This window comes from Siphateles boraxobius, unplaced genomic scaffold (assembly GCF_051911475.1).
Source record: "Siphateles boraxobius isolate OS27281-9 unplaced genomic scaffold, OSU_SipBor_1 20, whole genome shotgun sequence".
NCBI classification, from domain to species: domain Eukaryota; kingdom Metazoa; phylum Chordata; class Actinopteri; order Cypriniformes; family Leuciscidae; genus Siphateles; species Siphateles boraxobius.
In genome coordinates this window covers 3,760,273-3,829,493 of record NW_027508811.1, presented here as the reverse complement: position 1 = coordinate 3,829,493, position 69,221 = coordinate 3,760,273, and the positions used below count along the sequence as shown (strand labels likewise).

At 38.1% G+C, this 69,221-nt stretch overlaps 3 protein-coding genes across 6 annotated transcripts in view; 1 reads left to right on the top strand and 2 right to left on the bottom strand.

The window, feature by feature from the left end:
- Positions 1-8,986: 8,986 nt before the first annotated feature.
- LOC143744765 (uncharacterized) lies at positions 8,987-40,429 on the bottom strand. 3 transcript variants are annotated; one of them, XM_077236404.1, is made up of 16 exons: positions 40,197-40,429; positions 36,069-36,142; positions 31,586-31,666; positions 31,341-31,397; positions 30,384-30,578; positions 30,147-30,272; positions 27,624-27,672; positions 14,678-14,768; positions 14,451-14,592; positions 14,249-14,353; positions 13,660-13,738; positions 12,763-12,796; positions 12,583-12,657; positions 12,394-12,496; positions 12,012-12,115; positions 8,987-11,142 (listed from the first exon to the last, which is right to left on the bottom strand). In XM_077236404.1, the coding sequence occupies exons 1-16, from the start codon at positions 40,249-40,251 to the stop codon at positions 11,016-11,018; spliced, it is 1,497 nt and encodes a 498-aa protein (XP_077092519.1). In that variant the 5' UTR covers positions 40,252-40,429; the 3' UTR covers positions 8,987-11,015. The 3 variants fall into 3 exon arrangements, with proteins under 3 accessions (XP_077092519.1, XP_077092520.1, XP_077092521.1); XM_077236405.1 differs by having other exon boundaries at positions 8,987-11,182; positions 40,197-40,391; XM_077236406.1 differs by having other exon boundaries at positions 8,987-11,185; positions 40,197-40,386.
- Positions 40,430-41,267: 838 nt separating this feature from the next.
- pyroxd2 (pyridine nucleotide-disulphide oxidoreductase domain 2) lies at positions 41,268-51,962 on the bottom strand. Of its 2 annotated transcripts, XM_077236411.1 has the most exons (16): positions 51,714-51,962; positions 50,818-50,837; positions 50,634-50,727; positions 50,336-50,409; positions 49,583-49,738; positions 49,324-49,477; positions 49,106-49,167; positions 48,361-48,458; positions 48,119-48,260; positions 47,861-47,995; positions 47,340-47,412; positions 46,038-46,194; positions 45,657-45,811; positions 42,930-43,036; positions 42,628-42,748; positions 41,268-42,467 (listed from the first exon to the last, which is right to left on the bottom strand). In XM_077236411.1, the coding sequence occupies exons 1-16, from the start codon at positions 51,829-51,831 to the stop codon at positions 42,397-42,399; spliced, it is 1,737 nt and encodes a 578-aa protein (XP_077092526.1). In that variant the 5' UTR covers positions 51,832-51,962; the 3' UTR covers positions 41,268-42,396. The 2 variants fall into 2 exon arrangements, 1 of the variants encoding a protein (XP_077092526.1); XR_013205912.1 differs by lacking the exon at positions 41,268-42,467 and having other exon boundaries at positions 42,629-42,748; positions 45,650-45,811; positions 51,714-51,882.
- An 8,519-nt stretch (positions 51,963-60,481) lies between these two features.
- The window catches only part of slc25a28 (solute carrier family 25 member 28), a 17,681-nt gene continuing 8,941 nt past the window's right edge, over positions 60,482-69,221 (top strand). Inside the window, exon 1 of the mRNA XM_077236403.1 lies at positions 60,482-61,011. Within this exon, the coding sequence (XP_077092518.1) occupies positions 60,646-61,011 (366 nt within the window). The 5' untranslated portion in view covers positions 60,482-60,645. The remainder of the gene's footprint in view (positions 61,012-69,221) is intronic.

Here is a 69,221-nt window from a genome sequence, read left to right as displayed (position 1 = left end):
TACAATTTCAGTGACAGTTTTCTTTGATGCTGGGGCTGCTGCTTTGTAGACTGGTCCAAGGAGATCCATCAGTGCAGATGTTTTTGGCTTCTTGGGTGATGTGGGGGCTTCTGCATCTCTCACATCATCAGGAGGACCAGAGGAGTTGTCATTCTGCTGAACAGGGACAGTGACTTCACCGCAAGCGGCATCAGTTCCTTGTTGCTTAAAGATAAAATAATTTAAAATGACATTTAAAATATAATGATAATAAATTATCACAAAGAAAATACCATCTGGAAGTTCTGATCAAAATAAACCAAAAACACCCTTTTTACACTGGTACAACTTACATTCAGTGTTTTCATTTGCTCCAGACTAACAATTTCCCTCATCAGTCTTGAAAATATGTTGTCACGATCCTCTTCAGACAAGAAGGGAAGGGCCTTAAAACGAGGATCTAGTGCTGATGCTGTATACAATGTTTCCTTCAGGCCATCATATCTTAAGGAAAATCCACATATTTAAATCACTTTTTGTCATGCAGTTATACGTTCATACACAAGTCAAAGTCACTGTCATTTATTAAAGTGTTGCTGATTGCATTTAATTGATTGTTTTAATATATGGTTGTATTGTAAATCTATTTAATGTATGTAATATATATTTAATTTACACAGGGTCTATAAATCAACACTACTACCGAATTATTAAAGTTTAATAAAAGTTTAAAAAAGTAAACATACCTTGGCATTAGGTTGTCATGCACAGTGGATTTAAAGTCCTTGATGATTGTGGAGTCGCTGGGTGCAATTCTCATCTCCTGTAACAGCCGTGCATGCAGAGGACCAATGACTGAAAAAGTTGGTGAGCACTCCTCAGACATGGCTAGTGTAGCAGCTTTCATGGGATTTAGAGCCTTCACTACATCTTCTAATGCCGTTATGTCAGCATCTGACAAAGTGCAGAGATCTTTCTCACTTCTGCGAACCTCAGGTGAGAGCAGCGCTGCGGATATGGCTGGCTGCTGTTCCAGGAACCGCTCTAGCATCTCCAGTGCGCTGTTCCACCGAGTTACAACGTCAGTCTTCAGCTTATGCGAGGGTAGATCCAGTAGCTTTTGTTTGACTTTCAGTGTACGGCTGGCGATGCTGCTTCGATGAAAGAACCCAGTGATTCGTCTGACTTTGCCAAGCAATTGGGACACTTTTGGGAGTTTGAGTGCTGCTTGCGATGCTAAGTTCAGCGTGTGCGCGTAGCAACCGACGTGAAGCACGTTCATTAACCCCGCCGCACAAACCATATTAGCTGCATTGTCGGTAACCAGGGCCGGTTCTTTCTCGGCAATACCCCACTCATTCAAGGCCTCATTCAACAATGCGGCGATGTTACTTGCTGTGTGGCTGGTGTGGACAGCCCGGGTTTGCAAAACATGCGACACGAGTGTCCAGTCACTTGCGATATAGTGACATGTGATGGTGACATACGAGTCAGTTGCCCTGGACGTCCAGCTGTCACAGGTAAGGGCAACTCTTTTTGCCGACTGGAGAGACGCTGCAACACTGGTCTTAACTGCTGCATACTTTTTTGGTATCGCCATTTCACTGAGGTATTTGCGTGTTACCATTACGTAGCGTGGTTCCAAAACATGAATACGATTTTGAAAGCCCTCGTTCTCAACTATGCTGTAGGGGCGTAAATCCTTGCAAATCAGCATTGCTATGGCGTCTGTTATATTCTCAGGTGAATCTGGCTGTAACTTGCAGGCAAATGCAACGTCTAGCCGTTGCTGTCCAGAATCACAAAAACCAAATAGCTTGTCAGCGTGTCGTCTGGACAGGTGGTTTCGTAGGTTTGTTGTGTTGTTGCAGAATCTTAGCTCTTATGGACACAACTTGCAAACGACAGTGGTTTTGTCGACCTCATCTTTACCGTCACTGCCTTTGAACATGAAATATTTCCACACATCAGACTTTAATTTCGCCGGTGCTGGCTTCAAGTGGCTACCGTTACCTTCCGCCATGATCCTCTGTCTTTTTTGTTTTGTTTTGTTTTGTTTTAAGTGGAGCATCTATCGAAAGAAGGCGACACCTTCAGGACGAGAGGCGAAGTACAGATAGTATTCACATCCTCTCAAGTAAAGCACGCACAATAATCGATATCGTTCCGCTAAATTGAATATCGATTAAAATCGGAGAATCGATATTGTTTATCCAGCCCTACTCATAGAGAGATACAACCACGATCGGATGATAAGAGCAAATCATTTGTGACTTTAATGAGAGCAGTCTCAGTGCTATGGTGCGGTCTAAATCCTGACTGGAAATCCTTGCAGATACCATTTCTTTTAAGAAAGGAACACAGTTGTGAGGATACTGCCTTTTCTAGTATCTTTGACAGAAAAGGTAGATTTGAGATCGGCCTGTAATTGACTAATTCTGTAGGATCAAGTTGCGCTTTTTTAACAAGCGGTTTAATCATATCCAGCTTAAAGGTTTTTGGTACGTATCCTAGAGACAAAGATGAATTAATGATGTTAAGAAGAGGATCTATGACTTCTGGAAGCATCTCTTTCAGTAGTTTAGTCGGGTTAGGGTCTAACATACATGTTGTCGATTTAGATGAATTAACGACTTTGCAAAATTCTTCCTCTCCTATGGCAACAAATGAATCAAATTTTACCTCGGGGAGACTATAATGCACTCCCTGATGTGATGCTGTAGTAGACGGTTGCATAGTTATAATTTTGTCCCTAATATTATCAATCTTATAAGTGAAGAAGTTCATAAAGTCATTACTGCTGTGTTTCTTGGAAACTTCTGGGCTTGAAGCTTTCTTTTTCGTTAGTGTAGCCACTTTAAATCAAAGTGTCTAATAAATAAATCTTTTAATAGGGTTGAAAAATAAGCAGATCTAGCAGCTTTTAAAGCAATCGAGCTCTCCTTCCATGAAATCCGAAATACCTCTAGTTTTGTTTTCTTCCAGTTGCGCTCCATTTTTCTGGCTGCTCTCTTAAGGGCCCGGGTGTGCTCGTTGTACCACGGTGTTGGACTATTTTCTTTAAGCGCAACGGAGCAACTGTATCTAAAGTGCTGGAAAGGAGAGAGTTAAAAGTTTCTGTTGCAATATCAAGTTCTTCTAAGCTATCTGGGATGCTGAGACGATGAAACTGATTAGGAAGATTATTGATAAAGCAATCTTTAGTGGCAGAAGTGATAGGTCTAACATACTTGTAACACGGAGTTGGCTTTGCAGCCTTGGCTAAATGTAATTTACATGAGACTAGATAATGATCTGAGATGTCGTCACTCTGCTGCAGAATTTCAACAGCATCAACATTGATTCCATGTGATAATATTAGATCTAGAGTATGATTACGACAATGAGTAGGTCCTGACACGTGTTGTCTAACTCCAATAGAGTTAAGAATGTCTTTAAATGCCAATCCCATTGCATCTTTTCCATTATCTACATGTATATTAAAATCACCAACAATTAGGACTTTATCTGCAGTCAATACTAATTCTGATAGAAAGTCAGCAAATTCTTTGATAAAATCTTTATGGTGCCCTGGTGGCCTGTAGACAGTTGCCAGCAGAATTCTCTAACTTGATTTATCGTTTACATTATATATTTTTACATTAAGCACCAACACTTCAAAAGAAATATATTTTAAACTAGATTTTTTTAGTGGTTTTGAAAATATTACTATAAATTACAGCAACACCTCCCCCTTTGCCTTTCAGGCGAGGTTCATGTTTATAACAGTAATCATGGGGGGTGGACTCATTTAAAGTAATGTAATCGTCTGGTTTTAGCCAGGTTTCTGTCATACACAGCAAATCTAGGTTATAATCTGAAATCATATCATTAACTATGAGTGCTTTTGAAGTAAGGGATCGAATATTCAGCAACCCAAGCTTTATCGTTTGCTCATCTGTATTATATCTATTTTTTATTTGTTGAATATCAATTACATTTTTAACCTTAGATCAGTTTGGACGTTTTTTGGATTTCCAAATTCGAGGAACAGACACAATCTCTATATGATGATATCTAGGTGAAAGAGCCTCTATGTGATGGGATTTATCTGACCTTGGTGACGCGAGGCCGCTAGCAGACGGTCGGTTTAGCCAGTTCGTCTGCTTCCTGACCTGAGCCCCAGATTGTCATGTTTTGTCTCTAAGACTATGAGCCAAATTACTAGAGAGAAGAGCAGCACCATCCCAGGAGGGTTGAATACCATCTCTTTTCAACAGGTCAGGTTTGCCCCAAAAACTTTTCCAATTGTCTATGAATTCTATATTATTTTGCGGACAGCACTTAGACAGCCAGCCATTGAGTGATGACAATCTGCTAACTATCTCATCACTCCTTCGAACAGGAAGGGGGCCAGAGCAAATTACAGTGCCTGACATCGTACTTGCGAGTTCAAACACCTCTTTAATATTAATTTTGGTGATCTCCGACTGGCGGAGTCGAACATCATTAGTGCCGACGTGAATAACAATCTTAGAGAATTTACGATTAGCATTAGCCAGCACTTTTAAATTTGCTTTGATGTCAGGCGCTCTGCCTCCCGGCAAACATGTGACTATGTTGGCTGTAGGGATGGGACGATACACTTAAACTCACGATACGATGCACCTCGATATGCCAGGGCCACGATACGATACGTCACGATACGATATCAAAAAAGGAAAAAAAAGAAAAAAATATTACTGTATAACAAGTTTAACAACAACTTATTTATTTTTGTTTCAGCTGCACACAGGGAAACACAAGGCCTAACTGGCCAAACACAAACAAGAGCACTCCCTTAGTGCTGCTCTAATCCTAGGTTGTTATCTCAGGACTGGTTCTTCTTCAAAAAAACTAACATATCAACATGTTCTGGTGTAATCAGGGATCTTTGAGCAGACACAATGTCTCCTGCTGTGGAAAAGACACGCTCACTGGGCACTGATGTAGCAGGAATGCAAAGGTAGGCTTTGGCAAGGGGGGCAAGTATGGGGTAAGCATATGCATTAACTTTCCACCACTCAAGTGGACTACTGTTGAGTGGGATAGGAATCCCATTTCTGTAGGAGAGTATCTCCATTTCAATCCCTCTGCTGGACTGCACTGTCTCAACAACAGTAGTGTAGGAGCTCCCAAAGAGATCTTCTAACGCTGTCTTTTTTGGTGGGGGAGGCTGTGTCACGTCTTGCATCTCCCTTTCTCCTTCCACTGGCTCTTCCTGGCTCTGCTCTGCTCCCTGTGCTGCCTCAACCATGACCCTGGCCTGCTCTGCTGCTGCCCCTGATGTTGAAGTCCTGGCCCTAGTGGTTCTTTCATCTATATCACTGGTCTGAAAAAATAAAAGCAGCTCAAACATTTCTGTCTTTCAATCCTTCACTCCCTCCCTCTCTCACAGACACACGCACACAGAGTCTCTCTCTCTCTCTCTCTCTCTCTCATCGACTAATAAAAAATAAAAAAAAACAATATGAGAAATAAGTTTTCGGGCTCTGGCCTACACATACAGAGTTACACACGCGCAGCGCACCATTTTTTTTTCAATAAAAGTTAGCCTACCTGGTTGCGCTGCTCATGAAGTGCTGAAGCTTTTTCACGTATTCGGGCATAGACGGACTCGCGTTGTTCATCATTCAGATGGGACAGGCTTCGGAATCGTGGGTCAAGCGCAGTGCACTCCTGCAGCATGTCATTACAGTCCCCAGAGTACCGGTCCGAGATGTCGAGTAGAATAGCGCTTTTCATGTTGGCGATGGTCTGTGTGTCATTTTCGTCTGGTGACATGCTTTGCTCGATCATGAACTTCAGTGGCATTATCAGTGAAACAGTGGGCTCTTTTTCATCACAGACAACTGTTGTGGCTGTCTTCAGTGGCTTAAGCAGTTTCACTATGTCCTCGACATCTGATATATCAGTGTTATCCAGAGTGTCAATTTCTCTCGCATTCCTTCGGATTCCTGGGCAGCTCAGCGCTGCTGAGACAGCTGCTTGTTGCTCCAGGTAGCGCGCCAGCATGTCGTATGTGCTATTCCACCTGGTCTGGACATCGGTGATGAGTTTATGCCGAGGCAGCTCTAACTGGGTTTGCTTGTTGGTCAGGACGGCGGTGGCCGTGGTGCTCCTGTGAAAGAAAGTAGTTATTCTTCGCACACGACCAAGAAGGCGCGCGACGCGGGATACAGCCAAGCCTCGCTTACTGGCCAGATTCACAACATGCGCTAAGCACTTGATGTGAGGGTGGAGACCGCTCTCTCTCACAGCAATGTCCATGTTGCTTGCGTTGTCTGTGACACAAGCAATGGTTGTTTGTGGCCTAGTTAGCTCCCACTCACTCAGTGCATTTCTCAAAACGTGAGCTATGTTAACACCAGTATGACTTTCACTCAGCTCACGAGTTTGCAACACAAAGCTTTTTCTCTCCCATTTCTCGTTGATGACTTCTGCCGTGATGGTTACATAACTCTGTGTTGCACGGAGGTCCAGCTGTCAGTGGTCAGGGCGACACAGTCGGCATTTTTTAGATACTCTTTCACGCTTTGTTTGGTTTCATTGTAAATTTCCGGGATTACCTTCTCTGAAAAATGTCCTCGACATGGCATCTTAAACTTAGGCTCCAGCACATTGAACATTTGGATGAATTTTCTGTTCTCTACCATGTTAAATGGAGCCATATAGTCCGCTATGAATTCACCAATGAGCCTGGTTATCTGTTTTGCACGCGGACTTGACGGAGGTAGAGTTGGTGTCAGCGCTTGTTTCATGGTCAGCTGTCCCTTCGGTAGGCTCGTTTTTTCCGGGGCCGTCTTCACATTTTTATGGTGACGTTGAAGGTGGTGGTTCATGTTTGATGTGTTGGATGTGGTGTACGGAATGACAGCATGGCATAGCTTACACACAGTCTTAGTCTTGTCAGTTACTCTATTGACGTCTTTGTCTTTTTTAATGAGAAAGCCAAAATACTGCCAGACATATGACTTGTATCCAGGCGGAGGGTCCTCAATTTCGACCTCATTTGACTCCATGGTCGGCTGTTTGGGGGCAAGGCAGTTAATGCTAATATTTGTTAGCTCGCTGTAGACTGCAGTGTTGTTGTTGCAACATGCGCTGTCTTGACGTGATGACGTACCGCACCGTTCCCCGGATATTATTTTTTTTTTCATTTAGTTTTACCCTGCTTGATCAGCAGATGGTGCTGCCAGCCTGCCACCATAGACTGTATGTCTGCCCCATATACATACACACACACACGCACACACACACACACACACACACACACACACACACACATATAATACACTACATTATTTATATACTACGCAAATCATGCAGCAGTGCCATCTATCTTTATTTCGCGATTCATTTTTTTCGACCTCGATGCGTTTCGTCACGTTTTGTATCGCGATATTTTGTCAAACGATATTTCGTCCCATCCCTAGTTGGCTGGTGTCCCTATTTTCACGTTCCGTGTAATAGAATCGCCAATTACCAGGGCACAATCAACAGAATTCTCAGTGGGTGTTTCACTGAGTGGGGCAAATCGATTTTTTGTGGTAATCGGAACGGAAGAGTGGTTTTTTGATCCGTGACTAGAGCGATCCCTCACTGTCACCCATCTGCCTGGCTGCACAGGCAATAATTCAGCCGGAACCGAATCATGTAAAGAGTTCACTATGCTAGGCGCATCCAAAGTAGAATCTAAAGCTCTAGCACACTTACTATCCTCAATTAAAGTTTGGATGCGTGTTTCTAATTCTGAAATCTTCTCCGTCAGCCTGACTGTTTCCTTGCATTTATCACATATAAACCCTATATTGCCGACGGGGAAGGCTATGCTAAACATGTAACATGAAGTGCAGGTGACAATAACAGGACAATACATTACTCACCTGGGCTTTTTATGAACTCAGAGGCGCGGGCGCGCGAGAGAAAAATAAATAAATAACTGAGCGCACGGGTGGCGCGTTAACAGGCTAGCGAGTTACTATGTTGTTCTAACAATAACGGAAGCTAGCGATGTCAGGTTAATCTGAGATGTTGTCTAAGCTGTATTTAGTAGTATAAACAACTATAAATGGTAGTAAATGATGGTTCAAAACAGAAAGAAATACAAAGCTAATACGAGGCTTAGACGGAGCCTCGAAGCAAACAAAACACAGCAGGCAGCTAGGCAGACAGGAGCAATCGATCAGGATCAGGAACAGCAATCCTGTACTGTATAGCTACAGTATAGCTAAAGTCTTCAGCTATACTTTCAATCTAAACCAGTTCTTAAGCCTAATAATTAATGTTTTATAAGCTGTAAAGTAATCAACTTTTGTAATGTCACTCCCATTATAAAGCTTAGTAGAGATTGTGTTTGGCTGAAAGAAGAACGTCATACACACCTAGAATTGCTTTGGGGTGAGTAAATTATAGGACCATTTTCATTTTTGGGTAACCTAACCCTTTAATATCAGTGTTTCCAATTACTCAAAACAACAGCATAAAATATTGCACTTATGGTAAAATGAATGTTTGGTTTTCAATGTGTTCACAGGTGCAGTTAACCAGATTTATCTGCCACTGAGCGGAAGCACAACCAAAACAATGTTCTGATGCAGTTTTTTGTTTTTTTACCGCTAGAGGGCCACAAGTAAAAGTGTTATTTTAACATTAAGAGTAATAAGATTTGTATAGTTATTGTTCATTGCTAGTTCATGTTAATTATAGGTAACAAATTATGCTTTATTGTAAAAGTTACAGTACAATTCTGCAGGGAATCCCAGTGGCCAAACAGATGTAGTATAAAACAAGGCATACTGTGTTGAGGCAAATTTAATGGAAGCTTCAGACTGCCACAAGTTAAACTGTACTGCATGTCCATGACAACTGGACAGCAATTGCTGAACTAAACATGAACATGGCATTTCTTTCACATGCTACTGTACTGTGGAGCAAGCTACAAACTCTGTATTATTGAATTGCACCCAAAAAAAGAGGATGAAGAAAATCAAGTTTCAATACATTTATTACAATGCCTTTATTTCCATTTCCGTGCTAAATAGGGGTAAAAAGAAAACATGATTAGAACATGGAGCATAAATGTGACTTAAAAATAGGAACGAAGAGAGATAAAGTGGAGAATGTGACCTTCAATTTCATTATGTGGAGATCAGCAAAACTCTTAAAGATTCCAAGCAAAATTACATAGAAAATCCTCCATTTTAGTGATAAATGTCCATTAACGCATGACTGAGTTATTAACTGCTCTTTGAGCAGCACAACAATGAGGAATTGTCACTGTCAGACTAAATTATTTGAACACAAGGTATTAAACTAAAAAACTAAAAACAAGAATGAGAACCACAGCTGTAATCTTTAATCCCAAATCAACATCGCTATTATTCAGTTTGTCCCCTATTTCACAGCCTAAAATAAAATAAAATAAAACACCTCCTTTTTGTTCATGGGGGACCTCAGCTTAAATATGAATGCTAAAATAACCCGTCTGATAAGAAAGTAAATGCTTTTAAGGCACTCTGGACTGTCAAGGTACCAAAAGAAGTTTAAAGCCCAAAACAGCACTAGTGTGACTATAGACTGCATAAAACCCTATGCAGTCTTAACTAAAAACTGAGGAAAAAGTCCCAAATAGTGTAATGTACAAAAGTAGCTGATGTGTTTGTCTGGGGTACACTAGGTAAACATTAGTGTTTCTTTGGTTAAGTGTGTCAGAACAGCACAACGAGGTCATACGAGTTTTCAAATGCATTACAAAGAGAATATTGCTTGATGAAATCATTATCATACTTATAATAATATAAACAAAAATGTGCACGCCGTTCTACAAGAAAATGTCATGAGGTGGAAGACATGACGAACAGTCTCAAAGAGCCAATTTCCTTCTCTTCCACTGAACCAAGAGCAAGAACGTTAAATAAAAGAGGAAATGATGAAAACCGCCCGATCAACTTTCAGCTGACGGCATGAAAAGTGCCAAAGCCAAGGCAAGAGTTTCCTGTGTCTCAGAGCTCTTGCATAATATACATAGAAAACCACAAGATTTTCTGCGTTGTGTGGAGCAGCATGACACAATCTACAACTGAAACCTGCATTTGTGATCACATGAATGTAAAACCATGATCATATTTATAGATAAATGTAAATAATATCTATATCACAATGACACGCCATCAGAAAATAGCACGAATCATCAATACTTTTAGCAACATGACTGACTCTACTCATCAAACATCTACTCATGGGGAGGGGGGGACAACATCCACCATAGTAAAGTGCAAGACTGCAAGAAAATCAAAAAGGAGAACTGAAAATAATTTATCATGAGTATGTGAAAGATTCAAACAATTGCTCTAACCCTTTGCAATACTGATATGCCCTCACAGGTCTTGAATTTAGGGCTGTTTGAGAGAAGTAGCTGGGAAAACATCTTTAGTCCGATTAGAAATGACTACTAACATGATGAATGAACAGCTGGAGTGTGTTTGAGGTGGTGGAATCAAATCAAAACACACACGCAAAACTAAAAGCTAATTTTCCCTGAATGCCCTTTTCTCTCTCTCGCTCTCTCTCTCTCTCAACGTAAAATCTGCATATGGCATAGTATTATTCTTTGGTACGATTCTCCCATCCTCATTTTGAGGGTCTGTGACCTCAAATGCAATGTGACAGTCATTCTCTCAGGATGAACTCAAATGTCAGACCAGATCAACGGCTCTTCTTTGGGGTTGGTGGTGTTGGCACAGGAAGAGAGAAGAGAAACCTCAGCAGACGGTGATGCGGTGCAGCGAATCTCTGGCACTCTGCACCACCCAAACTTCACCTCAAAAGAGACACTTTTCCCATAGTCCCATCTGCTTTGAAACCCTGTGAGGTTCATAGCGCTCTGGCATAAAGAGAGCTTTCGTAAGATGCTGATGGTCCTGACCTACAGATAATCAAAGTGAAGATTAGAGTCCCTACAGTCATGCAGTCAACTCCCAGAGTTCTTAGGGAGAGGAAGGGAGGCTAGTGTTGACTCAAGGTTGCCAGTCTTTGCCTCGATGATCGGGAATGTGCTTGTACCGACACCTATCTCCAAAATGACAGCCGGTGGTCCTCCAGAAGTAACACTCATCTCCGTTGACAGGACCTCTGCGTCTTGGCCTGGAAGTAGTACAGATTGGTGTGGACATTTCTTTCAAATCTTCTTGAAGAAGAAAATAACTGAATCAAAATATATTGAAACTTTTGAAACCTCAATTACTTTTCTCATTAAATGGAAAGTTCACCCAAAAATTTAAATTCTGTCATTATTTAGTCACCCTCACGTTGTTCCAAACCTGTATGAATTTATTTCTTCTGCTGTACACACACACACACACACACACACACAAAATAAATATATATATATATATATATATATATTTATTTTGAAGAATATGTGTAACCAAATGGTTATCAGGCCCAATTGACTTCCATAGTATGGAAATAAAAATAAAAATACTATGGAAGTCAATAGGGACGATCAACTGTCTGGATACAGATTCTTCAAAAAAATGTTCTTTTGTGTTCAGCAGAAGAAATAAACTAGTACAGGTTTGCAACAACATGAGGGTGAGTAAATGAGGACAACATTTTTGGGTGAACTATCCTTTTAATAGCATCGAGACTGAATTAACCAGGTTCCAAGGGTTTTTAACCAGGTTCCAAGGGTTTTTACTGAGCTGGGAAAAAAAGCCTTCTCTTACTTTGCGCCATGGTCTTGGAATAACTTGCAAAATTTGCTACATCCAACGGATCTAGTCCCATTAAATGAATTTAAGGCCATGCTAAAATGCCATATAACTCAAGAATGTAACTGCCATATGTGACCTGTTCCTTTTTATGTGTGACGCTTGTTTGTTTGTTGACTATGTTGTATTTTGTACTTAAATTGTAACTGGTGTGCCGTCTTGGCCAGGTCTCCCTCGAAAAAGAGATTTCAGTCTCAAGGGACTTCCTGGTTAAATAAATAAAATAAATAAATAAATTACCCAGCAGCCCCTGCAGGTTGTTGAATGGCAGGTGTCGGGAGGACTTTCTGAATCCGTCGATCTGGATATCTAACCACTAGCCGGGTATTCTCAATGAAATGTCCCTGTTTTACAAAAGGTTTCGCATTCAAGTATATAAACAATACATAGGACTCAAAATGGCTTGATTATGGCTTGATTAAACTACTACTACTACTACAAATATACAGCTCAGAAAAAAACTTGTTTACAATTTTATTTACTATAATTATTATAATTATTTGTAATAGCATTTTAAACAAATTCAGGATCAAAATTAGTTTTTAAACAACAACTACAACAATATAATACTAACAACAACAAACAATAAATAATGATGAATTATTATAAGTGTTTCACTCACATTGAGGTTCTCCATTGCACGGGAGGCCATGTTGGCATTCTTAAAGTTAACAAATGCACAGAAACGTTCATGCAGAACCCGAATGCTGTCAATTTCTCCGTAACTGGCAAACATCATTATCAAAAATTAAAAAAAAATTCATGGGCAATCATTTTAGAACTAAAATATTGCAAAAGCATCAGATCTCACGATTTGAACAGGTCCCGCAGATGTTTCTCTGTCAGTTCTGTGGTCACGTTGCCCACCCACAGGGAATTACAAGGACTTGTGGAGGCGAGTGAGAGAAAGACAAAGAGAAATATGGAGATAGGATTAGAGGGAAAGAACAACATAAAAAAAATATGAAAATAAATACTGCAATCAGCTTACCTTGGCAGGAGGAGAGCACAGTCCTGATTTGAAGCTGTAAAATATATAGATTTTTTATTACAACATGACAAATTAGCCGTGAGAAATTTACTGTTTAACTGCGAAGTATAGTTGTTTATGTTGGCATAGCAACATGGCAACTTGCTCAATAATATAGACTTCAACTGATTTATAAAACAATTGATTTTAACATTTTACTTCAACATTTTGTATTCAAGCTTCTTTTGCATTAAAGCCAGACTAAATCATTTGTTATGAATAATTATATTTTGGTTTATATCCATCAGGTTTGAAATAAAAAGAGAAAATAAATTAGATAAAGTAGCTTTTATTTGTAAATATTTTTTTATTATTATTTAAAGGCTAAATAACTTGTATATAATACTATACACAATACTGTATAATACATAATATACACTACCATTCAAAGTTTTTATTTTTTAAGGAAATTTATACTTTTATTTAGCAAGGACACATTAAATTGATAAAAAGTAAAGACTTATAATATTAAAAAATATTTGAATGTTTTTCTTTTGAACAATTGATTCCAAGAACCCTGAAAAAATACATCATGGTTTCCACAAAAAACGAATTACAGTTTAAGATTAATAATAAGAAATGTTGATGTAATGATGCTGAAAATTCAACTTTGACATCACAGAAATAAATTTCCTTTTAAAATGTATTAAAATAGAAAACATTATTTTAAATTGTAATATAACAGAACCGTTTCTACAGTACTGTGTGTGATAAAATGACTTGAATACTGTGTATTCAATACTGTGAATTCTGGTCATTCATTGCACATTATTTTTAAACTAAATTGGCTTGTAGCAATAGCACCCTCAAGTGGTTTATTTCAATGAAAAATCAGACAGGAAGACAAGGAGCTCTTACCCTTCGCTGCAACAACAGCCTGGACTGTATCGTATTTTTCCAGCAACTGAATACTCTGCTCCTCATCATATCCAAAATCCTAATAAGAAGAAAGGAAAGAAAAAGCCTGAAATAATATTTGTTACTTTTGCATTATTCCTGGATTGCATTATATTTATTTCCAAAGAAGTATTTTTAAAGCTAACCCTGTTCTAAACGGAAGTTCAAAGGAATAATTCCCTCAAAAATGAAAATGATTTACTCATCCTGTTGTTATTTAAAACCTGTTTTACTAATTTTCTTCCATGGAACAAAAGTTGTTTTTATTCCAACCAAAGTTATGCAGTTCTAAAAATTACATTTGGATGAGTCATACTGAAATGTTTATTTTCATTGGTGTTCCACTTAAAAAAAAGAAACAACAAACATAAGTAAATGATTTAGGACGCTTTTATGTGCTTTCTCGTGACAATGATCTACAACTTTGTGCATTCAAAATACACATTTTATCAGTACGTTTGTTAGTGAGTTCCATGGGAATCGATCCAAAAACCTTACTAATAGCTCAATGGTAAACCAATTGAGATACAATAAGAGATCCAGTCTTTACCGTAAGTTGTTGCACTTTAGAGTACAAGAGGTCATTGACGGCTTCTTCACAATCTCGATCTAGTTTTAGCACCTGTTCCATGGCTTTCTCAGCTTCACTGTACCTCTATTACAAACAAACACACATGCAAAGTTATTGATACTCCCCTAAATGCAGATTCACTTCAAATGGAGAAAAAATTAAATAAGCCAATGGGTCGCACCTTAAGCCCCATAAGTGCACTTCCCCTACGGTAATAGCCTTTGGGCCAATCAGGAGCCATGTGGATGGACTTCTCAGCATCTGCAAGGGCCAGAGGGTACTGCTCCAGACAACAGTAGCAGTAGGAGCGATTCCCAAAAAACCTGTCCCAAAATATCAGAGTGAATTCATGAAAACAACAAAAATAGAAATACATGTGATATGGTTTCAGTCAAATCAAAGACTCACCTGTAGTCTTTCGGGTCACATTTGATGGCCTCTGTAAACAGACTAACAGCTTGTGTGTACTGGCCCTCCTGAACGAATCGAATACCTTTTTCTGGAGTGAAAAGAAAGACAGACTTATCAAGTTTGTATTTATTTATATAGCATATTTAAAAACAGCAAACATGGCTGACCAAAGTGCTGAACATAACACAAGATAAAAAGACAACAACAGCCACATATTCAAGACAAACTCACAATGAGTTAAAAGCTAAAGAAAAAAAGGTTTTAAATGATTTGAAAACAGTTAAAGACTGTGCCGATTATGATGTAAACGTAAACCGGAAGGCTGTTCCACAGCCTAGGGCCGCCAGTAGCAAAGGCTCCATCTCCTCTATGTTTTAACCGTGATCTGGGGACAGACAAAAGTCTCTTATCACCAGACCTCAGGTTTCGTGTGGGGTTGCGTGGACAGAGTAGCTCAGACAAATATCTCGGTGCCAGATTATTTAAGGCTTTAAAAACAAAGAGAACAATTTTAAACTCAATTCTACAATGCACAGGTAGCCAATGCAGTGATTTTAAGATAGAAACTTGATTGAATTTACGTTTTCTTTTGAGGAATTTTGCAGCAGCGTTCTGTACTAATTGGAGACGAGCAATAGAATATTTGGGCATGCCATAGTAGAGAGAGTTGCAATAATCCAAACGCGATGTAATGAGCGCATGGATAGCAATCTCTAATGTTTTCTCAGAGAGAGAGGTTTTGACCTTAGAGAGAAGACGTAGCTGGAAAAAAAACAAGAGCTAAATCACAGCATTTATTTGATTTTCAAATTTGAGGTTCTGATCCCAGAAAACACCTAAGTTCTTAAAGTAACACCAAGGAACTTTTCCTCTGCTGTCCCCCTACAGGTTGGAAGCGGAATTGTCCATTACCGCTGTCGTAAATAATTTAGCCTATCGCAGCTTATTGTCGCACGCACACGCTCGCTGTTTATCCAGCACCGGCTTTGTAATCAACAATGGCCACAGACAAGGTAGAGTATGATGCATGATTTTATGAAAGACATCACAAACGAAGAAAAACTATTTATGCCGTAAAGCAGTCGAATTTTGTAGTTCTCTTTGTGCTCCGGTTACTACCCAAAACCCGAAGTTACATAGTGCCAGTAAAAGCGATACAGACCACGTCAGGCTATGGCAGACGTATCATTTAACCTATTGTAAGTCGATGTACCATCACAAGGGTCTTGGAAATCTATTATGAAGGTTGAAAAACTACATAGTGTTACTTTAATGTGCGATGAAGTAGGAGAAAGGTAATCCAGGTCAATGTTTCTGTTCTTAAAAGTTTTCATGGGGGCCAAAGACTATAACCTCGGTTTTAGATTCATTCAGAAATAAGAAATTGAGAAAACCACATTTTCACTTCCTCTAGGCATGTTTCAAAAGTTTGATTTAAGCTAAGAAAAGACTGGAGTTGAATGAGAACCGTTTTCTCCAGTGCTTTTGCAATAGAAGGAAGTGTTGAGATAGGTCCAAAACTATTAAAATCCCTATCATTAAGTGAAGGTTTCTTGAGAAGAGGTGTAACAGTAGCTTGTTTTAAGATATCATGGATGTGCTCAAGTATTTATTCAGAAAAGACACCAAACATGTTCCAACCGAATAAACATTTGTTTCAAAATATGGGGAGAAAGAACATCATGAGAGCCGAATGAAGGTTTCAAATGGTCAATAATTTCATTGAGAGACAAGGGAGAAACTGGGTCAAAGACACTCCATATGGCTGAAGAACAACACAGTTCAGGTGCGACATTAGTAGATGGTTATAACTGATCTTAGAGAGGTGATCTTCTCAAAGAAAAACCTAGAGAAACCTTCACATAATGACATTGAGGGATTTGAAATCACATTTACAGGGGGATTTAGAGCAGAATTTAACACAGAAAATAAGGCTTTAGAACTAAGGTGGTTTTTTACAATGAGATTAGAAAAATACTTAGACTTAGCAGATTTGCACAGCATAGATTTATATGGAGGAGACTGCATTAGTAAAGAATAAAAGCACAAATGTTTAAGAATGATTAATTGTGAAACTCAAGAGTGAATACACAGTTCACCTAAAAACATTCCAAACCTGTAGTGACTGTAACAGACTTTCTTCCATGGAACACAGTGTATTCATTTCTGGAATATCTTTTTCATATAATGAAAGTGAATGTGGAATGGGGCTGTCAAAGTCCAAAGTAAGGAGCCCCTAAAGGGACATGGTGAAAGGGGGGGGGTGAGATGGGAGGAAACATTATTTCAATGCTTTTGTGTTGTCTCGCAAATGTTTTGCGTTTCCCAGAGAAACTTTGAATTTCCTTGCAAAAGTTGTGTGCTCCCCAAGAAAACTTTGTGAGACTTTGAGAAATGCAAAGTTTGGCGAACAAATGCCATGTTTCTCGGGAGAACACACAACTTTTGCGAGGAAACCCAGAATTTCTCAGGAGAACGCAAAGTTTTTGCGAGGAAACCCAGAGGTTTCATGCATTACCTTTGCGTTCACCCGAGAAACTTAGCTTTTCTCAGAAAATCTCAGTTTTCTTGGGGAACAAAACAAGGATATTCAAAGTTCCTCAGGACAACGCAAAGTTTTTGCGTAGAAACCCAAAGCTTCTCGGGAGAAGACAAAGTTTTTGCGAGGAAACCCAAAGTTTCTCAGGAGAACGCAAAGGGTTTCTCAGGCGAACACAAAGGATTTGCCAAGAAACCGCACTCGTTACTAACGTAACCTTGGTTCCCTGAGAGTAAGGGAACGAGTATTGCATAGCTAATACGAAGTGGGGGGAAAACCCCTTTTCCTCAAAAAATTTAAGCAACAATTTGAAACGCAGTGCAGCTGCACAGTGAACACAGCAGAGCGTCTTGCTCGCTCATTGGCTGTGCTGCAGCAACTGCATATCCAATGGCCACGCGCCTCAGACGAGAGACCCGATCAACTGACTTGGCGCCGAATACGTCAGAGCGTGCCTAAATGGGCGTGGCCTAAGCCTATAAAGATCACTCATTTCGGCCAAAATATCAGGTTTAAATCAACTGAAGCGACATCCTGACAGACTGCAATAGTGCGGCAATACTCGTTCCCTTACTATCAGGGAACCGAGGTTACGTTAGTAACCGAGTACGTTCCCTTTCAAGAATGGTCACTTCGTATTGCATAGCTAATACGCAGTGGGGATGCAATGTAAAATGCCGCACATTAGCAACTGGTTGAATCAACTTGAGCCGAGAGAACACCCCGAGGCTCAACAGAACAAGCCATAATCAGTCTCCCAGTATAGTGACCCTAACCAGACAGAGTCGGGTTCATAAATAAAAACTGGGGCTCATAACCGTCCTGAGACTACTTGTGCTTATGGACAGTAACATGCTAGACAGATAAACAAACTCGGGTTAAATATCATACTGAGAGGAACCTGGCCTGCAGGCAAGGTACCTCCAGATTATAAAATCGGACAAACGTGGATGGCAAGGACCAGCCAGCCGCTGCACAAATATCTTGAATTGTTAATTGTACTATGGATCAAACCTGGCCCACAGAGGCGTATGCCAGCGAGATGGCGTCCACTATCCATCTGGATAGTCTCTGCTTCGTGACCAGAACCCCTTTGGTGCGGCCGCAAAAGCAAACAAAAAGCTGTTCTGACTGCCTAAATGGTGCAGAACACAAAGTATATTTTTAGAGCCCTAACCGGACAAAGTAGATTAGCCTCCCCATCATTCTCCGAGGGTGGAAGTGCTAATAATGTAATAACCTGAGCTCTGAACGGGGTTGAGAGCACCTTAGGTACATAACCATGCCATGGCTTGAGAATGAGTCATTTATCCCAAATTCCAGGCAGGAAGGGCTCAAAGAGAGCGCCTGCAAATCCCCCACTCGCTTGACTGATGCCAAAGCCAGCAGCAGAGCAGTCTTCAGCGAAAGTGGTGTGAGATCAACCGACTAGTGGTTCGAACGGCAGGACCGTGGAAAGGTCCCATGCCAGTATAGAGGGAGGCCTGGGGGGGTTCAACCTCCTGGCTCCTTTGAGAAAACAAACGATAAGGTCGTTTCTCCCCAGCGACTGGCCAGCCACAGGAGAATGGTGAGCTGCCATGGTTACCACACACACTTTGAGCGTGGATGGGGAGCGACCCGCATCCAAAAGCTCTTGTAAGAAAGAGAGCACCACTGATACTTTGCATGAGTGGGGCTCAAAGTGTCTAGCTGAGCACCAGCCAGCGAATACTGACCACTTCAGAGCATAGAGGCGTCTTGTAGACGGTGCTCTAGCCTCAGTGATGGTATTTAAGACTTTTTTTTCTGGGAGGTCCCCGGATACCCGTTCAGGGGCCATACATGGAGGGCCCATCAGTCGGGGCGAGGGTGCCAGATTGTCCCGTTCGCCTGTGTGAGGAGGTCCTTCCTCATTGGCACTGGCCAGGGAACAGTGTCCATCATCCGTGCCAGCTCCGGACACCACCCTTGGGTTTTCCAGAGGGGGGCTACTAGGAGGACTGAGATTCTGCTCTCCCTGATCCATCTGATGACTTGAGGGACCATAGAGACCGGCGGGAATGCATACAGCGGTCGTCTGGGCCATGGGTGGGCCAGCGCGTCCCTGTTCTTTGAAAAGAACGTTGTGCAGTGAGTGTTGTTCCTTGAGGCGAAGAGGTCGACCTCTGCCCTGCCAAACACACTCCATATCAGACGAACCGTCTGTGAGTTGAGAGACCACTTGCCTGGGGGAGTGTTGTCTCGAGACAGCATGTCAGCACCCACGTTTTGGACTCCTGGGACCTGCACAGCTCTCAGGGAGCGCAGGTTGGCATGCGACCAAAGGAGGAGCTTTCTGGCCATGACAAACAGGCTGCCTGATCTGAGGCCACCCTGGCGATTTATATAGGGTACCACCGACATGTCCGTGCGAATGAAGATGTGGTGTCTCCTGAGGTCTGACAGAGATGCATTCAGGGCTAACCAAACTGCTCTCATTTCCAGGCAGTTGATATATAAGCTCTTCTCCTGGCTCAGCCAGAAGCCGGAGACAGGCTTGCCCTCGTGCAGCGCTTGGTTGGAGGTGTCTGTGAAAATCACTTTCCTCCTGGAGGCCACACCCATAATTACACCTGACTGGAACCAGTTTTGGGCTTTCCTAGGGACCAGAGCTCTCACACAGCGCTGGTTCACCATAATGTGCAGGCGGCCGATAACTGTGCCCAAAAAGATTACATTCAGGTCCCTAGGTAACAGCTCTTGGAATAATTGATCCTGAGACCCAGACATTCCAAATGGCTGAGTATCATGGATCTGTGTGTCAATAATTCGGTCCTCGACTGAGACATAACGAGCCAATCGTCGAGATAATTCAGCACAAGCACTCCCCGTTGCCTCAGGGGGGAAAGCGCTGCGTCCATGCACTTCGTAAATGTATGGGGTGCTAGGGACAGACCGAATGGCAGGACCGTGTATTGATATGCCCTTCCCTCGAAGGCGAATCTCAAGAATGGCCTGTGGCTGGACGTTATCTAAATGTGAAAGTAAGAATCTTTCAGGTCCACCGTAAAAAAACAATCCACCGGGCGAACCTGCACAAGGATTTGTTTGGTAATTATTATTATCACCATGACGGAGCGTGAGGGTGAAATAAGCATAAAATATTCCACCGCTACACTCACATTCTGACACTCACACAGTGTCGTTTTGCTGTTTTTATTAAAAAAAAAAACATTATAAACTAATGTAAAAGTCTGCTTTGCTCATCCAGCAAGAGAAGCCGTCAGTGCAGTGAGAATCACAGTTCACTGACCCACAGCAAGATATCCATGGCATGCCTCCGAGGGGCGGGATAAACGGCACGCAATAGGATAGCGCTATAATCAAACAGAGCAACGCACGGTTGTGGCAGAGTGAGTCCCATGCGTTTTCCCACCAGCAGAGCTAGTTGATATATTAAACTTTTGCCGTATCCGGTCGGCAAAACTCCGAACACATCTTCCTTTTTTAAGCCTTTGATGCACAAGCAATGGATATCCCTTCTTATGCACAACATGGGTCTAAAAAGACCCGTATTAATTTCCTATATTATTTCAGTCATGGCTGAATGTTTGTTTGCTGAATCTTTAAAATATGTATTTTATCATTTGTTATTCCAGGTATTGATTAAATATCTTGTTTTTGATTTCCACAAATCATTATGTTTATGTTTCCTTTCTTACTTTATAAACAAACACAGTTTTTGTATTTCTACATCAATTTTACATACACGGGTCTAAAATGACCCGTATTCATTTCCTATATTATTTCAATCATGACTGAGTGTTTCTTTGCGGAATCTTTAAAATATATGTATTTTATAATTTGTTACTCCAGGTATTCATTAAATATCTTTGTTTTTGATTTCCACAAATCATTATGTTTCCTTTCTTACTTTATAAACAAACACAGTTTTTGTATTTCTACATCAATTTTACATACACAGGTCTAAAATGACCATATTCATTTCCTATGTTATTTCAGGTGGCTTTGACAGTTACAGATTTTAAAATCAAAAAGGCGGGGGAAAAAAAGGACCCTAAACTCTTAACACATCGAACCATTTCAACATAATGGCTTATTCAAGAATATACATTTCTTAATAGAACTTTTAAGCCTATTACATGTAAATAAGCTTTAAAAGGGGAATTCGGCAACTATTTCAACTTAATAAAAGCGTTTAGAATTCATTTGGATGGTTTAATAACCTGTTCTGGTGAGTATAGTGACTATCCCTGCTCCCCCCAACGTTCCTAGGTGGAAAACCAACCTTGCAACATGGGGACTAACGTCCCAGTAAGTTGGAAACAGGGAGTCTTGTGAGAAGCGAGAACGAGCGAGAAACACAAACTGCTTTGCGGCAATTCGACATAAACACACACGCCGCCCTCAATGTGTATGATGTATTACCCACCTTGGTATAGCTCCACACGATAAAGTTGGCCGGCTCCGATAATAACAAATGCACATGAGCAGCGGTGTTAAGGGGGAGGAGGGTGCCGCAAGTGAGTTTTTTTACAACATTGTTGCAGACATCCCAAGTCTCCCGGAAGTTCCAGGAGTCTCCCGCATATTGATAGCGGCTCACTGATGCCCGCAAATTAGTTACAAATCTCCCGGAATCTAGAGATCCCGAGCTCCAAACCGTGTAGTCCGCGCACGACAGAGAGGGAGAGAGAGAGCGAGAGAACTTTTGTGTGTGTGCAAATGTGCGTGTGTGCCTCTTGAAGCGCGTGTAAACCCCTCTCACCATCAACAAAACCGACCAATATTTTCTGTGGTTAAAATAAAATAAGATTTGCATCAAATCTACAAAAGCAGCTGTGTTGAGCCGGAAATGTGTGGCAGGTGAATAGTATTATGTAATAATAGTATTTATGCAGTAAATATGTTCCTACATGCAAAAATGTGCAAATATCAAAGGTTTCTATATGGGTCATATTTGACCCATATTTGATGTAGAAATACAAAAACTGTGTTTGTATATAAAGTAAGAAAGGAAACATAAATATATGTATTTTATCATTTGTTATTCCCGATATTCATTAAATATTTATATTTTAAAGATTCAGCAAAGAAACACTTAGCCATGACTGAAATAACATAGGAAATGAATACGGGTCATTTTTGACCGATGCATGTAAAATTGATGTAGAAATACAAAAACTGTGTTTGTTCATAAAGTAAGAAAGGAAACATAAACAATGATTTGTGGAAATAAAAAACAAGATATTTAATCAATACCTGGAATAACAAATGATAAAATACATATATTTTAAAGATTCAGCAAAGAAAACACCCATGTTTCGCATTAGAAGGGTTGCGATACAAAAACTATTTTTATTGAAAAAGTAAGAAAGTAAAAATAAAAATAAGAATTTGTGATGATCAAAAACAAGTGAATTGAGGAATACCTGGAATACTGAATGATGAAATTAATTTCTTGCAAAGATAGAGAAAATGAAAACTCAGTCGGGTCTATTTAGACCCATGTTGTGCATCAAAGGGTTAAGAATGACTTAAGTCCTGTTCTTTGTTCTTTTCTCAAAGAAAAGCATAACTCCAAGTCCTCCAAAGTCACGGCCAAAGCCGATTCCAAGGACCGCTGTTCGCCAGCAGCAGCGGTCATCTTCTTTGTTTTCAAGTAGCAGGGAATTCACGCGGAACCGTCACAACTCTGCTGTCATTATGTTAAGCCCGCCAACTCTATATACGATGTGATTGGCCTGACTAGAGTTTGGTTTTTCCAGCTCGAAAGCCAACAATGCTACACTACAATGGCTGCAAAATACATTTGGCTGCCGCTAAGGTGGGTCTAGATTTCTAGGCCACGCGATCACGAATTTAAAAGTTAAAGTAAAATATTGCATTTTGTTTTCTTTCAAGGCATTGGATAATTCATACTCATTAAGTAGACCTAAAATTACATGCATTAGAAGATTATAATTTAAAATGTTAAAACATTTCAAAATGCACCTGCAGAAAAATTTTCCAGTCATGAATTTTGTCATTGAGGATTTCTGAAAAAAATCTTGTCTCGTCTCGTTCTCGTGAACCCAATCTCGTGTCTCGTCTCGTGAGTTGTGTCTCGTCACACCCCTAGTAATAATCATTCTGAATGGCTGTCTCATGAGGGCTTTGTTCAGATGTCTCAGATCTAATATGGGGCGGGTGCCACCGTCCTTCTTTGGTACAAGAAAGTAACGGCTGTAAAACCCTGACCGGCTCAGCGCAGGGGGGACTGGTTTGATCGCCCCTTTTGGTAGTAGATTTTGCACTTCGTTGCGTAGCACGTGAGCCACGCTGCTTCTCACCGAGGTCTCAATGACCGCCTGAAAACGTGGGGGTCTGCGAGCGAATTGGAGAGAGTAGCCTCGCTTTATAATGTTCATAACCCAGTTTGATACATCGGGGATGGCCTGCCAGGCCTGGGCCCTTGTGGCTAGGGTTTGAACATATATTCGGGCTGGGTCACCTAGCATAGGGGGACCTAATACCCTTGTGTTATGTTTTGTGCACATGTTCTCTTTTGGGTTGTTTTGACAAACCCGACAGAGAGATAGAGTGACAACTCCGACAGAGAGATAGAGTGACAACTCCTAACACATTAGAGTCGTTCACGTCTATTGCAATCTCAAAATTCTGGCCAGTTGATAATACCTAGAACATCAAAATCGACTGCTCGCGGTAGATCCTTTTCCTATTTAGCACCAAAACTTTGGAACAATCTTCCTAACATTGTCCGGGAAACAGACACAGTCTGTCAGTTAAAATCTACACTAAAAACACATCTCTTTGGCTTAGCATACACATAACACATTATAGACTTCATAATTCAATGTTAGGGCTGCATAGTATAGATCAGCTGAAACCGGGAACCCTTCCCATAAATCCAGATGTACTTTATACATCATAAGAAGGATGGCGTCTACGTTAATATTAGTATCTCTGTTAATCCCGAGGTTTACCGCAATCCGCCAGATCCAGGCCGTATCCGGATCTGATAAAGGCCCCTAAGTTAATAACTAATGATAGTTGCAACGGAAGCTAACCAATCAAAACTAACTTTAGCTGGACTAAACTTTATTCTAGAGCTGCTGTAAAGCCAAAACAATCTGTGTTACTTCAATTTCCTATTATCACTGTAAAGCTGCTTTGAAACAGTCCATATTGTTAAAAGCGCTATATAAATGAAGGGGACCGATTACCCGGGTGTTGTGTGTTTAAAAACCTACTCTTTTTGTGCTTTATTTGGGTCGCTGTAAAAACAGCGTTTGTTTGTAGGGGCGTGTGCAGCGCAACGGGCCCATTGACTACAGTGTGAAAAACTCCAGCTGCCTGATAAGAACAGGGAGCTGTGAATTTTAGACAAGCTCTTTTTAAGGGCGGTCCGGCTAGTGCGGGACTCAGACCCTCTCTCTTTTATCCTGCAGCTAGGAGGGCTTCGGCGGCTCAAGGTCCAACACAATGAGGGGTCGGGTGCCCTGGCGCCGGGACGGGGGGTTGCGTTTAGCTGACCTTGAGTGACTATGGGTATCAGCCGCAGGGTGGGGCTGGGAGACCTGAGGCGCTGGTTTCGCTGGCTATGGAGGAGGCGTGATCTTGTGACGCCTCGAAGAAGAACTGGAGCGTTTAGGCAGGAAGTGTCTCATAGCTTGAGAAGACTTCTGTGCCTCAGTAAACCTCTCAGAAAACCCTTTAACCGCCGGGCCAAAGAGACCGGTGCTGAAGACAGGAGAGTCGAGGAACGCCGTTCTGTCCGCCTCGTTGTCTGTGAGGTTCAACCAGAGGTGGCACTCGAGCACGGCGAGGTTAGCCATGCCTCTGACGATGGCCTGGGCGGTAGCCTTTGTATTGCACAGCACTAGATCTGTGGTGCTGCGCAGTAGAGGATGACACGGGAGTGGATTTTCACTCCTGTCCCGTCCCACTCCCATAGAAAGAAATCTTGTCCCGTCCCACTCCCAGACCAAAGTTTAAAAAATAATCCCATCCCATCCCGCTCCTGGTAAATTGACTCCCAATCCCATCCCGCTCCTGTTAACTGACTCCCGCTCCTGTACCGCTCCCATATACGGCAATTTTCGCTTGATGAACGAAGCGATGCTTGCCTGATTCTTTCCCGAATTTGCCTTGCAAGTGTGCTTCTTCAGACCGCTCGTCCCTGAATCACTTGCGTACTTGACTAAGACTAAGCATGTCTTACAAGCAGCGTACATTGTGCTATCACCGTCACATTCTACTCTCATAAACTTAATTAATATTTCAGACTTTCCGACCAGTTCTGTGAACTTAATAGACATGTCATTACTTCTGACTTTGCGCTGTAAATCATTTTTTGCCACATCGACTTCTCCGCGGCTGTTAGCTCCCTCCATCACTGCTCTTTGAATTTCGGCGGTAAGCCGTGACAAAAAGCACTGATGGCTTCTGGGACGGCTGGGTCGTGTAGTTATTTTTTAATTGCGTTACATTGTAGGCGTATTAAAAGGAAACTACAAAATGATGCATTTACTTTTTTCTTTTTTTGTCGTCTTTGCTATTGGTTGATTCCCGCTCCCGTCTGCTCCCGTTAACCATTTATCCTGTACCGTCCAAATCCCGTGATTGATAGCAAAGATGACTCCCATCCTGCAGGAATCCCACGGGAATCCCGTGACCCGTGGGATTCCCGAAAAAATGTCAGCCTCTACTGCGCAGGTCACGGAATGCCTCAGGGTTCGGGCCAGACTTGTCCATCGACTGGAGAAGTTTTGCCTGATACACTTGCAACACCACCATGGTGTGCAAAGCCGATGCAGCCTGACCGCAAGCGGAGAAAGCGCGCCCAGCGAGGGCTTAGGTGTTTTGGTAGGGCTTCGAGGGGTGCACCGCTCTCGATCTCCAGCCAGCAGCAGTGCGTGGACACAGATGGGCAGCGACTGCTTCCTCGAGTGGCGGCAATTTCTCATATCCTTTTTCCGCTGCGCCGTCAACAGAGGAGAGCATAGCGGAAGTGGAAGCTCTCGTGCAAGCTGAGTATGGCGCGCGCCATGACTTCACGAGTTCTTTGTGATCTTTAGGGAAGAAGGGCGCTGGTTTGAGGCTGCTGGCGCCCTGCCACAAACCATCCATCCAGCCGACTCCGGGGCGTGTCCTCGGGCGAGGCCCATTCGAGACCGAAGTCAGAAACGGTTGCAGTGAGGATGCGCAGCATTTCGGTGTTCGAATTAGTCCTGGTAATGTTAGCTGTAGCGCTAGCACAGGATTGTGAGAGGGCGGGGTCCACCGAGGCCGACCATTCCTCCTCAGACGAAGCAATGAAGAGGCTGTTGTGCTCTTCATCCGATCCGCCGAAGGCCCGTCGCATGAGGGGAGGGGCGCTGGTCTGCCTGAGTAAACAGGACCGGAGAAGATTGTGAAGGAGAAAGCGAGGCACGTGGCCGGCGTGGGCTCGCTTAACTCCATGTGTTCAGGCTACCGTTGGCGCTTCTTTTTCCGTGGCTGAAGTAGCGCCGGGAAAGGAAGATTAGGAAGAGCGGTGTCGCCATCTTGAAAGAGAGCAAACCGGATCCGCAGCGCTGAGATGGAAAGGCTCTCGCAGTGAGAACAGCCCGCAGCAGAGTGCACCTGGCGCACTCCGCGTGCCCGTCATCCTCGTGTAGATGAGCTCCGCAGGAGGTGCATGAAGAACGGAGGCATTTGCAACAACGCCTCGAGAAACTTGCTCTTTTACAAAAAGCTGAGTGTCGCAGAGCAAACACAACAGCAGCATTAAAAGGATATAGCGTTGTCTCAACGGATGGCCACAGGAGCGGCTTCCGGTTAATTCTCAGGATTACGCAAAGGTTTTGCGAGGAACTCCAAAGTTTCTCGGGAGAACGCAAAGGTTTTGCGAGGAAAGCCAATGTTTCTCAGGAGAACGCAAAGGTTTCGCGTGGAAACCAAAAGTTTCTCGGGGGAATTCAAAGGTTTTGCAAGGAAAGCCAAAGTTTATTAGGAGAGTGCATACATTGAAGAAACCCAAAGTTTCTCGGGAGAACGCCAAGGTTTTGTGAGGAAACCCAAAGTTTCTCAGGAGAACGTATACATTTCTCAAGGTAACCCAAAGTTTCTCGGGAGAACGCCAAGGTTTTGCGAGGAAACCCAAAGTTTCTTGGGAGAACGCAAAGGTCTTCTGATGCCAATTGATGAAATTTAATTCGTTATCCAAAGAGTATCCAAGACTTTTACAAAGTTTCACGTTCTGTGCTCCATGGAAGAAAGAAACTATAGAAGTTTGAAACAACATGGTAGTAAGCAAATAATGACCATTTTAATTTTAGGCTGAAAAAAAAAAACATTCACATACTGGATATACCTCCTTTCTCTAATCTGACAAGTAATGTGTTTTTTTGTGTGTGAGAAAGACAAGGAATTACACACCTACTAGTAAGGCACTCCTTTTAGTTTTAACGTCTGATAAGCCAATGACCTGTTAAAAAAAAAGTACAATATATTAATTTCGGGTTAATTATATATTACAATAATATACAAGGATAATATATTAATTACGGGTTAATTTCATAAATGTCAATGTATTGCATAGGCATGCTACTGATTACCACTGACATAACCGACTTATCCATTTTGTTAAAGCGAAAAAGAAACACATTTAAAGCTGCATGAAAGACATTCAAATATGTAAATACCAAAAAGTATGAACAAACAGTACTGCTGTGTGACAAAATCAGGAAGAATGTGACATAACCCAAAAGCATTGGCTGCATCTCAATTTTAATAGTCAAATTAATTGACTGGGTAGCAGATTTGCATATTAAAATTTCAACGTCCCGCCATTAAACGAATGGAATTGTTTTGAAAACTTTGATGTTGAAAAATATCTCGAAATTTCTGTCTGATCCAATAGTCATCACAACATCATCTTTTATTTTCAGTCTCTGAAAAGCCTGCGTCGAAATATGTCTTGTTTATGAATGAATCTGAAGTAAAATTAAGTGAACACGATCCGTGTCTTAATGGATCTGACTGGTACTTTGTTAAAAATAACGTTTATAGGCGTTTCCTTAATGTTAAGGATCACAAGGAAGGAATTACAAAGACTGTTTATCCACAACTTGGCACTTCAAAATGTCTTGTACTCAGAGAAATCACTGTAGTTGCATTGATGTAGCAATCCTGTGTTTGCGTCAGTTTTGTATTTACTACTACATGACGTGCAAATCGGTGGGCGGGACTAAAGAGGCAATAATGTAGAAGTAGGCATTGAGCTTCTGCAGAGCAGGTCTTTCATCACACTATGATGTAATAATGTGACAAAATCTGAAACAATTACTTTTGGAAGCTTGGATTAAGCCGTTTTTGGACTAATGAGGTTTTGAGTTCCGAAATGTACAGGATATTTGTACAGTACAATGACCTCTTGTATGTCAAAAGATCAAGGAACTTTTGATTTCTCAATTCATGACCCCTTTAAAATATCATATTTTAATATTTTAAAATTTATTCCAGTGAAGACTGGAGTAATGATGCTGAAAATTCAGCTTTGGCATCAATGTCACATGATTTTTCAGAAATCATTATAATATGCTGATTTGCTGCTCAAGAAACATTCCGTATTATTATCATCAGTGTTGAAAACAGTTGTGTTGATTAATGTTTATGTGGAAACCATTCACTTTTTTCAGGATTCTTTTATGAGAAGAAAGTTTAACAGCATTTATTTGAAATAGAAATCTTTTGTAACATAAGTGTCTCTTTTGATCAATTTAATGTAAACTTGAACAAAAGTATTTTCATTTCTCCAAAATGTTTCTGTTCCCAAATGTTTGAACGAGTGTACACTAAACGTAACTAAGAAAAAAACAAACAAAAAAACAAATCAAATGTAAAGAAACAGCGTTATTTAACAAAATATTTCACAAAAAAAGACAGCTGTACAGGAACAAGGCATATGCAAAACTACATGCAGTATTTTCAAAATCAATGAAACACATTGGTCTCGCTATGCATTTTTTTTTAATTACCGTTTTAAGTCTATTTTAAATTTTATATGTCTTAAGAGCACAACGCAACTGAAAGAAATGAGACACTGCAATAAATCAAACTGAGAGACACAGCACGATTTTGGCGACAGTTTTGTGGAAATAAACAAATGTGCAAAATCAGAGGCAACTGGGGCTTCTTCTTGTTAGTGACAATTGCGTAGTGTATGATCAAAGAAAACTGAAATATTTGAAATATCTGAAATATTTAGCCTGCTAAATATCTGGACCGGTCTTTGCGACTCAGTCATGAAGTGTGAAATGTGTTTTGATCGGAAATTAAATCTGCGATGAGCTACAGCCAATGAGAGAGCAAGATACAGAGCAAGGGAAAGTTCACAGGGAGGAGTCATAGATCTGCAACAGAACATTACAAGCATGGCTCCTGCAAGCAACCATTCTCTCATTCAGATTCTTCTGTTTCTCATCATTTCAACGAGAAGAAATCCAGTCTCGCAAAAGAACCACGTGTGATTCAATGCCATTTCCTGTATCAATTCCCATTTGAGTGGTTATGAAACGTAGTTTGTAGACCAGACAGAGTTGTCTGCAATTCTTCCAATTGAAATGTTGTGTATTGTGTGACCCCCTGTCGCCGATCCGTTGAGTAATGTGCACACAGCAGAAGCTAAACAGACACTAGACTGTATTGTAGCGTGTGAAAATCGAGAAGTGTGCATCCAGCATAATATGAACTGGGCTTATTGAGTAGACGCATAGTATGGTGAAACATAAATCGGTCACAAAAGTGGCAGCTCTTCCAGCTGAAAGAATAAAAGCGGTCATACAAGTCCACAGTGACAGCACCTTACAGATTTTTAAACTACATTAATACCCACAAGAGTATGATCAGGCCCACAGATGGCAACAAACCACAGGACACTGAATAAACACTTAAACTCACTTCTCCAGTCCTGCTCTCATTTTCCTTGTTCTCTTTCGATTTGTGAGCTCCTTTACTTTTAGCTTTGGGCCGAATGTGATTGACAGCATTTGCAACAAAAGCACTGTTCACATCCCACCCTGGGTCCTGAACATGTGGAAACAGTGTCAAAGTCAGCAAATTAAACAATAAAACATTCAAAAAGCAAACTCTGGAAGTCCATCAGCTATGGCAGTATGGTTGTCACCATTTTCATACCTCCTCACTAGAACGGGCCGTCGGCTGCCGGTTGCTTTTGTTCCCTGAAGCCAGTGGAGGTCCAGAAAGACTTTTACTTGGAGAAGCGACTGGCTTCTCTTCCACCTTTGAAAGGCCAATATCTTCCAGCTCCTCTGGCTCAGACTCCTCAGACTCCTCGAGTTCAGAATCAGCTCCAGCATTCTCATCCTCCTCCTGAAAGAAAAGAAATATCACATCACATTTTTAAAAGAGTGTGTTGATAGAGCAATGGGCATATACATAAAATGTACAGTATATTCAAGATAAAAAAATTACAGAATAGACAAAGTGCCTCTGTTATAGAACTAGTAAGCTGCATTTAAATGCATCAGTGTCACACAAATGTCTGGCCTTCTAAAATATCCTGTTTCAGCCAACGGCTAAAGTTCAATGCAATTTGTATGCATTTTAAATAGTTTGGGGTCAATAATATTTAAGAATCTTGAAAAAAAGTATCAGTTTCCACTAAAATGTTAAATAGCACAACATTGATAAGAAATTCATCTTGAGGACCAAATCAGCATATTTTCAACAGATTTCTGAAGGACCATGTGACACTGAAAATTCAGCTTTATCATCAGAGGAATAAATCACATTGTAAAATCTTAAAATAGAAGAGACATATTTTAAATGGCAATACTATTTTACTATATTTTTGATGCAGACTTGGTGAGAATCAGACATAAAAAAAAAACATGTATGTGTGTAAGGAAATTAGTTTAAAAGAAAATTACCGTCTCACCGCTAGTAAATTCTGATTGGTCCGTTGTTTTAAAATTGATATTAATGTACTGCATAATAAAAAGGTAACTACTTTTAACATGCTTTTTTTTTTAAATACTCAATAACCGTGATTGAAAGAGGAAAAGATGAGATGCACTTATCTGAAGAAATGTTTTAAAAAATATGTGAGACATTAAACTACTTTCAATTTACCTGTTCAGTACTTTCATCCTTTTTAACCCGTTCTAGTTTCTTCCGCTGCCGCTGCCGCTGCCAAAAAAAAAAGATTTATTTTTTTTTGGCCAGCAACACAATGCATGCAATAACATCCATCTTATTTATGGCTCTGTTCAAAATAAGAACAAAAAAACAATGCATAATAGATCTGCCCTGACAGTAAACTGTGTTAAAGGTGATTCATTCTTATACATAGTGTGGCAAAGTATCTCTCCTCTCACCTTCCTCTTGGCTTTGCGCCTCTCTGCTTTCCGTCTGGCCTTCTCTTCCTCACTAAGACCCTCCTCACCATTTAAGACATCCTGTAGAACATACACAAACCCAAATGAGACAGGGTATTGGGAACAAACAGACATGCAGGTACTTTGTTTCAGAAAAGAAAAACTGAGCAAAATAGCAGCTAACTGTTTCAGAGTATGGCATGTCCTTACAGCGGTATAAGAAAGGAATTTTACCCTATTTGAGAAAGACTTCTTTAGTTGTAGGCGCTAAAACAAGGTAGAAAATGTTACAAAATCACTGTGGAGGACTTTGGCCTCTATAAATCCATATGCTGATTGACAAATCACAAATGTTTGAAGCCAGTGTTGCGCTCAATATGAGTGGTTAACCAAATAAAATGTAACAAAGCTTAAATTCTTAAAGACGACCGCAGGGTAACAGTTTTGTGTGAGCAGACAACTCCAACATTGTCTGATATTATACAGTCTGTAGAAGAATGCACACCGTCATGGGTAGATAAGACCATTTGAAAGTTTCAGCAATGAATGTGAAGCATTCACCAAAAAAACACAGTGGGAACAAAAGAGCCTGAAAACAACTGCAAAGAATATGCTGGGAGTAACTCTGTTTGGAGCACACCGACCCGACCTTGACCCAACTGATTTGTTGAGACATGACTAGAAGATAAAAGTTCATTCACTTCTTTCAAAAATGTAGAAAGAAGGTCTCTTATGCAAATAAAGGCTGCATTTATTTGATCAAAAATACAATAAAAACAGTCATTTTGTTTTGAAACATTACAATCTAAAATAACTTTTCTAGTTTCATATATTTTACAATGTTATCTATTCATGTGATGTCAAAGCTGAATTTTCAGCATCATTATTCCAGTCTTCAGTGTCACATGATCCTTCAGAGATCATCCTAATATGCAGATTTGCTAGTCAATGAGCATTTTTATTATTATCAATGTTGATAACAGTAGTGCCGCTTAATGTTTTTGTAGAAAGAATGAAAACAATTTGTGGAAAAAAATAAATGTGGATGCATTTTTTTTTTAGGATTCTTTGAATAGAAAGAATTAGATTTTTTTGCAACATTCCAATGCATCACGAAATGTCTTTGCTGTCAGCTTTGATCAATTTCAAGAGTCCTTGCTGAATAAAAGTTAACTTAAAATAAAGAGCCGTTGTTATATACACACACACATATATATATATATATACACACACAGTGCTGGTCAGAATTATTTGCCCCCTTGGTAAATATGATTAAAGATGGCTGTAAAAAATAAATCTGCATTGTTTATCCTTTTGATATTTTATTTAAACAAAATGCAACAATCTAACCTTTTATTGAAGTAAAATAATTGAAAGTGTGGGGATAATCACATTATGAAATAAATGTTTTTCTCCAAAACACATTGGGAACAAGATGTCCAGGACCTCTGACAGAAAAGTACCCCATGTGTAAAATGAAATACTCTGCTGTATCTTTAATGCTGTGGGCCTAATTTTCTGCCAGAGGTCCTGGACATGTTGTTCAGATACATGGCATCATGGATTCGATCAAATGCCAACAGATAAAAAATCAAAACCAGACAGCCTGTGCTAGAAATCTTATAATGGGGCATGTTTGGATCTTCGAACAGGACAGTGATCCAAAAACAAACATCAAAATCAAAACCAAAATGGGCCACTGAGCACAAAACCAAGCATCTGCAATGGCCATCCCAGTCCCAGACCTGAACCCTATAGAAGATGAGTGGGCTGAACTGAAGAGAAGAAGCGCCAACATGGATCTGGGAATCTGAAGGATCTGGAGAGATCCTGTATGGAGGAATGGTCTCTGATCTCTTGTCAGGTGTTCTCCAAACTCATCAGGCATTTATTTGAAGACTCAGAGCTGTTATCTTGGAAAAAGGAGGTTGCATGAAGTATTTAATAAAAGGGGGCAAATAATTGTTCTCAACGTGTTTGAGAAAAACATTTATTTCATAATGTGATTTCCACCCCACTTTCAATTATTTTACTTCAATGAAAGTAGATTTTTACATCTTTTTAGATTTTTGCAAAAAATATTTAATAAAATATCAAAAGGATTAATGATGCAGAATTATTTTTTACAGACATCTTTGATCATTTACCAAGGGGGCAAATAATTCTGACAAGCACTGTATGCATGCACATATACATATATATTATATATATATATATATATATATATATATATATATATATATATATATATATATATATATATATAATATGAAACCGCTTCCTTTTCAACCACACAGTAGCATTGTTTCGGTTACATAAATTTAAATTATCACATAAGTACTGTGATATTAAAACATTATAGTTCAGATATAAACACTGATCTCTACAGTACCGGTCAAAATAGAGAAAATCACCTTATGCAAGCAAGTTGGTGCTTCAAAAAAATTGTATTATTATTGTTTTAAAATGGTATTATATTGTTACGTCACTAGGCGGTGACATGTGACTATTAAAAAATGCATGTGTCATCAAATCATTCTGTTCATCCAGAAATGAAGTAAGTGAAATGTCATTGAATCATTCATTCAAACTGATTTTTTAAAATAATTAATTTAAATGTAATGTTTGAATATACTGTGTGTGTATATGTATATATATATATATATATATATATATATATATTAGTGATCGACCGATGTATCGGTTTGCCGATATTTTTCCCGATATTTAAGCATTTTCCCATAATCGGGAATCGGTTTTGTAATATCGGATTTTCCGATAAACGGCGCCATCTTGTGGCCGTTTTGAGAATTCCGCCATTGCAGCCCGCGTCTGAGGAGATCAGTCAATAACAACTCTGTGCATAGGTAAAGTATATGTTCTACTTGCTTTGCTTTAATTATTCAACTTTATTTAACATAACAGACATGCATGCAGAAATGAGATTTGAGACATAAATGCCTGATATAGTTTATTTATGCAGCTTGGTTCTAAAAAATTGAGACGAACTCATTGAGCCACGTAGCGTAATCCGTCATGTCCTTCCCCAATAAAGACGTAACTTTACATGAATTAAATAAAACAGACATGAATGAGTGCATGTTGAAAATAAAAGCGCTGAATTTAATTCTCTATCTGTTGTATTTGCTCACCATTAGTCTCGAAAAAAAAGTTCGTTCATATTGCTGAGCACTCACTGGGTTGATGATCAGGAATGCTCAAGCACGGTCACTGAATTAAACTTTTGACAAGATTATCTTGTTTAAACACCCTAGATTATATTATCATTTACTACATAGCAATTATTTCGCTAATACACATCCAAATATACCGCTTTGTGGAAATTAATTATTTATTACCTGCACGCGCGATCGCGGTTGAGTAACGTATAGCCTATAGTTATGTGTAAATGCATCTAAACAGCACTTTGTCATAAAGCATTTCATGATCTAGACCGACAAAAATATTAATAATAATTAATAACATACTAGTTGGAAAATACAATGATGTATATGCTGTTTTATTTGTTACTTTCCTGATGTTATAGGCTATTCCAGCTAATATTATGCAGTGAATTAATATTACCCAGTGAATTATTCCTCACTCTTAGTTTAAACCTATTAAACGGCACATAAACCTTCTAAAACTGTTTAAAATGAATTACATTTCTGCAAAGGTGATATGACTCCCCTGTCAATTATTTTTTCCATATGAAAACATTAGACTTTTAACATTTATTTTGCCTATTGTTAACATTGTTGCTGCTGATGCTTATAAATGATATGTATAATTTAGATATAAATTATATAATGCAATAATATAAATGTTTTTATTGTAATTTGATTAGTTTACCATTTATGAAAACAAATAAACATATCCAAATATGTTAGAATAGTTTTTGTGCTTTATTTTTTTACCTCATCAAAGCTTTTATTTTTAAACAAAGACACTTAGTAACAGTGCACTTTATTTTTTAGACTCAGACCCCTCTATTTATTTGTGTATAAATATAAAGGTTTTTTTTTTTGTATGCAAGGAGGGAGTGATTGTTATAAATAAAATGGTTTGTTCAGTTCATTTGTGTTGTAATAATTGTGCCAAAAACAGAAGTATAACAGTAAATAAATATCGGTTCTGCATATCGGTTATCGGGCACATACACATGCAAATAATCTGTATCGGTATCGGTTATAAAAAATCAATATCGGTCGATCACTAATATATATATATATATATATATAAAAACACACACTCACTTAAACTTTACATATACACTTTTAAGGCCACTATACATGTCGCTATGCATGAATCGATCAGTAATAGTAAAAAAAGATAGCCAGTTAGTAAAATACCTGAATTAATTTAATTAAATATGAAAGTAGTTCATTAAAAAAAAACAGGAAAACATGCAGGTCTTTTGACCTATCATTCTCATTTCTGATTTAATGTAACAATTCATGAAAAAAGCCCAGTGTTCTTGTACCTGTGAGAGCATGTGGTCATTCTGCCCAGGGAGTGTACCTGTGTCCATCTCCTCTGGCCTTTCATCACTGGAGCCTGTGGAAAGATCCAGAGAAAAATCCATAAGTCCAAAGTCCCAATTCAAGCAAAGAGAATCACTATAGCCTTAGCCAACATCACACTTTTTGAGAATTAAAACGTTCAATAATACAGAAAAAAGAAGAAACACAAGCCACTAGTTTTGTATCGTGTTATCAAATCCCAACATTTACCATTTCCTAGTTCCTTATTCACTCCAAATGCTCACGACACGCTCACAATAAAAAAATAAAAAATCCCATTCATTTGTGACTATGAAATGACATTTCAGTCAAATTGTTACAAACCCATGAAAACTTTCCACACAATAAAGTCTTGGTTTTTACTTCTCTGATTGAATTAACCACTAAGGCCTAAGCCATATATTTTTAACCTTGACTCCTGATGGTTTTGTTTAATTAGCATTTGCAGGGTCAAGCTGTACAAAGATATTAATTTCACATCATGACTGCCACAGAAAAGCCAACTAAACCAGTGGGAAAAGAGTTATCAGCAAAAATACCCCCCCTGGAATTCATTTGTCAGCTATCTTAAAGTTTCCTTTCTGCAATGGTAAAATAAAATTAGACCTTGCAGACATTTCTCCAAGCTACACGGCCTCACAAACTACACAGCTCAAAACATTCCACAAGAAAGCCATTTAAACAACGGCCTAGTAAAACAATACTTTCTCTGAAGATCGTCCAACGACAGATTTTGGGATTTTGCCATTAGCTAATCTAAGCAAATGGTTTTCAGACAAATCTTTCAGGTTTTGTTTTCTTTTATGGGATTCATGACAGCTCAGTGATAGTTTTATCCTTGATTCAGCCCAGGGTTTTGATGACCATAATTCGCAACTATCTGCACAATGTCTGAAAACATACATAAACAACACAAAATGACTAAGTCCACTTTTCTTTTCTTTTTTTTTTTTTTTGCATTTCTTAGCCAAACAATAACATTCCTGTTTCAGAAAGACACAGAACTTTACAAGTTTGTTAACGGATTCCTTTGGTACAGAGAAGTGAAGATACGTTAGGCGCTCAAAAAATTTGGTTTCCGTGTCTTCAACCACTCATATTAGCCATTACAACACTCTTAATATACCACATAAGTGTTCTCATACAGCAAAGAGATGCACACAGTTTGCCTTGTTATAAATCACAGCCAAATTAGCACCACAAATCTCAGGAAAATGCAAATGAAGCAGGCCGTGATCTGAGACGAGTCCTGCGGTTGCAGAGAAGTGATGCATCGACCAGCAAACTTCCCTTTAATGACTCATCTAACACTTCGATGGCCTCGAGACAATGCGGTCCAAAAAACTGATTTACCTTGGTAAGATACAGAAACCGCATGTGGCCCCTGGCTAGTAACGTCTTCCTTGGATCATGCAAACTGTTCCATGCAAAAGATCCCCAATGATACGGTTTTCACTGCCACCAGTCAGAATGCTGAATCCATTTGATTAAAACAGCAGTGGACAATCTTGATTTACACTACAAATAGGTAAATACTTGCATGCAGAAAAGGACTGTAAGGATGTGTACAATGTGAATAAAGGTGTTTATTTAAGCTACTTGGTAGATACCCTGTCAACCTTCCACATCTCCGATCATTTTACTGTGAATGCAACAGACAGGCAAATAGCAACTTACAGCAACAGACCTAGTGGAGGGAAAAAAACCATGTACACTTCAACATTCAATGATGGATCATGCTCTTAAGCATATTTACATTTCTACCACCAACTTTGAGTACAGCCTACAATTAGACAATACAAACTAGCAGTACTTACACCAAAAAAAAAACTCAATGAAAAACAAAGGTTCCACTTAAAAGCCAAAGGGGCTTTACAGTCTGACGTCATTGGGGAACCTTTTCAAGTTCCCTAAAGAATATTCATTCTCTAGCTTTTTATAAAACCATCCATGTTTTCGTTCTTTAAAGAGCCTAGACACCAAAAACTCTGTTCTGAAGAATCCAGTTTAAAGGGTTAGATCACCCAAAAATGAAAATTCTGATGTCGTTCCAAACCCGTAAGACTTACGTTCGTCTTAGGAACACAAATGAAGATCTTTTTGATAAAATCGGAGAGCTTTCTGTCCGTCCATTGACAGCTACAAAGAGATCACAAAACTAATTATTTTGAATTGAACGGTTTAGTCTACATTTTCTGAAGAGACTCGATTGTTTTATACGATGAACAGATTTTTAACAGAATTTAGGCTTTTATTCACATATAAACATGATCAGCGAACATAAACAGTAGCCCAACTGAACCCGATTGATGCACCAGAACAAACCTCTTGCAGAAGCTCAAACGTGACACGTAACACGAGAATGAATGTCATTGGTTCTCGCATGTCAAGCGAACATGCTTGAGCTTCTGTTCACCACAACTGATGTGTAAGTTGATGAATGTTTATATGTGAATAAATGCCTAAATTAAATTTGTTTATCACGTAAAGTGATCGAGTCTTTTCAGAAAACTTGGACTAAACTGCTCAATTCATATGGATTAGTTTTACGATTAACTTTTTACGGTTTGGAACGACATGAGGTTGAGTAATTAATGACAACATTTTTAGGTGAACTAACCCTTTAAACTGGTAGCTGTGTTTTGGAACATTAAGAGGTTTCTATTTGATAATCGGCTGGCCTTCCCATGTAGATGCCTCCACTCCAGACACATCATCGACATGTCATCCATCTTTTCAGATGCTGTCATCACTCACAGTTTCCACAAAATTTCTCAACCTCTGGTTGTAAAAACAACTGAGATTTGAAATTGGATAAACTTTCACAGATGGGAATGTGTTGGTTTCTGTTTTTATAAGTATTAACTCAATATTATTGGTTTTTAAACTATGGTAAATTTTAAATGTAATGTTGGCCATAGTTGTTAGACATAGCCATTAACGTAGTTGTGTAAGTTTCGCAAAGTCATCTGCTTAAGTCTATTACAGATTTAGATATTCATACATGCATCTAACTATGGTTGCAGTCAACTAGCTCTCAAATGTTCACAAACCGGCTTTGACCGTTCCAATATGGAGAATGGCTTACGTATAGCGGCCAGCAGCTAATGAGGCATCCATGTCTCTCACACAAATATATATATATATATATATATATATATATACACACACACTATGGGTCTACCAGCTACCACATTCCAAAAGCTTGGAACCAGTTATCATGTTCGAAACGCAGCTACCAGCTAGGATTTTCCAACATAGATCAAGAACTCCAAAGAATCATATGGGTAACTCAGGAACCCCAAATGGTCTTTGATAAGAAGGATTGTTGATTATCCTAAAGAAACATTGAAGAACCTTTATCTTTATTATTGTAAGAAAAGGCGATTTTTGCCATTAGACTTGAGGCAGCCTTTAACTCCTGTGCGCTTACATTTACAAGAATGCTAAAACCATTACAAATTATAACTAAATTACGATGCATCTGAATTGGTTTGTCTGAAAATGTTTATTCTTAATAAAAGCAAACTCAAACAGGAAATCAACAGCAGTTAAAATCACATTTAGTGTGTCTGTGATTCACAGGCCTGTTGCATGTGATTTCTAGCATTTGAATTAGTTTCAAATAAAAAGCCAAAAGCCTGTGGTAAACGTAGGCTATAGGCTACATTTATTTTTTTTAATTCATTGTAACTGTAAATAAATTAATACAGATTATGTGAGAGATTAGGCTAACAAAGTTTAACTTGCGTTCGTTGACTAGTCTTTATTATATTAATATTAAACATTAAATATGGATTTGACACATATTTAGACAGAATTAGCCTACCATCGACAAATAAAAGCTAGCCGGGTGACAACCGCAGTTACATTTTTATTAAACAACAATCGCATAAGTGGCATCATGATTTCTTTAATAGGCTTTTATATCTATATAAATCTGACTCACATTAGATATCGCTGTTACTAAAGCGCGTTACGGCGAGATAAGCGGATTGTGCCCTTCGTTTTACGCTCGGATTCATGGAAAAGTAACTTTATAACTCGGACAGACAGAAACAAAGTTTCCATGCAGTCGTGAAACTCACCGCTGAGCCCCAGTAACCGGCCGAAATCCAAACTGAACTTCATTAGTCCAACCATCCAGCATTATTACCCTCAATAACACCACAGGAACATATTCACGACAGAGTATCTTAAAACAACAAATGATTCGACATCTTTAAACTTGTGGTGATATATGTGCAGCTGTTTCTCTTCCTGGGCGTCGAGCGGAGCGTCAGGCGGGTGTGCTGAACTGCACTCAAGCGCCTCCCAGATCAAGCGTCTTAAAGGGCCGCAGGGGCCATGTGTCCTGGAGCCACACTTCATACTAGTCAAGTCAAGAGCATTTTATTTGTCATTTGCACAATTTCACTGGGGACACAAGGCACTGAAATGCTTGTGGCGATGTTCAGACTTACAGTAAGATTAACAGGACCATACACAAATTTAGTAAGCATAACCACAAATATAAACACAAAGTGGCGGGCACTGGGATATTGTGACGTGCCATTTTGTAGGCAGAACAATAAATAAGTGGCAGTAACAAATATTATAAAGAGTAAAACAAAAGTATTAAGAATAGTAGTCCTGAGTATGAAACCTGAGGTAGAAGTCTCAAGTGTCTGAAGCGTCAGTAAAGTGTTGCAGTGTTAATGAATAAGGTGGCAGTAACAAATACAATAAATAGTAAAAAGTATTAACACTGTGGCACAAAATTGCTCAATTTCAGAATCCTGTATGGATATTCCCATCATAGCTTCCAACATAGTTGGAATCTTGAAGTCATTATGAAATCAAAATTCTTATATTTATGGAATATTGAAATTTTTCATAATAGATGATTTAACCATGCATTTTTTTAAATTCATGTACCCTCGTAATTCTTTAAATAACGTCCCCTCCCTCTTTCAGCAACATCTCTTCTGTGATGATGTGTTTACTGGCGTGAGGGTGGGACAACCTGTCACCCACATGAGATCGACCAATAACAATCCACAACCATCCAATCAATCCTCAATGGACAAAATCAAGTCCCGGCCTACTTTTATTTTCTGATCAAGAATCAGTTTCACTCAGATATATGTCACAATAGGAAAGAAGACAACATTGCATCATGCGTTTCATGCTTACTTTAATCCAGTTACCATTTTTTTTTTTTTTTACATTTTTAAATTCACTATGTTGTAGATTTTGGCAAATCAATCAAACAAGTTAATCAAGAGATGTAAAAAAATCATGGCTGAACTTTTCATCACACTTGAAATTACTTTTGTGCTTTGTGCTCTGTTGTTTACTGCACATTTGGCATGTGTACTGTATGGATTTTCAAGCATACAGAACATTTGCATATTGTGTGTAGTTTACATACTACTGTTTATACTGTAGAAATAGGAAGAGTTGTACTCATGTTAGAAAGTTATAACGAATATAGGCTTAAATTAATATTTGTTTTTCTAGAGTCGCGCCTGCATGCTGTGATGTACATTGAGAAATGGAATGCATTAAAGAAATTTTTTATATTATTTTATTCAGTTAATTTATTTAAGATGAAGTCTGCAGTCCTGCATCACTGGCTTCACAGAGCAGAATTGCAAAAATTAAGAATTTAGAGGAAAACAATAAAGCTTCAAAGACCTTTTACTTTCATAGCACCAAATTAGTTTATTATCTATTGTCAAAATTTAAGTTATTATAAAAACAATGTCATATGTTTTTGTCAGTTATATTTATTATAATTGACTACATGATCTCAAATTTCTCTAAAAAAAAATAGATAGAATAGGGTAACATTTTGGGAGTGTTTCAAAAACTGTGCAAGACAGAAAAAATATTTCACAATGTCAACAACACTTAAAATGAAAATTCTGTCATCATTTACTCCCCCTTAAGTTGTTCCAAACCTGTATGAGTTTCCTCCTTCTGCTGCACTAAAAAGAAGAGATTTTGAAAAATGTTGGTAACCAGACAGTTGAAGGCACCCATTGACTTCCATATAGGAAAAAAAAATACTATGGATGTCAGTGGGTGCCGTCAACTGTCTGGTTACCAACATTCTCTAAAATATCTAATTTTGTGTTCAACAAAAGAAAGAAATTCATACAGGTTTGGAATAACATGGGGGTGAGTAAATGATGACAGACTTTACATTTTTGGGGTAAACTTTCCCTTTTACTATTTGTCTTCATCTCTCTTTTCATTGAAATATCCCATTGGAAAGTGATATTCCCCATCGAAGAGCCGAGATCACAGTCGCTTGAAATCTGCCAGAACATTGAGAGCTGAATTCCGGCCGGCTGCACCCATAACACCTCCACCTGAATAAGACAAGCTCAAATAAATGCTGGAGAACACAGGGGAGGTCATGCACGTCATGCATTTAACTGACCTGGTTTTATGATACGTGATATCACACTGATGACATTTTTCTAAACCTAATACGTACAGTTTAAGGTTTTATTTATTCAGGGCACAGACCTGGATGGCTGCCACTGCCACATAAGTACAATCCTTTGACGGGTGAGCGGTAGTCTGCGACAGAGGGCAAAGGTCTCGCCAGGTAAAGCTGATCCAAAGACATTGAGCCATGAAATATATTCTGTTGCATAAAAAATACATGTAATTAATGTTTGGAATGATATGACAAGCACATTTAGATTTAGATTTTAGAGACAATATTATATATTAGATTCTGTATGACTGTGAAAAAGACTAACAAAACAGTACATTTATAAAAAGTCCATGTCAATGTCTATTAAATGAATTAAAAATGTTTATACCCCTCCAGTGAGACCAAAGACCCTCTCAAGATCAGGAGGGGTCAGGATGTCTTTGCCCACTATTGACTTTTTAAATCCAGGTGCGTAACGTTCAACCCAGTCGAATGCTGTGAAACGGGAAACAAAGAACCTATTACAACAAAGATCATATTCCCTCAAGGCATGTGATATCACTGTGGTAGCACAAACTGTGTCACTGGGTTTAAAAAGTAGGTAGTTCATGCTCGCCAATCAGAGTGGGAATGTTGGGGCGGTCTTTAAAATGCAAAAAATATCACAAAATAATCTAGACAAGAAACCCTGTTATTGTATTATAAATTTTATATTTACTATATTTTTACTCTGTTTTTGATTGAATACATTCATGCTTGGTGTGCATGAGACTTCTTTCAAAAACAGTAAGAAATAATAATTTCTTACAATCTTTTGACCGGTAGTGTATATATTACAGTGTTGGGGTTAAAGGTACAATATGTAAGAATTTTATAATAAAATATCTGTGGCACGTCCATGACAAACAGTCATGTTAAAAACATCAATGTATTCACTCATCCATAAACATTATTAGATCCATCAGCATGACGACAAGTTCCATAATTCCACTGGAAGTATGTTTCATAAACCTACGCCTTTGTTATTTTAAGAGGTTAGCGAGCCGTAGCGGCGAAAAAAACTACATATTGTAGCTATTAACGCATTACAGGTAACTGTAAAAATTAATGCACTTTACTTTTCAGTTTAATTAATATGCGTAACATTTTTTACCCTGCTGATTTAAAATTCTCTCTTTCCACCATATGTAGTTGTGCGTGCGGCGTGCGCACTTGGCAACGGACAAAAAGTCCAAAAGTAACAAAACACATGACTTTCAACTTTCAATAAAAAGAGTTGTACAGTATGTAATATAACCCGTAATGTTAAAGTCTCCCTGTAATAATTTGATCTCTTAAAACTCATCTTTGATCACCAAAATGACATATTTAAAAGTGTTTTCCTTGAATAAATTATTCATGCCTTAAAATATCTTGAATGTAACTCTACACCCTTGCCTAATTTAGTATATGTGGTCCTATGAATTTGCCAATTAGCCTCGCCTCCACTCACTCACACCAGCTCAGAGATCCACTCATTGATGATCACACGTTGACGTGATTGGTTACAAGGTAGTTCGTGACGTCAGAAACACCAGCGATTTTAAACCGCATTTTTAAGACTGTCTTTGGTTCACTGCAGTTTTAAGGAGAAAATACTCAGCAATAGTGTTGACTTATAAATTTGCACATGGTTTGTCTTAAAGCATATTAAAAACACCACATAGACATAAACAACTTATAGGCTTGATTTTCACCACAGGGGTACTTTAAGATGTCTTTTGTTAGTTCTAGGGGTCAGGAAATAAGTGGTCAGAATATAATAATATTCTAAATGTGTTTTAAAAGAAAATGAAGGTGTATGTTATATAGGCTATGTTTAGGCATTAAAAAAATTACAAAAAGAACTTCTCAGTAAAGAAAAAAAAACATCAGCAAGGCCTTTAAGAGAGCGAGCCTCAGCCAGGAGAAAAAAAGTAACGCACAAGTAATTTAATGCATTACTTTCCATAAAATGTAACATTTACAATGTCCGTTTTTGGGATTGAAAAATGCTTTTACTTACAAGTGTGAGTCTTAAAATTATAGTGAATCTACTTATAGTGTCTTGAATACTGTCTGTATGAATGTGCAACGAGAGTCAAGCCTGTATTCTATGAACCATAGCGACACTGACCAAATATCAAATATGGCGACGTACATTCCGTCATTATCAGAGTATATCAACGAGTCTGTGTTTCCCGAAACCATAGTTCCAGCTAACATTCGCAAACAACATCCCAAAGTTGTGTGGTTGGAACAACAGCTCTTGACCTGTGGTTAGAAGCATATATAGTTTCTAGTTTGCATGACATGTGGACTTCATTAATACTTATCTTGAGCAAAATAAGAAAGCTGGCATTCAGTACAATCTATATCTTTCACTTTGAATATACAAATGTCATTTACGTCTTTTAGTATGCCGAAAGATTTAAAGCACCGTTTCTGAAGAGTGCGCATGTGCGTATGTGCTTTAAACGAGCCTATGATTGAATCCCTGAGAAAAATTTGAATTAGTCCTCAAATGCCATGTCTGTAATTTATAGCAAATTATCTGGCATTAATTCATTCTCAAATGGATTGATTAAAACAAGTTATTACTTCACTGAGTGACATCATTAGATTTAGGTGACATCATCACAGGTTTGCGACAATACAGTTTCGGAAAACAGTCGTGACAAACTAGTTGATTTCTTTAACGAATAACGATGCATCGTACTATGGAAGTTAAGCAGCAAGTTAAGTCGCTGTACGGAAGACGCAACTCTGTATGACCAACAACTAGTTTAAAATTTACGGGTGTGAATTCGGTTATATAATGCAGTTATCACTCTCGTATATAACTGAAGTGTGAACATAACCATATTAAGCACTTAAATACAGGATTGACAACTGTGTTCTGCTGCTGTGTGAACGTGGACTAAATAATGAAATTATTTACTTTTTTTAAGGAGTAGCGCAATATTGTACCACATTACTTTAAAAGTAACTTTCTCCAACACTGTATGTAAGACATCAGAGACCTTTTACAAACACAATCCTTATCATGCCTGTGCCAGCAAACAGCACACAAGAATGCAAATAATGTACAAGGTACTTGTGTCAGCAAATCTCTCCCTGTCCTTGTCGGTCCAAGAGCGGCGACCCTCCATCAAATATGGCGTAAACTGGATGAAGAGAGACGCCACATGACAGCCGGGGGGCGCTAGAGTCGGATCTAGCACTGAGGGAATGGTCATTTCTATCATAGGCCTAAACAAAAACACCAGAAGATAAATCAGGATTTAATGTAAATTGCTGTGGTTTGGTGCAATGAATGGAAAACCATCACCATAAACCCCGAACCCAGAGCAACAGATGTGCTGTCTGTGAAACCCTGGTCATGACTTGCAAATTCACATATCCTGATGCCTTCATGTGTGTGTAATGTGCAAATATTAGTTTTTCCATTATATGCAGCACTGCAGGTTTTGCTGACCTGGAGGATGGGCGTCCCTGCTGGCCCTCCATGTAGGCCTCCTCCAGAACCTCCACACTCTCACAGTTCAGGTGGATTGAACACTGATGATGTGGACCTGGTTTTCCATCCGCACTATTCGGAGCAGCCAAGAAATTAGGCAGCTCGTCCAAAGCCACTGTGCATTTGCAAAAACAGAGATCAGATAATCCCAATCAACTATTTATTGTAAGAGAACAAACAACTTTGGCAAGGAAGGACTGTTTATATTCCTAAAATTGTCTGCTTAGAAATTTGTTCTACCTATCAAACAGCAACTTATTTAGACCCAAATGCTTAACATACAAGTATGTAATTTCTGCCTGAGGTGTTTTGTCTTTTATAAACTTTGTCCAGAGGTTTCACAGACAAGGCTTAAAGGCCCACTAAAGTGCTTTATAACGCACAGCTTTGTATGATGCATTGACGTAATTTCCATTGAAACAGGAAACTAAGGCGGGACATATTAAATGGCTCCTCCCCCTTTTCAAATAGCCAATAGCGTTTAGTTTACCTCACAGACTGCAAATCGTACTTGACAGCACCATGAAAGCGAATCCCAGCGCTGATAATATGTTGGATTAAATAGTAGAAGTGTGAATAAATTCTAGCCATTTCATTCTTAACTAACGTACAGTTGGAAAATGGAATAAAACTCGAGCATTTGAGCAAACGAACACACATCTCCAACCCATATTGCTCCGTGACGTGTCAACGGTTGCTTGCTTTGGCCAGGTGGTATTTATATCATAGGGGCGGGACGCTTTAGATTCTAGAGAGCGTTTGATTGGACAGAAGATGTGATGAAAAGCTGAAGTATCTTGAAATATGTCAGTGCCATTGTTTTGTCTCAAGATGCACATCAGTAATGTTTTATTCTAAGGCATGTTTTTGAACTCAACTAAGCTTAATCTAAGCCCTGTCTGTGTAACCAGGCCTATACTTTTTATTATAATACTATAATTATAATTAGTATACATTTTTGAATTATTTGTTAATTATGAATTCATATTTATTTAAATTAAATTAGTGACTGAATATTCACCATTTAAATTAAACGACAATGAATTCCAGCTTGTATTCTTTCATGCTTCTATTGCATAATGAATTATCTTTGGTCTTGTCTTGTTTGCTTGCTGAGTGTCAAAAAAAACGACAAAGCTTCCTGGAGTATTTACACAGAACCAACACTCTTCTTTTGCTGCCTTGCAAACAGGTTTTTTTTAATGAGAAAATGCACATTTAGTTCAATGAAATGAGGCGTTAAATTATCTGTAATCATACCGTTTATCTTGGTAACAGGAGAGGTGTAGTCGATCTGATCTACGGCTGTGATGAATGCCTCTGGCAGGACACCCTTTACCAGGACAACCACAGATATCAATTATTCAGAATTGTCATTAAGATTTAAGTAAAGCAGTTGTTAATTTTTCCACATTATTATTAATATTATTTTTACGTTGTATTAATAAAAAGCAGGTTCAATGGGATTCTTAATTTTTGCATATACCGTACTGTGTATATATATATTTCTACTGTAAACCAAACTAACACTTGCATGTGGACAGTGTTGTCAGTTAAAGAATAAGGTCACTCCTTGAGTAAACAGATAAAGTGACTCTGGCTTAAGGCAACAACAGAAGTTGACAGAAAGGGATGACCTAGAAATCTATATAATCATGAGGTCATGACTCATGACCATATCTAAATGCACTGATGTAAAAAACAAATGCTCTTCATTACTTTTAAACATTTAAAAATGAGCGGAACTGGCATGATCTCGGGACATACCATCAGGGCTGTACCTGTGGGGTGAGCTGTTTGAAGGTGACGTAGGGAGTGGCGTTGGACAGAACCACTTTACTGTGGACTTCAGTTCCATCTGTCAGCACAACACCCTTGGCAGAACCCCCCTGACCGATAAGGACTCGTTCAACATCCTACAGGCCCCAAGAAAGGCGACAGATTAATATCCGTGGGACAACCGGTTCCTTTGAATCAATATGGCTTGTACCGAAACAATGGCTCAAGAAAACGGTTACACCTTCTTCCTGAATACTTACTCTGTCTGTAAAAATATCTGCTCCGAGAGATCGGGCGGAGCGGGCGATTGATCGAGACACCCCACCCATTCCTCCCTCCACGTAACCCCAGGCACCTTTCTCCTTCTCCAGCTCACCCATCACGTGGTGCAGCAGGACATATCTACAAGATTAAGCACAGTTTATCATACAGTATCCACAATGACAATTACAGGATATTCTGAATCGGTTCAAACACATAAATGTCAAACTATCCTCCTCACCCACTTCCAGGATTATTTGGGCTTGTGTTTGCGCCAATCACAGAGTCAGTGGCTAATGTGGCTATCAACGGCTCTGATTCAAACCAGCGATTGAGCACCTACAGACAAAAAAAAATGAAATTTCAACAAAGAAAGCTGCTAATGCTGTGTGCATTTCAGGAAACATCCTTGAATTTAAACTAATTTATCAGGCAATGCTCAAAATAAATGATGCATATTTTGATCTGTATTTGTTTTTATATAGTAGGCTATATATATATATATATATATATATATATATATATATATATATATATTTTTTTTTTTATGAGAAAATGCATATTTTGTATTTAGTATACAATGTGTGTATGTATACTAGTAAAAAATCTTAATATTGTGAAATATAATTACAACTTAAATTAATCTGCATCCATCAGTAATCAGCAGCCAGTAATCCAATACAGTGACAGACAGATTTTAACCTGAGCACAATCCCAACAATCTGAGGACAAGGACAACAGACCTGATTTCAAGATATTGATATGAGCAAATGTAAATGTACACTGCTTGACCACTGGGGGACACAGAGACACTCAGACCACTGTTAGTTTCACTTCTTGTTTGGCTTACTTTGTGTCAAATTTCTAAGAGCAAAATAATCACATAACTGTTTTTGGATTGACATAGGGTCTGGTACTTATTCAATATATATTCAAACATGTCATGTATTTCTTTTCGGTCAAGGTCAGGAGAAGGCATAACCCACCTTCATAACTGGAGCTGTAACAAGTTCATAGAAATCTGGTATATTCTTTCCCAACTTCAACCCTTTAAACACAGAAGCACAAGGATTTTACTTTATTGCTTCAGTTTTATAAGCCCTAGTTTTACAAGACTTTCTGGCTTATTTCAGCAGAAGCAGCAGTAGAAAAATTGCGGAAAATCTGGTTTATTGTCTGGTATATAACCACGAAGCATCATTACCAGACTTCACCAAAGGTTTCAAGCTCCTCAGGGCAGATATTCTCTTTCTCAAAGAGCCTTGAGTCAGTCCTGGAATGTCAACGGGTGGAGCATCTAAAAGAGGGTGGATGGCACAGGCCAGTGTTTCCAAATAGGTTAAAAACTCAGGATAGACCTTTAGTGATAGTACAGAGAAAAAAACATATATATGAAATCCATATTTAGTTTTGCTTTTAACTGTCACATGCAAGTTCAAGTCCTCTTGACATTGACATAAAACCTTGGCATCTTTCTCTGAGAATTTGCCTATCTCTTTCTGGGTCATTGCCATGTCAGCTCCAAGCAGTAAAGACCGTGGTGGCCGCCCTCCTACACCCTCCTCCAGCATGGGGGTAAATGAATAGGGGTCCCTCATGTACACATTGAGGCCGTGTTTCTGCACAGAAAGACACACTGCTGTCATCGTAGATTAAAAGAAAAAAGCAATTCATCAAAAAATAAGTGTGCTATTATTAAGGTGGGATACGTGTAAGGTTAGGGACAGGTTTGTTGGAACGGTAAGGTTTAAGGGAAGTCTCAACAGTGTAATTATAGACGTAATTACAGAAATTGATTACAGCTGTAATGACATGCAGGTGTTTTTTTAATGTAAGTACAATGTAATATATGTACACAATAAGTGCAATGTATCAAATGATTAATTTCAATTTTAGTGTATATTTAAAGACACCTCATATAAAGCGGGACATTTATTTCTTCCCCTTGTGAAAAAGAAGTGTGCATATTGTATTGCTACCAAAGAAGCCGAAAATTCTCGGGACAGCAGCATTTGTCCAAATTTCAATCTTAACCATTCTATGTCTGGTGTAAAAGTGTAAAATACCAAACTTGTCCTTTAAGTTTAATCTTTTAAAGTAGGCTACTCCATTTAAAAGTATGCTAAAGTGTACTTCTTTTTCACAAGGTTTGTCAGGTCTGTCTAAAGCGCTACACTACAGCAAAAAAAGGAAGAAGAAAAAGGGGCATGTAACACCTTAAGCTCCAGGTCCTGATAGATGTGTGGACGTAGCAAACTGAGCAGATACGAGGCCCTGGAAAAGTGGAACCCTGAACATAAAAATAAACAGCCCATTACAGTCATGCAAACTACAGTGACCAAAACTGATTAATATTTCTTTAGGGTCAATCATCAACTTAAACCTAAAATTCTTAGACTTCTAGACTGTATGAGTTCTGTGTTTGTAATTACTGATGAAAACAAAAGTGTTTTGATAGCCAGCACTTTGGCCACCATCTGTAAGGGATTCAGGCAATAACTCCATAATTCACACCTGGAACAATCTCTTCAGATACGGCTGCTCCTCCAAGGACACATCTGCGCTCCAGGACTGCTGTTTTCAACCCTCCCTTTTGCAGATATGCTGACTGGGCAAATTACAACAGAATGTTTCTTGAGATGAAACTGTTGTGCAATCATTGGTCAGCAACATATATTGAGAACATATCTATACTTACAGCGATAAGGCCATTGTGACCTGAAAAGAAAGAAAATGTTTTTAGGCTGTTCAAAAGAGTCTAAATTCTACAATCTGTTGAATAACTGGCTTTGATGTATTGAATGCTTGCCAGTTTTGCATTTGAGACAATAGAATAGAGATTCCGTAGCTATAGTGCTACACCTCATGAATGTAGCATTATTTTATCCTGAAACATGATGATTGTGAAACAGAGTGTGAGTGTGGTTCAAAGTATGCAGGGGTTTGAGACAACATTTTTAGAAATGGTTTTTAAAAAATTATAAAAAGTAGAACACTGCATGTTTTAAGTTACAGTACACAATTGTTTATTCCTGCAGGGGGAGCATGGGGGCTCAGCAAGGCGAACTCCATATTAAAGCACATTAAAATCTTTGGACGCTTTTGGTCTCACTGGGGACGTTTGTAAACAGAAACCCTTAATCGTTTAAAAATATCGATCCCAAAGATTAGCATATGGCATACACATTTAAATTCCCTCAAGTTTCTATCAAATTATTTTAACAAAAACAATCCTCACAACGACTCAAACACGACTGTGATTGGCCCATTCTGAGAGAGCGATGAGAAATGTAACAGGTTCCACGTGACAAAGTTGTCTACGCGATTCTTCCATAACAGACTGAATAATAATTTATAGTCAATAAATAGAACATTTATAATAATTTAGCCGAAACTGGAAAATGTCAAATAAAATAAATACACATCGAGGAGTTCACATAATAAAATAATTATTATTTACAACCATGTTATATAACCAATCGGAGAAAACGCACAGGCAGTAAGCCCCGCCCACTCAAGCACTCAATTTCGTGCACATTTCCTTGCTGCATTTTATTGTGTTTCTTTAGGCCGTGCATGAATGTCATAGCCTACCTGCGCCGATAATAATTGCGTCATATTGAGGTTTGAGGGCATTGCAGCTGTGGTTACCGCGCCGTGTCACTGAAATAAACCCTCTGTGCGCGCGACATGCCCCGAGAGCCGCAGCCATGACGAGTCCTGACAGCCCTCAAACCCGAAGCTTAAACTCCTCAACTCCTCCCCTCAACACTGTATATTGGGGGAAAACTCCTATGGAAAACTCCCAAGTACAAGGTGTTGTTCTCCTTTTCTGAGAACATCACGCCCCCACATGTAAAACAATTCTCAACAATCAGAGGCTAAAGATCAGGAAACCGCGCTATAGGGAATCTGTGGAAAAGCAGGGTAAAAATGAAAAAATAAGTGAATAACATTACATTAAATAATATTAAATTATTTTAAAAAATAATAATTAAATAACGGTTATGATATTACAGTATGTTATTAAATATAACATTTAATAATGTAATAAAATAATCCATTTTGTAGCCTATAATATTTAGTATTTAAATAATATATTTTTTCACAGTAAATTGGCTCTTAATGCATAAAAATATACGCTATGGGCCTATTTTTTTATTTTAGCATGTAAAAACACAAGGATGATCGCATCACATTTGGAGATGATGCTATTAGGCATATACTAACAAACAAATATCATGTTTTTGGACATAATACCATGCACCATGAATGTTTTTTTCAACCAGGGCTGTCATTCACATTCAAGTGGTGACCTCACTTTAGTAGCCTTCTAGCACTGTAAAAAAAAAAAAAAAGTTCCTGCCTTAATTTTTTAAGTACAATCAACTTGGTTGTTTAAGTAATTTCAACTTAAATTACATTAAACTGACTTAAAAATTTGTTGAAACTAGTATGACTTAAAAAAGTAGCAAATTGCTTAACTTGTTTTGATGAGTTTAAGCAATGTAAAAAAACTAATGTTGTCATAACTCATTGATCATATAATTTGTCCTTGCATTGATTCGGCTGTAAAGCATTTCTTTAACCAGCTGGCAGTCACTTTTATTACTGTTTTCCAGTGACTCAAATTATTCAGAGGTCTGAAAATGTGCAGAATATAGCATTTTTGCATTTACTAATAAGTGGATACCATAGACTACAAAAGTGAAGTGAAAAAGTCAGTTGGATTCATTGTTAAATCGCTAATCTCTCAACTCGGTAAATCGTTATTCATTGTTAACTGCATGTTGTTTTGCGTGTCTGGATAACTATTCACACACTGAACATCTAACTTGTTGATAGTGTTAGATCAAGGTCCAATGTAAAGTAGAAATGTTGATGGTCAAAGGGTGATTTAAAATAAACCTGGTATTTTCCATAGACAGTAAAATAAATGGACACAGCGACCCCATTGATTTCAACGGAGAAGACTGAAGCCCGATTATTGCACTTCCTGTCTGATGACTGAGCGACTGCGCAGGCTCAAACTGAGCGTGACGACAGTCTTGGCAGTTGTACATCTTCTAGTAGCTGTGGCAAAACTAATCTGAATCACTTAATTCCTCAAAAACGTTGTTGAAATATTTTGTCCCGTTGTTTTATGGACTCTCTATCTATGGGCTTCTCCCTTGACTTTATGCCTCTATGTCCCTCCAATTGCCTCATAGACAGTAAAAGATTGCCTGCGAGCTTCTCCTCCTGTCTATACGGTAATGTCTCTATTGTGCGACATAAAGTCGCGTGGTTATGACGCAATCGTTAGCCTGTTTTTAACAAAAACGGCTTCTACGGGGCCACAACGTAAGAGACAAAGTAATGGAGCCTTTTATACATTGTCGTGTTTATTTAGAAATAAATAATGGACAAATTAAGTCTTTGGACGCCTCAGATGTAAAGTTATTCGCTGTCAAAGTGACGCCAAAATAAATGAGTGTCAATGGAATGCTAACAGCAGGTGAAGCTACAATGGCGGCTCCCGCGAGGCTTCAACTTCCGGCTGATGGATTACCCCCTTGGTATTTTCATTAACCTTAGATTGCATTAACCGGTTTTATAATCTGTACTAATGGGATGCCTCAATATAAACAGTTAACATAAAGTGAGAGAGTGTTTGATCCTTCATAAGCACATAATAAAAGTACACATCAAGATAAGTTATTTGAAAGAGCTGTGTCCATTTATACCCTGGTACTCCAGGCACAAGGGAAAATCATAAGACAGAGCCAAATGATCTCAGATCAGAGCCACAGAAGCTCCATTGTCTGGATCTGCTTCTTAAACCAAATATGAGAGCAATGTGACAACTGATTATATACGATAAACAGATATCACCTGTCTGTGGCATGCCTGTGTTCTCAGAGTTTGCTGTCTGACCAACCCACGTGATCAACAAAAAAACTAAAAACTTTGCAAACAAAATTAGAAGCACATGGTTATATTAGAAGTCTTGTGTTCTTTGACATCTCATTTAAGAGGACAGTTCAATGGCAAAACAATGGCAATGCAATATTTTAAGATATGTCAGTGCAAGTTGCTTAATTTAAAACAGTTCAAAAATGCATTTTAGTCTGGGACTAGACTTAAGCCTTGTATGTAAAACTGGGGTTTAGTCTTACAGATAGGCCTAATCATACCTGAGCTATTTAGTATATTGAAGTATTACTACATACATTCAAAACCTTACAATAAGGTTTCATTTGTTAACATAGAACTAACAACGAATACTTCTAACATTTCTTAATCTTAATGTCATTTTCAACATTTACCAACAATACAGTTTTAAAATCAATATCTGTTGACATCAGTTAATGCGCTAACATAAAGATTGTATTGTTATTAACTAACATTACAAGATTAATAAATGCTTTTAAAACTATTTCTCATTGTTAGTTCATGTTAGCAAGTGCAACCCATGTGATCAACAAAAAAACAAAAACTTTGCAAACAAAATTAGAAGCGCATGGTTATATTAGAAGTCTTGTGTTCTTTGACATCTCATTTAAGAGGACAGTTCACCCAAAAATGAAAATTGTGTCATAATTTTCTCACCCACATGTTGTTCCAAACCTGTCTTGAGTTTCCTTCTTGTGTTGAACACAAAATGAGACATTTTAAAGAATGTTGTTAACCAGACTGTTGAGCATTTTTTGCTGTCAACTGTCTGGTTACCAACATTCTTCAGAATTTCTTCTTTTATGTTCAACAGAAGAAAGAAACTTAAACAGGTTTGGAACAACATGAGGGTGAGTAAGTGATGACAAAGTTTTCATTTTTGGGTGAACTATATCCCTTTGGTTTTGATTATAAAAAAATAGAGGTGAAATGACATACAAAAGAAACAAAAACAAGCAATTCAGATGTATCAATTCACTTTTATACATAACTTTATGTGCAACAATTCCTTTTTATATATGATTTTAGAAACGACCATGGGTGGCTACCACCGCTGTTTAATATGAATCATAGCATACAATTATTTTTATTAAATAAAAATATTTGTATTTAATATTTATTATTTTGTATGTTTATGTAAAATAAATTATTTTAAATAAATGGTTAAATGTTGAATTGTTTTTTTATCAAAATAATAGCCTAATAATTTGACATAATATGAACAAAATTATTTGGAAACAGGAATATCTTTGCATGTTGTGCAGAACATTCGTCCACTAAAAAAAGAGTTGAAGAAGAAGAAGAAGAAGAAGAACAAGAGCTGAGATTTTCACAAAGTCACATTATTTTATTCCAGTAGGTGGTAGCAAAGACTTTGAGATGTCATGGGCAGGACTCTTGTCCTTGAGATCCTTGGCTTTTCAGTGCATAGCATATGCAAGCTAAAACCATATTTGGGCATAAACAATAATTAGAAATAACATTCGTGGTATAGATACGCACTTTCATGAGATTGTGATTGGGTTTCACAGAGAGGGCTTAGATTAAGCCAGGATTAGGCCTTAGTTAAATTAGGGCATTTAAGTAACCTTTATAAATATGCTTTAGAAAAAAAAACATTACTGGTGTGCATCTTGAGACAAAACAATGGCACTGAAATATTTTAAGATATGTCAGTGCAAGTTGCTTTCATTTAAAACAGCTCAAAAATGCATTTTAGTCTGGGACTAGACTTAAGTCTTGTTTATTCTTACAGATAGGCCTAATCTTGAGCTATTTAGTATATTTCAGTATTAGTACATTGATTAATATAGGCTTAACACCTTACAATAAGGTTTCATTTGTTAACATAGAACTAACAAAGAACAATACTTCTATCATTTCTTAATCTTAATGTCATTTTCAACATTTACCAACAATACAGTTTTAAAATCAATATCTGTTGACTTTAGTTAATGCGCTAACATAAAGATTGTATTGTTATTAACTAACATTACCAATTAATAAATGCTTTTAAAACTATTTCTCATTGTTAGTTCGTGTTAGAAAGTGCATAATGTCAACAGTAAAATAAGACCACATTGTAAAGTGTAAACTGTGATTTACTGTTTCAGTATCAGCCTTTTATATTAATTCTTGCTCACTTGACCTAGACTATTTGAGACGTCAGTTAATTCAAAGCCTTTCGAATACTGTCTCATTCCATTATAAGACGCATCAAATAAAGATGCTTCAAGGCCAGGCCATCAGAAGAATACTTAAGAAATGTTCTCTTCAGCTAAGAGAAATCATCTTGACTGAAGAGCCCGTCTCTTCAGATCATAAGTGCTTCTTTCTCTATGTTAAATATTCGAAGAGATGATGCATCAACGTCATGCTGATGGGATAGCAGACACCTTTTAGAGACACCTTTCAAAAAAACAGGAAGTTTGTGGCTTTGTGCGTTCCACTCAAGTAACAGTAGATAACCAAAGCTTAGGCCTTAAATGAATTAGAAACTCAATTCGAGCCTGTATGATGTGTAATTGCTGTGACGCGGTACGCAATATCATTGAACTTCTATTTGTTTTGCTTATGCTGTGAAAAACAACTCCTATTGATTCAGGTTCTCAGAAGGAAAAGGAATAAAGTAGCCTGCTATTAGACAATCTAGTGTTTCCCGACACCTCTATCATCAGGGAATTATGGTCAAGCCGGAGAGATACTCTACAGGCACGGCAGCTTGGCTTTCCTTGAAGGAACACATCTGGTCAACACACAGTCAACGTTAATTTGATCAAGGCCAGGGAATTTTGTTCTTGTAAGCGAAAATTAACACTTCATTCCCTTCGTCGGCAGAAATTCTACACCGTGGGCTCGGGTCCGAAATGAAATTAGCTGAAAATGGTCCTGCTTTAAAGTATAATTAGCTCATTGTTAAGTAACCTTATTCATTTTCTTCCACAGAGATGATTTTGAACCTTTGGGTCAAGATAATGATGATGTTTTTGATGTTTACTGTTGAGTCTCTGTATTGAAGACTGATATGATTTTTGTTATTTCTATAATGAGTGCTACAAAAAAAAAGTCGGCATCTCATTATAAAAACGGCATGTAGAAGAATAACTGTATTGATAGCCTGTCTAAAAATCATGGCCAGCTGCAAAAGTGAGTAAAGACATTTGGAGACGTTTTAGCTCTTCGTCAGATTATTTCGCATGTTGTTCAAGAACGGTTTGACTAATCAACTTGAATTCGATAACATTTTGTCAGCATGTTCTGAAGATGATCCAAGCCAACTTTCAAGAAAATCAGATAAACAGTCTAGGAGTTTTTCTGAAAATTCATAATGGCGGAAAGATGGCTATGGTTTCACCCAAAAATGAAAATTTTGTCATCATTTTCTCACCCTCATGTTGTTCCAAACCTGTATGATTTTTAACCCAAAAGAAGAAGATATTTTAAAGAATGTTGGTATCTAAACAGTTGACGGTAGCCATTGACTTCCAGTGTGGAAATAAATACTATGGACGTCAATGGGGTCCATTAACTGAGTAAATGATGACAGAATTTTCATTTGGGTGAACTATCCCTTTATGCTGGTCTATGAGCCTGGCAAAATAATTATTATCAGGCCAGTTGGTCTCATCCCAAAAACAATCTAGAACGATCAAAATAAAGACCAGTTAGGACCAGAAAACCATCTTAAGCGGGTTTATGTTAAGTACATGTCCTACGCACAAAAGTCCTCTTTATATTAAAGTTGTGTCCTCACTTGCGTCAACTCCGTCAGGATTTTTTCTGAACAAATCATGCAATGTTATGGTCATCTTTAACTCCAAGGACCCCTTTCCTATTTCCTGCTCTTTGTGTATCTCTGTAGGACACATGCCTGAAAGTATATATATATATAAAGAATGCTAAAACTGAGGGGGGGGGGGGGGGGGGGGAACTAAATTGCTACATTGTACAACACATGGTTAAAGTTTAAAAATATTCAGTTTTCTCAACTCCGTCAGGTTTTATGTCTGATGGATTTGACAAGTGCTCACAAAACTCTTTATCTAGTGATATTATTTTTTATTTTATTTTTGCATATGGGGAATTATTCTATTGTTGTCTCATGATTTTATTGACATATTTTTCCTGATTTACATGCCTTATATACATAGCATCTTTACATCTATCACCATGAATTCAAAATTGATGATTCTTATTTGTTATGGAATAATGCAGTTCCTATTATAAATAATTAATTTGTACACATCTTTTTTTTTTTACAACCTGTCATTCACATGAGATTACAGCAATAGCAAACCCTGATATAATGGACTTCATAGAGTTTCCCACTGCTTAAGTCTTGCAGGTCAGGCACAAATAAAATGTACGTAGTTGATGCGGTTTAAAGACAGGCTACAGATCCTTTAAATATTTCTACTGAAGACCCAGAATGAGATATACTGTTTTGTAAGGAGAAAAACAAACCACTGGAAGGATTGTTGTATTAAATTAAATATTAGTTCAAAAATGTGTTTGTTGTCCTACTTTGTTGTCTTGTCAATCAGTTGCTTCAGTTGGATCAACTCAGTTTCTGTTAACTCCCTCTATTTAAAACTGTCAGATGAAGGTTTCAATTAATTTTGAAAGAAAGATTTCATTTTATTTATTGTGTTAAAATATTAAAACATCAACTGAACTACGTGGTATTATGTCTGATTTTCGAGAATATTGGTTATATATGTTTAATATTAAAAAGGAGGGTAGAGATTGAAGAAATTTAGGAACTGGATTATTCATAATCACCCTATGCAACCCAGGACATTTTTTTAGAGAATGTGTTTTTTCACTTGGCTCCTTTACTGAACACCATTATTACATAATTAAAGACTTTACACTGTTGGATGAATCAAATAAAAATAGCATTCTTTTTAATGTGTCTGATGGAGTTGACACAAATATGAAGTGAATAAATGTACATCTTTTAGAAAAAGCATATTCAGAAAAACCTGTTCCCATGGTTTATTAGCTGAGACCGGTCTACAAATGTATCAGTTTACAGTTCATATTATTAAATAATAAAAACCAACTTCTCAAACATGTTTTGTCCCTTATCTCAAGAATCAGTGATATAGGCTTTATATATATATACAGAGAGAGAGAGGTGTGTGTGTGTGTGTGTGTGTGTGTGTGTGTGTGTGTGTGTGTGTGTGTGTGTGTGTGTGTGTGTGTGTGTGTGTGTGTGTTTGTGTGTGTGTGTATAGAGATATAAATACATTTTATATATAATCATGTATATATATATATATATATATATATATATATATATATATATATTTTTTTTTTTAATGTTTTTAAAAGAAGTCACTTATGCTCACCAATGCTGTATTTATTTAATTAAAAATACAAAACAAACCCAGTAATATAGTGAAATATTATTTCAATGTAAATCAGCTGTTTTCTATGTGAATATATAGTAACGTGTAATTTATTCCTGTGATCAAAGCTGAATTTTCAGCATCATTACTCCAGTCTTCAGTGTCACATGATCCTTCAGAAATCAGTATAATATGATGATTTGATGCTCAAGAAACATTTCTTATTATTATCAATGTTGAAAACAGTTGTGTACCCTTTTTTAGGATTCTTTGATGAACAGAAAGTTAAAAACAACAGCATTTATTTGAAAAATAATCTTTTGTAACATTATAAATGTCTATACTGTCACTTTTGATCAATTTAATTCATCATTGATAAATAAAAGTATTGAATTATTTTAGTTATTTCCCCCCAAAAATAAAATAATAATTCTTACTGACCCCAAAGTTATGAACGGTAGTGTTTAATGTTACAAAAGATTATATTTCAGATAAATGCTGTTCTTTTGAACGTTCTATTCATCAAAGAATCCTGAAATAAAAATGTAAATAACTGTTTTCAACATTGATAATAATAAGAAATGTTTCTTGAGCATCAAACCATCATATTAGAATGATTTCTGAAGGATCATGTGACACTGAAGACTGGAGTAGGCCTAATGATGCTGAAAATTCAGCTTTGATCACAGGAATAAATTACACTTTACTATATATTCACATAGAAAACAGCTGATTTACATTGAAATAATATTTCACAATATTACTGGGTTCGTTTTGTATTTTTAATTAAATAAATGCAGCCTTGGTGAGCAGAAGAGACTTCTTTTAAAAACATTAAAAATCTCACCGACCCCAAACTTTTGAACGGCAGTGTACATATACATACACATACTGTATACATGTTATATATGTGTGTGTGTGTGTGTGTGTGTGTGTGTGTGTGTGTGTGTGTGTGTGTGTGTGTGTGTGTGTGTGTGTGTGTGTGTGTGTGTGTGTGTGTGTGTTCCTAGCTGCTTTCGCTGTTATGTCACTGCGCGCGTTCTGTTTTGAATGGCAACGGCTTCTTCCAATCACAGAGCAGGGTCGAGTGAGAAGGCGTTTCCGTTTCCCTCCGCTCTGCGGCCTGTTCGGTCGGTCAACTCCTGCTGCGCAGTTCCCGCTAAACGAGACGCGTCCTCTCCCCGGTGCGCAGGCGGGAGAGGCCTGAACGGAACGCGTAAACATCGGGCGTGGGACGCATGATTTTAAAGGACAGGGTGCTGCAAATGGAAGCGGATGGTTTTGTGCGCAGGCGGCGGATGACAGCGGACACATCGGGCGGCGATGCCGCGGTGGCCGGAGCTTCCGCTGGCGCGGAGATACACTGGCTCGGCGGCAGGTTCTGGGGTGTTTCGGAAAGTCTCGTTGGCACTTTGACACCTCGGTTAGCAGCAGAACCTGAGCTTCATGTTGGACATTTCTATGGCTCCCAAGAGGCCACTGATCTCTCGGAACCGGACTATGAGGGTTTGCCCCAGGGCGCCTCCACCAGCACGCACATGTTGGCAGGAGCAGTGGCAGGAATCATGGAGCATTGCCTGATGTTCCCTATTGATTGTGTTAAGGTAAATAAAGGAGAGATGAGAGTTTTATAAAGAACTTTTAGAAAATAATTAATTAACAGGACTGATGTGACCAGCAGGCCCTTGAAAGATCCAGCAAGATGGCAAGGTCGAGCTAATTTCCCCTCTGTGATCTCCTCTGTATTTTACAGACTAAATTTTACAGACTACATACTTTCAGACAGTAATTTCCCTCACGTCCTTTCTCATATTTTAGTTTTTGTACTTATAAACTTTACCACTGCACTTCACCGTCCTTGCGGTTATTACTGGTAATGCTCATTTGTAGTTCTGTAATCTCTTAAACATCTAGATCTGTCTGGACTAATCTGGTAATAACTAACTAAAGTCCCTAGTATGTAATTCCAGCAGCAACTTGCCTCTTTTTTTGTAATATGATTGCATCCTGTGGTTGGGAGTGTTTGTAGTACCTGTCTTTCTGCGAGGTGTCATTATGAAACATGAACATGAGATTAGAAGGTCACACGTGGCTCCGCTCTTAAACCACATGACCATGTTGACGCTGCTCTGGGCTAGTGCGCATGCGCATTGGTTCCGCTGTAGTTCAAATATGGTCTGTATTTAGATTTTTTTTGTCTTTTAAATCAACTCAATTTTATTTATAAATCACTTTCAAAACCATTAAAAGGGACCAAAATGCTGTCCATAAGTAGTAAATAACTCTAAAATACATAGAAACATAAAATAACATCAAAACATGACACCAAGAATATTAAACAACAAATCACTCACCGTTCTCAGACCTAATCAAACATCAAAAGCTTGATAAAATAAATAAGTATTCAAGTCCTTTTTAAATATATTTTAAGTTAAAAGTTACCATAGAGACCGTACGCAAACTAAATATAATTGTTTTTTATATGCACTACAGCAGATCTATGATATGCTCTAGTTCTATGACTAGACCTATGTCAGAATGCATAGGGCAGGGTTTAAAAGTATCGATTTGTCCATTTGAATAAATTCAGATTTTGATGATCCCATGTGAAATAGATCTTAAGTGCTGTTTTCATTTGTTAAATGTACACAACTTTGTAGCGTGCCTCCCATTCAATACATCGCAGTAAGGTCTGTTAATTTTGCAATGAAACAAAGTCTCAGCTTTCAAATTCTGTCAAATTTTCTAAAAATTTAAACAATAAATATTGTGTGGCGCTCTTTAATGTGGCGTGGCAGATCGCTGTAGAGCCTCAGTTCAAGCGGCAAACTGATCATCTCTTCCTCTTTAATACTAGTTATAGCATGAAATTAACTTGAATGAACATCAGAAGGTATGTTGAAAGAAATGGTACAGCTTATCGAAATATGTTTCATGTCTAATATAATCTCTCAGTCAGTGTCTCAATCACAGAAAGACATCAATAAAAAAAAAAAACTTGTAAACAGCATCACGTGACTTTACATTTACCTCAGAAAAGCCATTTATGTCCATAACCTACATAGTTATGGAGCTAATAACATGACAAAATGATTTGAATTTGAATTGTGTAAATTTGAATTATTTGCAAGTGTAATCTAACAAAATTGAATTTTAGGTGGTAGTTTAAATAGTTCTGAATTTGATTTTTTTTAAACGAATATTGAAGATTTGAAATTTAACAAATTTAAACGTTTTTATGGCTGAATTTTATAGACATGTATTTTCAAACAGCTAGTTTTTTTGTTCTGAATTCTTATACTGCAAATATTCAGTTTAAAAAAATTCAGATTCAAGTTTTCAAGATGAAGAAATTCGGAACTTCAAATTCAGTTTTCTAAAATTCAATCTCAAAAATTCAAACTCAAAAATTCAGATCTTACAGAAAGTAGGTCACAGGTCATCCACAGGGAAGAGTAGATGATCTCAGAAAAATCGAACAGAGCATTTTGGCCAATATATTCGCCTGCCTCTCGTCCTTACACAAGGTGTTTTTGAACCCCCAGTCAGTGGAAGCCAGAACGCAACGCCCAATATGTCAATATTCACCATTTAATGAACGCGTTTCAACTGGCTTACATCTACTAGATACTCCGACTGATGGATGATCAAATAGACATGCATTCCGCGTCATCTTGTCTTATTCGCTCTTTTTGCCCGTGATGGAGCGCGTCTCGTGGCTCTTACTAAGCGTCACCAGCCACAAGATCTCTCACTGTTTTCATCTACCAGACACTCGGATTGATACACGACAACACATCTTATCTATTATTTTATTTGCTCTTTTTGGATTGGATTGATACATGAGAGCACACAAACAGTGCAATCCTGATCTTATTTACCTATTTGACATCTTATCTTATTTTTTATTAGCTCCTTTGTCCCGTAATATGGAGCGCGTCTCATGGCGCGCCAGCCACAAGATCTCTCACGTTACAGCGCCTGATACTCTGATTGACATATTATGAAGGAGAATGTTTTTGAACACTCCATTAAGTTTTGTTTTGTATAAAGCATTTCCTTGAAGTGAATTTCGTTTTGTATAAATTGTATCTTAATTTTAATCAATGTTTGATCAACCAATTTCCTGGATTTAATAAATATAGCAGACATAGGCCTATAACAATAAAATCATGACATTTTTGCATTGCACGTTCCTCACATGCATGAGAAATATATCTAGAAAGGTAGAAATGTCTAGCCTAGTTTTAAACGAAACAATTCAAAACGAAAATAAATAGGTTACTCTCAGATTATGTAATCCGTATGAAATGAGCATTTCTAATCTCGGCGCGTTCACTACTGCGAAGATGGCGAGTCCAACTTCATCTTTGTAGCCAACACTGCCACAGAAAACACTTTATGGATGGGTGGAGGTCGTGGTTGTCACCTACACGCTCCCTAAAGAACCTATCTTCTTATTAATTACTCGATAGCTGAAGCTAAGACAATGTTGAGTTACATCAGGTAGCCTAAATTGGTTGCAGAAAATTTTCATTATTTGAAATCAGCTACCCCCACTCGAGAGTGAATACATGTAGCCTAACTACTTAAAAGGGTACTTAAACAATATTTCATAAACCACAATGTGATTTTTAAATATTCAGTTTACTCATTTGACTTTGCCATGTTCTGTGACAGACAGTTTGTTCTCCTGCACCATTCCTGGATGACAGGCTGTAAAACAGTGAGAGATCTTGTGGCAGACGCTAGTGGCTAACGCGACGAGCCACGAGACGCGCTCCATCACGGGCAAAAAGAGCGAATAAGACAAGATGACGCGGAATGCATGTCTATTTGATCATCCATCAGTCGGAGTATCTAGTAGCTGTAAGCCAGTTGAAACGCGTTCATTAAATGGTGAATATTGACATATTGGGCGTTGCGTTCTGGCTTCCACTGACTGGGGATACGATTTTGTTCAAAAGGACGAGAGGCAGGCGAATTTATTGGCCAAAATGCTCTGTTCGATTTTTCTGAGATCATCTACTCTTCCCTGTGGATGACCTGTGACCTACTTTCTGTAAGATCTGAATTTTTGAATTTGAATTTTTGAGATTGAATTTTAGAAAACTGAATTTGAAGTTCCGAATTTCTTCATCTTGAAAACTTGAATCTGAATTTTTTTAAACTGAATATTTGCAGTATAAGAATTCAGAACAAAAAACTAGCTGTTTGAAAATACATTTCTATAAAATTCAGCCATAAAAACATTTAAATTTGTTAAATTTCAAATCTTCAATATTCGTTTAAAAAAAATCAAATTCAGAACTATTTAAACTACCACCTAAAATTCAATTTTGTTAGATTACACTTGCAAATAATTCAAATTTACACAATTCAAATTCAAATCATTTTGTCATGTTATTAGCTCCATACATAGTCAGCTAGAAAAATTAAGTATAGAGAGAAGCATTTTTATAAATGTATGCATTATATATAAATTACATTTTTACTTAACCTGTTCTGAAGTATATAGCCTAATGTATGTTTGAATAAATCTGTCATGAAAACAAGTTTTTATGACAGCCACCAATTAAATGTTTATATTTCAAAAAAACTAATTTGAGTAGAAACATAATTATGTCATTAAATATATTATTCTAACATTGTTATTATACAAAAACTTGTGTAATTTTTTTTTTACTGTACCTGATGTATGGGCCTATCTACATGAATCAATATCAAATTCAATTGTACTCAGAATTGAATTGAATCAAAAGCTTGGGAATCAAAATCAAATTCAATCAAATCACGAAATGTGAGTCAATACCCAGCCCTAATTCCATACTCTAAAACCATTGTTTCCCATTGTTTTTTTGTTTTTTGTATAGCTGTTGACGTTAAATGTGGTCAATATCAGATTCCAGTGTGAAAAGATCATGGTCCTGCACTGATTGGGTGGGTCAAATCTGACTCCCATGAATTGTGATGAATGTTGATCTAGACTAGCCTGGCTAACGTCAGACCCACGTCATTTTCTCGTATTTGAGGCGTGGTTTACGAATGCCCAGAGCCATTTATTGGGTGCTACGAATGTCTATCAAATGCGCCTGTACGTAGCTCATAGCCAATCGTTTCAATTATACCAGATGAGGTATGTAGAGCGACAGAAATTAGACGAGGAAGAAGACGATGGGTCAGAGATTTATGTGTACACTATGGCGTTCAGCGACTATTGCCGGTTGTGCAAGACAAATAAGGTATGGACACACTACAGACAAACAAATATAAACAAACTGCTTCGGTGTGTCGCATAGACGTCGTCATCGTCTTGCTGCTCCCTCCCCGTTCTGTGATTGGTCCCCTCGCTGAGACGTAAATCTGGTGCATGGAATCCAGGCTGCCTAGCAGCGTGAATAAAATCACGCCGCGCACAAGGCAGCATGGGGAAACCCAGGCTAGATCTAGACTAGAGTGATGTAAAACTTGCATGAATTCTGATTTGACTGTTCAGACTGAGGTTGCATTGCAAAACATCTGACCTGTATCAGATTTAGGATCACTAAGGCCTTGTTCAGACTGTCCGTCCAAATCCGATTTTTGTGCATATCCGATTGGAATCCGATCATATTTAGCAAGTGTAAAAAAATCACACGAAATGTGATATTTACGAATCGGTTTCGAGCTACATTCATATATGGTTTGAAATCTTATTCAAATTGCATTTCTGGAAATCAGTTTCAGTCTGAGCGCTCTAATGGGATTTAGCATGGTTTGTCACTTTATTACGCCACGTAAAGCGCACACGTCAGACGTTGTTATACTGTAGTAAACATGCTGAAAGTCACTGCAGAAACAAGGTTGTGTTGTTGCAAAGTGCTGGTGCACACCCCTCCACATTGCTGCTGTTGATGTTTTTGGCGTATGCCTACTAACGCAAGGTCATTGCCGTAGAAACCAATGCATATATTCCGGAAAATGAAAGTGCGCCACGGGACATGCAAGTCAGACCCCAACAGTTTAGATACACAGTCTGGACAGTCAATAATTTAGACCAGGTAGACGAATAATCAGATTTGGACTGACTGTTTGTGAACATAGCCATATGGAAGTGGTCCAAAACCGGAATTGAAAAGATGAGATTTTATGTGGTTAGTGCCATTCACACTGTTATGGGAGAAGCAGATATAAGTCGCATATGAGCAAAAAAACTCCGATTTGCAGTCTGAACATAGCCTAAGTGAGCCTGTTAATGCACTGATCAAGATGCCTTTGCCAAACTGTAAGGAAGTTGCTTTGAGTGTTCAGCTGCTCTTGTCAGGATAATGTGAAGGGTTCTTTACAGACAAAGACACCTTTTCATGTATTTTACAGCTGTTCTCTCCTAAATTAGCCAGTCCAGATTGTGAATCTAGAAAACGCATATCCGTTTTGTACTTTTAAACGTATTTTTTTTTTAACCCTAAATATAAATATTTGCCATAGCCTACATGTTGGGCTTTTTTCCTCAAATTTCCATATGCTCAGAATGCCACAATGCTCCAACTGCCACACATTTTACAAAAATGTAAAATTATCTTCACCTCTTCATCTACCGATCAGAGATCACGTATTATGGTGCAGTCAGTTTTTAATATATCAATCTATCAAATCAAGGTCGTGCCACGTTTTTCTTGTTGGATGAATGTCTTAATTTTGAAATATGTTAAATTGGTTGTCGTATTTTCCTGTGAAATTTTTTTTGGTTTGTATCTTTGCAAAACATGTAAATTCCAAGCTGAGGTTGATTCACACCAGTATGAGTCATTGGGGAAGGTAAACGTAGAAGGACTTATACTTCAGTCAAAGTTTAAGTTTAAATCATTGAACACACAGGGTGGCACTCTGCACATTGCCTCTGTTTAGAGAAGAGAATTAAAACATTGAAGTAACTACAGCACCTGTTCAGTCCATCATTGACTTTTTTTTTAAAATAAACATAAAGAAAAACATGATTTCAGCACAAGAATCTAAAAATTATGCATTTTTTATAGAGATTATAGCACAGGCTTTTCCCAAAAAAAAAATATATTTATATTTTCAAGCGAAGATTAAATTGGTTAGTTACTTTAATTGGTACAGATCTACTTTATTTTTAAACCTATATTATGTATTCACCTTTTTTGAAAGTTGCTTTGTTTATCAAATGTGAGTTGTGAATCTAAAATATATATTTTTTATTATGCTTCACTATAAAAACATAAAATTAATTAAAAATATATATTCATTAATCACAAATGACTAAACATGTATGGAAGGGAATTCTTTTTGAAAATTGGTGTAATCTTAGTATGCTGTTTCTTAATGGAAATTAAATAATTTCCTTTGTTGTAATAAAAGATCAGTTCTCTGTTCTGCACTGTTACAGATCTAATCTCTGTACTTTAGTCTATTTTGCAATTCTGAGCATTTCAAGAGCAATCTTGGAACTTCCTGTCGGAGGTTGCAGTTCCTCACTCCCCTGTCATGAGGAACTGGTTTTAGACATGATTTACGCACATTTATTGGCAAATATAATTATTTCCCGGGCCTTTTATAATGGAAGTACTGTTTCCTTACAGGTATAATACTAACCACTGCTGCCATCTCAAATTTCACCACATTGCAGCTGCTGTTCTGAACTAATATTTTCAGCTACTCTAAATCTGACCATGTCAATACAAACATGACTTTTGTGGTAGTCTAAACTTCACAAAGTAAACCTACTAAACATGTTGTGCATTATTGGCTCCTTCCAAAATTGAGTTGTCTTCCTGTTGAAAGCCAGTGTCTCTGCTTCAGTGTTTAAGTCAGCTTCAGGCACTGATTTGCATCCATGTTTCTGATGTACATCAGGTGATACAGTAACGCTGCAGCAAAAGAGGATTAGGTTAGATTAAGTCCCTGAGTGACCTTACTGCAACAAACTTCGGTTCTGATCTACAGATCCAATGACTCAGCATTGTAATGCATTGTTTGCAAGGCTTTAGGCTATTCAATCGAATTGAATTAAACTCTGAATTGAGTTCACAAAAAAGACAAGTAAACAGTCAGTAATAAAATAAGAACAAACAAACAATTCACAAGGAGTAGCACAAATAAATAAAATAGAATAAAGATACAAATAAATTAAACAGTGTTTTTAGTTTTTTTTTCTTCAGGTAGGTCTAACAGTGGTATTGAAGTAAGAAATCTAATAAGGAATCAAAAGTAAAATACTGTATGGTCTTCCCTAAATACTAATTAAGTAACTACCTAACTAAATACATTAATCCTTGCAATTAAGGTTACAAAAGTTAGTCATTCAAGAGCAGCGCGTCATTAATGTCCATCACACAATAAAAGACAGAAAAAATCAGAGACCGCAGCAGGATTATTAGGGTGCTGTCACTTTAAGACCGAATGCACAGATCCAATATACTGTTACACATGCAATTACACAACTGTTTGCATTCACTAATGACAACTGTTTATGAGCATACTCGTCTAGACGGTCATTTTGTACATGCATTTGTGTGTATTTGACATTTAAACGCAATTTGGTACTTGCAAGCTGTTTGTGAGTCGGCTTTATGCATGTATGCTTTGACTGTGCGTAAGCGTCTGTCTCTAGGAGAGTGTGCGAGTGCTCAGTGGTTTAAACACTGGCAAGAAAATTTCTAATTGTAAACTTTAGGGTGCTTTAGTGACGATGCGACACTGCCTCGATTGTGCAAGTCACAATTCCTGTGTCAAGTGTGCAGCGTGCAGCTCGCTTATGGCGCAGACGTGAAGTGGTGATGTGAAGACATTTGCGCATTTTGAGAGAGAGAGA

What these genes read in the sequence shown, in the direction of transcription:
- pyroxd2 (XM_077236411.1), bottom strand. Translation starts at nt 51,831, where the DNA reads ATGGCTGCGGCTCTCGGGGCATGTCGCGCGCACAGAGGGTTTATTTCA. An exon ending in CCAAATAATCCTGGAAGTGG is followed by an intron (nt 48,261 to 48,360) that starts GTGAGGAGGATA and finishes TTAATCTTGTAG; the next exon opens with ATATGTCCTGCTGCACCACG. An exon ending in CAGGGACGCCCATCCTCCAG is followed by an intron (nt 45,812 to 46,037) that starts GTCAGCAAAACC and finishes GTTTTTGTTTAG; the next exon opens with GCCTATGATAGAAATGACCA.
- LOC143744765 (XM_077236404.1), bottom strand. Translation starts at nt 40,251, where the DNA reads ATGGTTGGACTAATGAAGTTCAGTTTGGATTTCGGCCGGTTACTGGGG. An exon ending in ATGACCACATGCTCTCACAG is followed by an intron (nt 31,667 to 36,068) that starts GTACAAGAACAC and finishes TATGTTCTACAG; the next exon opens with GATGTCTTAAATGGTGAGGA. An exon ending in GGCTGTTGTTGCAGCGAAGG is followed by an intron (nt 12,797 to 13,659) that starts GTAAGAGCTCCT and finishes TATATTTTACAG; the next exon opens with CTTCAAATCAGGACTGTGCT.